Source organism: Gymnoscopelus braueri (assembly GCF_963280865.1).
Source record: "Gymnoscopelus braueri genome assembly, chromosome: 5".
Taxonomy (NCBI): domain Eukaryota; kingdom Metazoa; phylum Chordata; class Actinopteri; order Myctophiformes; family Myctophidae; genus Gymnoscopelus; species Gymnoscopelus braueri.
The window spans coordinates 12,213,214-12,285,302 of record NC_137606.1 but is presented as its reverse complement, the minus strand read 5'-3'; positions in this window follow the sequence as shown (position 1 = coordinate 12,285,302).

The window sequence follows — 72,089 nt, the reverse complement described above, 5'->3', positions numbered from 1 at the left end:
GTGACAAACTGACAAACACATTTATCGTCGACAAAGCAAGTTAGTTATATTCTCGCAAAGGAAACCCCTCCACATTTCACTTGTGTCTGTGTGTGTAATAATATGTAGGCTAATATATGTCTGTGAGTCTGAGTCTGAGACCTTCTTTGCCATTTACCTTCAGTACTCCGTACGCACCTCGTCAACTTTCACAAGAAGCGACGCGCACGTCTCCTCATGACGCCGTTCAGCAGGTTAACTAGCAGACCGTTACATTACATCCACGGTAACATGACCAGAGAGAGGATGAGAGATCGGTCAGAGTAAGTTGGCCCACAGGGCTGGCTGGCTGTGTCTGTCGCTCGGTCGGGACAAACGGCTGATTTGCTGGAAACAACGTGCAACGCAATCACTGCCAGGCAGCGTTGTTGCCAGATTTTGCGAAAGAAATAAGCAACCGTGTCTATGAAAAGAAGCGACTAGGCTACGGCTATTTGGAAAAATAAAAAAAGACCATTACTGCATCAAAAGTAATCAACAAACTACACTTTAAAAATGGTCAAACATTGGCCAAATTTTCAAATAATATAAGAAAGAGGCAAAAGTTGTGAAAATAGCTGATCTACAATCTCACAACGTACGTGGTGATGCAACGTGTGCTTGTAGATCTGCTATTTTCAAAAGTATGTTTTGGATTTTTTTAAAAAACAATTTTAACAACACTAATCTGATATGGCACAACATATTTTTAGATGGGGGAGAGGAGAGGGGGGCACCACCACGGACAAAAACATATTAATCTGGGGGTCCGTCCTTGCCATGAAAATGTTTGTTTAAGAACCACTTGTTTAAACAACATTAGGAAACAAGGCAAGCAACTACACTTAAGAAACAAGACCAAAAAAATGCAACCAGCAACTACCAATATTTACAGGCAACTTTACAGAAAAACAAGCCCAAAGTCGCTTATAATAAGCGGACATGGCAACACTGATCACTGCATCTCGGAGGCGCACCCCTCTCCACAGATGGAGCCGGAGAGAGCAGCAGACCACTGGGAAGTGACCTATCACAACATGACCCAGCCCCACCTTTTTTAACCTCTTCGTGGTGGGTTCCATCCATGCATTGAGCTAAGAACGGTCCCATGCTGGGAGGGGCAGGTGCTGTTCCCCTATACCTAATGTGGTTGAGGTGGTGGTCCCATAGTCACCACCAGCTGTGATGGAAGAAGTACTCCCATGTTTTACTTTAAGAAAAAGTATCAATATTGCATTGTAGAAATACTCTGTTACAAGTAAAATTCCAGGATTGAAAATGCACTTGAGTGAAAGTACAAAAGTATTGGACATTTTGGCATCAAAATATACTTAAAATACCAAAAGTAAAAGTACTCACTGTAGAGAATGTCCCATTTCACAAGATCAAACTGTATTCAAAATCATTTAGAAATAGCAGATCTGCAAGATCTACAGATCTAGATTGGCTATTTTCAAATGGCCGAAATGGCTGAAGTGGTTAATGTATGATTTGTGATAATAATCTAAATCTGCAAAGTAACTAAGTAACTAAAACTGTCAAATAATTGTAATGGAGTAAAAAGTAAAATATATGCCTCTGAGATGTAGTGGAGTAGAAGTACAAATCGGAAATACTGAAGAAAGTAAAAATATCTCAAAACTGTACTTTAAGTACAGTAGCCTACAGTACCTCAGTACATGTACTTCGTTACTTTACACCACTGGTCCCCAGCCATATGACACATACTGCAGTTTAATTTCACTAATTCAATTCATTATTAATTTGCTGCAATACAAAACAAAGTATGAGATGACTATTCTATTGCTTACGTCCGATTCAGAGTCATTGACACAATAAACAAAACATCTTGTCAAATCATAACATATAGGGCTTTTCAGGCCACAAACCCCTTGGCTGAGAGAGAGATGAAGCAGGGACAGTACAAAATGTACTTAAAGTAACAAAAGTAAAAGTACTCATTATGCAGAATGTCCCATGTCACAATTATCATATGTATAAAATGTATAAAAATCTTTTGAAAATAGCAGATCTACAAGCTCACAATGCGTCGCGTATTGTGAGCTTGTAGTTGAAATGTATATAGGGCTGAAGTGGTTAATTTATGTTGTGTAATAATAATCAAAATCTACGACAGTAGGCCTAACTAAGGTTTTCAAATAATTGTAGTGGAGTAAAAGTATAATATTTGCCTGTAGTGATGTGCCTGATGTAGTGGAGTAGAAGTAAAAGTATGGAGAATTGGAAATACTCCAGTAAAGTAAAAATACCTAAACATTGAACTTAAGTAAAGTACTTGAGTAAATGTACTGTACTTAGTTACTTTCCATCACTGGCAGGGACCCCCGTTACATGTTGTATAACATTGTGTTTCAGATTAAACTGTTTCACAGATTTCATAGATAACTCCGTCTCCATATAGTCCATGAGCCAGACAAGATTTCATTATCGAAAGAGTGGGCAAAACCATACCTATATTAAATTGTTCATAGGGTCAATACGAGTAAATAAATATATGATAACCTTTCCACAGGAGCAGCTTTTGCATGGTTATCACACATTATGTTATTTTCCCCATACGTACATGACAGGTGAAAAAATTACAAAATTTAAAAAAGATTTATCATAATGAAACTTCCTGAGTTGATTACTTACATGAAGACAATGATTTATCGTATTACAAGTTTTCTGAAATTGTATATTTAGATATGCAAATTAGGCATTTAGTCCATGAGCCAGAGCCCTAAAATTGAGCCAGATATTGAATATTCCCTTGTTAAAACCTTTGACTCCAACATCTTAACAAAATGAAATAAGTATGTTGACTCTGGCTTTGTCCAATGTTCCAATGTTGATTCTGGACAGTTATGCAAATGTGGGCATATTTTCCTAATGCCTAACTTGCATATTTAAATATACAATTTCAGAAAACTTGTAATACGATAAATCATTGTCTTCATGTAAGTAATCAACTCAGGAAGTTTCATTTTGATAACTCTTTTTTAAATTTTGTCATTTTTTCACCTGTCATATACGTATGGGGAAAATAACAAAATGTGTGATAACCATGAAAAAGCTGCTCCTGTGGAAAGGTTATCATATATTTATTTACTCGTATTGACCCTATGAACAATTTAATATAGGTTTGGTTTTGCCCACTCTTTCGATAATCATTGCTCAATTTTGGGGCTCTGGCTCATGGACTAATAGACTTGTTTGACAGCACTATCATCATAAATTAATGTTTTTTTAATTACGTTTGTTGACTTATCTTTTCTATTATGTTGGATTCGTGCTAATGTGTATTTTCAGACCTGTAACCACTTAAGCCCTCAATACTTTGTCAATTTTACCGTTGGCTCGGTACTTAGTCTGCTCTTTTTCACCCTCACCAAACCTCTTTGCTAAAAATAGCCGACAAGCTCACAGTGAGCTTGTAGATCTGCTATTTTTGTTCCCCTCAGATAAGGGAATCTAGGGTTCATATGGTTAATGTAAAAAAAACATCTCCCATCACACAACTATTTGGAGGCCCCCCCTGTAAGTAACTCTGAGCCCCCTATTGAAGACCCCTGATCTAGGACCAAATCATTTGAAATGGGGCTCGATTACCTACTGTAATTAAAGTCAATTTGGGGTCTGTGACGTGAAACAAATTGAGTAGATGAGATACTGGACACAGAATAAGGGCATTTCCGAGAAAATAAATTGGACGATTCTGATCTATTTACTCCTAAACTCGACTCCTACTATTGCAACTGATAACGATAGGCTACTGTTACCATGAGCCATAGCACCATTACACTGTACATCTGATTGGCTACTGATACCATCAGTGGTTGAAAAAGTACTCACAGCTTTTACTTAAGTAAAAGTATCAATACTGCAATATAGAAACACTCCGTTACAAGTCTGGAGTTCAAAATGTACTTGAGTAAAAATACAAACGTATTGGCATCAAAACATCTTCTTTGAATATCTGCTATTTTCAAATGGCCGAAATGGCCGAAACAATTGTAGTGGAGTAAAAGTACAACATTTGCCTCTGAGATGTAGTGGAGTAGAAGTAAAAGGATTGGAAATTGGAAATACTCAAGTACAAATACCTATTTTTTTTTTACTTAAGTACAGTACTTCAGTAAATGTACATAGTTACTTTCCACCACTGGATACCATAAACCATGGCACTGTAAAATGTAATTAAATAAACTCAACTCCTACTACTGCAACTGATAGGTTACTGATACCACTAACCATAGAATACACAGTGTTATTAAAGGGATATTATTTCACTTTCAAACATGTTTGGGGTAATCAAATGGACCCTTATCATAAGGGTCTTATGTGCCTGTAACTCAGAGAGTGTACAAATGGAACCAAATGGACCCGTTAGGGTCCCATTTGGTTCCATTTGTACACTCTCTGAGTTAAATTAACATTGATTTTACAATATAAATTGGGGTCCCAGAGATAGAAATAGCCCTAATGCATGTCAAACTGGGGGTCCTTGAAATGAAAATGGTTGAGAATCACTGCTAGAGCCGTAAAAAATCTTCTCTTATGGGGGTCCCTAGTATATCTTTTCAAATGGGGGGTCCGCAGGCTAATAAGTGTCAATTTGGGGGTCCTTGACATGAAAAGGGTTGAAAACCACTGCTATAGACAAATCCACAGAGTGCTGCGGTGTCAGACTCATGCTACGGTGTGCATTCTGACACCGCAGTTATGATCGGGCCAGGGGAGCGCTCTGTGGATTTGTCTAATGTCTATACAATCCCATTGTAACTTCAAACTCAAACTTGTAACTTCAAATGAAAAATTCAGTGAAAACACCCGTCTGGTGACTGATATTGTCTCCTTCTAATACCTGAGGAGACCGTGGTTTTTCAATTACTGTTTTCATTTATTAAATTTTATTATTTTTCTTTCTTTTTTACATTTCCCCCAAAAATATAAAAAATAAATGAAAAAGTGATTGAAAAAACACGGTCTCCTCACGCATTAGAAGGACAATAACAGTCACCAGTCACAGTCACAGTGTTTTCAGTGAATCAAACATGGTTAAAATGGAGTTTGAAGTTACAATGGGTTTGTATAGGGCGTGTATGTTAAAATGAATATCAAATATCTAAATACTGAATCAAGCAACAAACTGTCTGGGTTGCTCACAAAAGCCAGAGTAGACGTTTAAAGTGAAATATCTCTTTAAAGCTACAGTATAAGTCACAGAAATATGCCCATGGTCCAAAAACTGGTAGTACATCGCCAACTTTATGATGTGAAGAGAAACAGTTGGCAACAATTTAACTGCATCCTGCAAATGTCCCGATAAACAATGTCTATCTCTTCGAACGCTACCTACAAGTCCTTCTTGCACCAGCAGCAAGACAGACACTATCGATTCAAGTTCTGGTCCCTGGCTTTAGTCTGGCTAATTGGTCAGATGGGGCTCAAATAACTAAGTTTACAGTCTGGACCCTCTTCTGATGTCATAGATCACTGAGCCTGAACTTCACGCCTCTTTGGGAACAAAGGGTCAAAGGTTACAGACCACACTGTGGGCAGTCTGCTGTCTGACAATGTGTGTGTTTGTAGCACATGCAAGTGTGTGTGTGTGTGTGTGTGTGTGTGTGTGTGTGTGTGTGTGTGTGTGTGTGTGTGTGTGTGTGTGTGTGTGTGTGTGTGTGTGTGTGTGTGTGTGTGTGTGTGTGTGTGTGCATGTGTGTGTGTGTGTGTGTGTGTGTGTGTGTGTGTGTGTGTGTGTGTGTGTGTGTGTGTGTGTGTGTGTGCACGTTCGTGTGTGCATGTGTATTCACTGCATGTGTCTTAGTGCATGCAAAGAGCTGCTATTTGGCATTAGCCACTTGGAGTCTATTGACGATGTGAACAATGTTTCCATTGAAGGGACAGAGAAAGACGAGACAGAAATACACACAGACAGGCAGAGAGAGAAAGAGAAAGAATAAGGAGAGACAAAGAGAAAAGAGTAGAGAAAAAAGGCATGAAGACAGAAGGGAGACCAAAATTAGATAAGAGAGGGCCCTATTTTCCGTCCGGCACAATGCGGCGTAAAGCGGAAGCATTGTCTAAATGTGAAATTATCATGCGCCTATTTAGAGCTGTTGGGTGTGTTGGTCCGAGGTGTGGTCTCGTACAATCAAAGCTCACTGCTATCTAACGGCCAGCGCTACCCCACCCCCATCATCAAGTAGAAGCGCATCATAACATTCCGTAATCTCAAATCTATCCACCCCTCCTCTCTCTCCTGGTGCGCAAGCATAAGTTCTGCACTCCAATTAGTACAGAACTCAGCTGCTGGACTTTTAACAAACTCCAAGAAACGTGACCATATCACCCCCATTTTAGCTGCTCTTCACTGGTTACCCGTTAATTTTAGAATTGATTTTAAGATTTTACTTATGACCTTCAAAGCTGTGAATGGACTGGCCCCCCGTTATATTTCTGACATGCTGGAAACCTACACGTTTTGTGCCTACTATGTGTTTTTTTGTTTTTTTTCTGATCCTCTGTTGTATCATGTTGTATCATGTTGTTCCTTTTATCCTGCTCTGTAAAGCACTTTGTGACTATGTCTGGAAATGTGCTATATAAATAAATTCATTATCATTATCATAAGTACACCAACGCTGCTTTTCATCTGCTCCATGCTGATGAATGCAGCCGTTCTCACTGGCCGGGCATGGACACTCCACTCACGCACCTGAAGAGTTTTTTCTTGCTCTGGGCAGACATGTTTTTTGTCTGCACACATTCTCATTGAAATGCATTGACCAGACGTCTCACTGCTGGGACCCGGTTTGGCGAGAACAGTCGCGCACAAACCTGCGTGAGCGGAAACGTATTTGGTGGGTTCGAAGTGTGACACCATATCCGACCCCACCCTCACCCAGAACACCTCCCACACTGAACTGGTCAACAATTACAACAATGCACTCTCCTCCCAACTTTCAATAATCATGAAGGTGTGCAGTTTTCTGATGTAATAACTAGTCAACAATTACCCCAATGCACTCTCCTCCTGCCTCAATAAGCTTGCTCCCACACAACCAAAATCTGTCTCTTTTACACCCACTCTTCCCCCTGGCTGGTTACACTGATCAACTCTATCTACTCAAACTAAGAGCTGCCAACTTGAACGGCTTGCCAACAGCATTGTTCTCACTGTCTACTCAAGAGCCATACAAACTGTTACACCAGCAGCAATATACTGTGAAGACGCCCTCAACAGCACACGCACTTCCCACTCCTCTTCCTTCATCCAATCTGGCAGCAACAATCCCAAGTCGCTTTTCTCCACCGTCAGTGGGAAAAAGTACTCAAATGTTTTACTTAAGTAAAAGTATCAATACTGCAATGTAGAAGTACTCTGTTACAAATAAAAATCAGAAATAAAAATGTACTTGAGTAAAAGTATGAAAATGTACTTAAAATGTACTTAAAGTACCAAAAGTAAAAGTACTAAAATCTTTGAAAATAGCCGATCTACTTTTATATCGGCTATTTTCAAATCGCCTAGGTTTAAAATAGCACTAAAGTGGTTAATGTATGTTTTTATAACCTAATAATTTATTTCTGCAAAGTAACTTGAAACTTTTTCAAATAATTGTAGTGGAGTAAATATTTGCCTCTGAGATGTAGTGGAGTAGAAGTAAAAGTATAGACAATTGGAAATACTCCAGTAAAGTAAAAGTACCTCAAAATTGTGCTTAAGTAAATGTACTTAGTTACTTTACAAACTCCTCAAACCATTCCCACCCCTTTCACCACCAGCATGTGAATCATTTGTTTTATAATTTTAATCAATCACAGATCGGGTGATGTTGTGATACTCATTTACTTCATCCTGTTATAAAAAATGTTTTCCTGTTGATTATTTATCCTTACTCAACAGGCCTTGCTTTTTATATTGACCTTGTTTTATTTTGAGGTCAGACCCCTAGACCTGTGAGGTTTGGTGATTGGAGATTATGCCTCCTTTCTAGCACTTAAAATTGTGAAGTGTTTTTCTGCTGTGCCTCAGTATACCTTACCCGTGTGCATTTATATTCATTTATATATATCTAAAAATGTTCAATGTATTTCTAACATCTATTTCATTGACTACTAAAATGTATTTTTGTAAAAAAAATTATCCTTACAATGGATTCGAAAAATTCCACCTTTATTACATGTATGGGCCGTCTTCTCCATAGTAACAGACTGGTGTGGTTCCCTGATTGGAGCTCGCCTCTCTGAGTGCTTCTATATACTATGTGTATATATGAACGTCGTTTAGACCGAAACGTTGTAATAAACTACAGCTGTAAGTGAAGACAGTGTGCAGGACTTCCATTTTCTTTTTTTAATCAATCACAGGTCGACACTGTGGTGTAAAGTAACTTTTGAGGAATCTTTACTTTACCGGAGTATTTCCAATTTTTAGTACTTTTACTTCTACTCCCCTACATCTCAGAGGCAAATATTGTACTTGAAAACATTAGTTACTAGTTACTTTGTAGATTTGGTTATTATTACAAAACATACAGTAACCACTTCAGCCCTAGATACATTTCGGCCATTTGAAAATAGCCGATCTACAAGCTCACAATGCGTCGCGATGTGATGTGACGTGCTTGTAGATCTGCTATTTTCAAAAGATCTGTATACATTTGAAAACTTTAAATGGGACATTCTGCATAGTTGGTACTTTAAGTACATTGATGCCAATACTTTTGTAATTTTACTCAAGTAAAATTGTAATTCCGGACTTTAACCCGTAACAGAGTATTACTATATTGCAGCATTGATACTTTTACTTAAGTAAAACATTTGAGATCCTTCTCCACCTCTGCTATACACGGGAGGTGTTCTGGGTGAGGGTGGGGTCGGATATGGTGTCACACTTCGAACCCACCAAATACGTGTCCGCTCACGCAGGTTTGTGCACGACTGTTCTCGCCAAACCTGGTCCCACACTGAACTGGCAACCTCCTCCACCGCCACCCCTGATTCCAAACCTGCCTCCGCCTTATTCCCCAATCACCACTCACCTCCTTCACTGAAATCACTGCATTCGACCTACAGTATCCTCCATATAACCCTTTGGCATTAAAATCTCCACCTGCATCCTCAACCCAATCCCCCCATGGCCTCACCTTACTTATTGCCTGTCTTCCCTTTCTCTCTCCATTCATCACTAAGATAATAATAAACTCCTCCGTTTACACCGGCCACGTCCCTCCTGCCCTAAACCTTGCCGTCACCCCAATAAAAGCAAATGGACTCGATCCCAAGCCCCCGACAACTACCATTCCATCTCCAACCTCCCCTTCTTCTCTAAAAGTCCTCGAATGAGCTGTTGCATCCAAACACAAATCTCACCTGCACTCCTTGCCATAAATCAAAGCAAACCCCATTGCAGACTGATTCATGGCAAGGCTATTGTGAAGGAGGTATTGATATTAATCAGACTTGATTAAACAAACAAATAGATCTAATCAAATGATGGAGCCGGCACGATAACACATTTCACCCACTGTTTTACGCCTGTAAGCCTGTCATGTGACATTTGCCCAGTCACACACACTGGCAGTAGAGGGCAGGCAGCCCATGCAAGGTACCAACCTGCTCATCAGGTTAGCTCAGCTCAGCTGTCTTGCTCAAGCACATTCAGCACAATGTCAGGATGAGCCGGGGATTGAACCAGGAACCTTCCAGTTCCACAGACAGCCATTTTACCCCCTGAGCCACTGCCGATTTTTTTTTAATTACTACTGAAAATAGCAGATCTACAAGCTCATGCATCGCGACCCGTTGTAAGCTTGTAGAGTTGATGTAGAATAGATCAGCTTTTTCATAATTGTATAACAAAGTATGAAATACCGCTTAAATGGTTAATCAGAATAAGCGATTTAGTTGATTATAAAAATAAATCTAGTGTATTAGATTTTTTTCACATCAATTTGTTCATATATAAAAAATATGTACTGTACTGTATATATAATCAAATTAAATTATTATGCAATTATTTCATTAATTATAAAAGTAATCTAAGTACATTAATGATAGTTGCAGCCCTAATAGAGTGACAAGATAAGAAAAGAAAAGATCAGTGTACATGTATGGGTCTTTTTGCTGAACAGATCGGTTGAATAACTGCAGACCATCTGTTGCTCAGCATAAATTCCTTTCACTTATTTAATCAAAAAGGACTTTTTGGTTACTGGCACATCGATTGGCTGGATGTCCTTAAGGTTCTGGACCCATTCCAGGTACACATGGGACACTGTTTGAACATGAAAACCCCAGCAGCACTATAGCTCTTATGACACTCCAACTAGCATGCCTGGCACTCATAAGCTGTGCTTAACCCATTAAAAAAATAGCAGATCTACAAGCTCGTAGCGCGGCACTCGGTAGCTTGTAGATCTGCTATTATGTTTTTAAATCTTGAAAATGTGAGCGAATCTTTGAATATACATATATATATATTTTAAAGCAAACATTTGTAACTCAAATCTTTGCTTCTGGGGGATTCTACAAATGTCTTCTAAATCCTAACAGTTTTTTGAAAAACACCCAAAATGATGTATTTGGCCACGTGCCATCACTTGCCATCACTGACAAGTACAGTAATTCATGACAGCTGCACGGTTATTCACAAACACTAGGCCACTGCATGCAGATGGGACGCCCCCAGACCCTCATAAAATTTAATTTTCCTGTATTGTCTGACAAGTCGGAGCATATGTATGATGCTCCAATCATCACCCACATATTAAACCTCTCCATCAAACAGGGACTCGTCCCCCATGATTTCAAAATAGCAAGAGTAACCCCTCTGTACAAAAAAGGAAGCAAATTAAACCCCGGCAACTACCGGCTTATTTCTATGCTTAGTTCCATCTCGAAAGTAGTTTATGAACAAAAATAGTTTATGAACAGGTTGAAAAGTATCTTGCTGAAAAAAAAACTAATGTACGAATTCCAATCTGGCATATCAGAACATCCCTCTCCACTGACACATGCCTTCTCTATTTGAACAACCACATTAAACAAGAGGGGGACTTGCGACCATGTCACAAATACTGCGACATGGTCATGCTGGACCTCCAAAAGGCTTTTGACACTGTTAATCATTCTATATTGATTGATAAACTAAAAGCAATCGGTTTTGATAGCACATCAGTGAGCTGGATGCAATCCTATCTGGAGGGGAGAGAACATGTGGTGGAAGTGAACGGAACCCCCCCCCCTGCCAGTGAGCTGTGGTGTTCCGCAAGGAAGCATACTAGGGCCTTTACTTTACGTTCCTGTAAAATACACGACATCAGCTTGTGACTGCAGTTTGTTCTTGTTCGCGGATGACTCGGCTCTGCTGGTCTCGGACAGGGACAAGTTGCAGGTTGAAAAAGCCCATAGCTATTAACTCAGTAGAATCTGCACCTGGCTCGCTGATAACAAACTATCATTACACCTGGGTAAAACTGAATCCATTCTCTTTGGGTCCAAAATTAACCTCGGCAAGGCAACCGGCTTCACTGTAAAAGTGGGTGACAATGTTATCTACCTGGGTTCCATTTTAGAGGCAAATCTTTCCAGTGATATAATTGCAACTAAAGTAATCAAAAAAGTAAACCAAAGAACAATGATTTTTGTACAGGATCTCCTCACTGATCAGTAAGAATACATTGAGGACTCTAACAGGAGCACTCATCACTTCGACTATGCATGCACCTCATGGAACCATAGCACCACAAAGGCCTTAAAAAACAAGACTCGAGTCCGGACATCCCAAAACAAACTGGTCAGGCTACTGCTTGACCTTACATCTACAACTCATTTAAACCCGGCTCGGTTTGCTAGGGTCGGGTGGCTCAGGGTGAGGACAGAGTACAGCAACTTGCAATGGGCCTGGTCTACAAGATACACTACACCACAAAGACACGTACCTGTCAAACTACTTCCAAAACCTCAATGACGTCCACAATCACAACACCAGAGGGAGCTCCACTAATCAATCTAGTTTGGCTCAAACAAGGGGTTACATTTGTTCTCCTGCTATGCCACAAACATGTGGAACGGCCTACCAACAGTAAAGGAGTGTACATCCCTAATCTCCCTAAAAAACGCTCTAAAAGGCTGCAATTCTAAACTGCATAATTATGTGGCGTTCTGAACATATATACTGTGGTCATATGTGGAGAACATTAGGCAATTATGTAATAATTGTGACAGGCCTATCATGCCACATTGGACGATTAGGAAGGAGCGTGTGATAAGAAGTCCTAGATACAGAGGGCAGGAGAGAGATATAAACAGAAATAGAACGCTAAAGGTGGGATAAAAGAGCGCTAGATGCAAGAGAGAGAGATGTAGTGAACAAGTATAGGCCTGGCACACACATTCATCTATGTCCTATCTGGCAGCTCTGGAAGGATGGAGAGGGAGAGAGAGAGAGAGAGAGAGAGAGAGAGAGAGAGAGAGAGAGAGAGAGAGAGAGAGAGAGAGAGAGAGAGAATCTATACAGTAGTTGCTATTCTCCGCTCTTCCCTCAGCCAGCTCCGCTTCATCAAAAGATTCTTTCACATCTCAACACATTTTGCGTGTGTGATGCAACATAATAAACACACAGTACTGTCGTGGGAGGGACACAGAGAGAGAGAGAGAGAGAGAGAGAGAGAGAGAGAGAGAGAGAGAGAGAGAGAGAGAGAGAGAGAGAGAGAGAGAGAGAGAGAGAGAGAGAGAGAGAGAGAGAGAGAGAGAGAGAGACCAGTCTCCCTGGTAACAATGGGAAGATGGATTTTCTCTTCACCTCTAAATTTAAAATGGCTAGTATTTATAGAATAAATCTCTGTATTATGATGGATGTATTCTGTGTTTTTTGTTTGTTTGTTTTGTAGTTGTTGTTGTTGTTTTTACATCTTTGTAGTTGGAACCAATGCCAGAAGTGCTAAAGAGTGCATTGAAGAGTGGACTACAATGAGTGAGCAGTTGGGGGTTCAGTGTCTTGTTCAAGGACACATGGCTATTGATAGATATACACAAGCTGATAAATGATCGTAACCATTTCACTTAACCAGTTCAAAACCAGTTCCACCCATATGGCCCCCCTGCTGCATAAAAAAAACAATATTTCATAAATTAGGCTAATTTTCATTCTAAAAATAGTTTTTCCAAAAGTGAATAGCCTTAGATTAGGCCAATCACTATAACAAGTTGCCCATAACGTTCCAGAAATATATACCTTTGAGTACCAATATACACATACTGTACTGCATATTTCAATAAGCACAGTTGACTTGGTGATGCAATCATGCAACATGTCTGTCTACGGTTGTCCTGGTGCTACATCACTGCAATTTGTTTGAATGTGCTGCAACAGCTGCAAGGTCACATCCACACATCCACTCAAGCAATTGCGAACTCATGAGAACAGACACACCTGTACAAACATATCCACTCAGAAATGCATCCACTCACTATTTTCAAAGATGGTGTTTCACATCAAAACACATTGTGAGCTTGTAGATCTGCATTTTTAAATGCATATCTTTGAAGAAGAAAAAATGTCCACATAAAATAACATGGTCAAAATAAGGAGGCCAGGTTGAAAGTGGTTAATTCCAAAACTAAATTACTCTTCCCCCCGTGCAATGAAGCCATGTATATAGGCTACTATAATCACTCCACTAATGGGTCACCAAAAAGATGATAACATCCAAACATTCTGAACCAGAAAGAAACAACTCTTACTTCTTCACCTCTCATACCTTCAGCACAAAGCACATCTATATACATATATTTGTACAAAGCAGTGGTGGAAAAAGTATTCACATGTTTTACTTAAGTAAAAGTATCAATACTGCAATGTAGAAATACTCTGTTGAATTCCAAATTTACTTGAGTAAAAGTACAGAAGTTTCGGTATCAAAATGTACTTAAAGTACCAAAAGTAAAAAGTACTCATTATGCAGAATGTCCCATTTCACAAGTTTTCAAATGTATAAAAATCATTTGAAAATAGCAGATCTACAAGCTCATAATGCGTCGCATCGCGACGCATTGTGAGCTTGTAGTTCGGCTATTTTCAAATAGCCGAAATGCATATAGAGCTTAAGTGGTTAATGTGTGTTTAGTAATACAAATCTAAATCTAAAAAGTAACTAGTAACTCAAGTTTTCAAATAATTGTAGTGAAGTAAAAGTACAAAAAAATTGGAAATACTCCAGTAAAGTAAAACCCCTCCCCCCCCCAAAAAAATACACCACTGGTACAAAGTAAGATCTGTGTTGCCAGAAGGAATAATAATGCATTACTTATTCACATCACCGTTGTCATTATAAGGCCGGTCATGAATCCCCAGTACTATATCTCAATTTGCATTTGCAATCTGGTGGGTGATATATTGGGAGATAGATTCAATTGAGCCCTAGCTTGCCTTTGTTGTACTTGATGACTCAATTGACTGCGCCCAACAGGGTTTGCAGTACATGCACAGTATGGTAGTGTTACATGGCTGATGGTGGTGGTTTTTGCAAAAGGGTGATAGCCATGCCAAGTCAGATCTATTCTGAGAAGCTCCTATTCTGACCAAAAGCGTGCTCTTGGTTCACCAGAGTCAATCTTGCATGGCCAGACCTCTAACTTTAATGAGGAGGGGTGATAAAACTGGAGCTCTGCGGACATTTTCAATTGTATTTTTCTACGAAGAAGGAGCTCAGTGTAGCTAACAGGCAATTATACGATATTTAGAATCCAATGGATTTGAAATCCATCCACCCAAAGTAAAGCCAATGTTTAGGTAAAGCGTAACGTTTCACTTTAGGGCACAGACTTTTGGAAAAGCCGGATTGTCAATTTTCCACCACTTTTGGGTTAGTGATATTTGTGAAAGTTAAAGATGTTACAGCGATAAGATAGGATAAGCCTAATCCTCACTTCTGCTGCAGACTGGCAGCAGAAAGCTGTGATTTATTTCTCCAAGAACATTAAGCTAGATTTAGAGTTAGTTGCACATGGGTGTTGTTGCACCCAAAATTCACAGATCTACAAGCTCATAGGGCATTGCACTGCGACGGGTGAGCTTGTAGATAGATCGTCTATTTTTGGCAGTGGTGGAAAAAATACAAAATGATTTTACTTAAGTAAAAGTATCAATACTGAAATGTAAAAATACTCTGTTACAAGTAAAAAAAATAACGACTTGAGTAAAAGTACAAAAGTATTGGTATCAAAATGTACTTAAAGTACCAAAAGTAGAAAGTACTCATTATGACCCATTTCAAAGTTAAAAATCTTTAACTTAAAAATCTTTTGAAAATAGCAGATCTACAAGCTCACAATGCCTCGCCGACTCATTGTGAGCTTGTATAGATCGTCTATTTTCAAATGGCCGAAATGTATATAGGGCTGAAGTGGTTTTGTGATAATAATCTAAATCTACAAAGTAACTAGTAACTAAAGTTTTCAAATAATTGTAGTGGAGTAAAAGTACAATATTTGCCTCTGAGTAGTGGAGTACGGAAAATATGAAATACTCCAGTAAAAATACCTAAAAATTGTAATTAAGTACAGTACTTGAGTATGTGTTCTTTACACCACTGATTGTTGGTGTGCAACACCCGCAAACTAACGACAAATCAGGCTAAACTATCACACAAACATTCAAGCAAATTAATTCATGGTCGACAAAAACAACCTCCCTGATTGGAACAAAATTTGGGCAGCAAAACAGAGAGATTCTGGCTAATGCATGCCAGCTGGGAAATAAGAAGCCAGTGCTGCTATTTGTGTTAATTGTTGGGGGGCTGGAGCCTCCAGTCACTGTCCATGCACGGCCCATGGGTGGTCTCGGAGCAGAAATAATGGGCCCTTATAGTTAAGAACATCTCACATCCTGAGACTCTCTGGGCTTTTAATAGCCGAAAACCGTCAACTTCAGCAGTCACAAGTCTGACATTTAGAATAAAAGCGGGCGGATCGTCAAGGCCCTGACACACTGGAAGCATCAGACGCTCACGTCATCAACCCATTTAGACTGGGAACACATCTGTGTCATTTTAAGAGTTTTTTTAATCTATAACCATTATTTTATGTTGCTATAAGTGATTCTCAAACTTTTTTTTGTCAAGGACCCCCAGAAATGATATGTATTTGGCCGCGGACCCCCAGCTCAAATTATTTTGTTCCAGGGACCCCCACTAGAAGCAAAGATCTGAGTTAAAACTGTACATATATTTTTTTCAAAGAATGGCACACATTTTCACGATGCGTTCCCACTGCAGTCTTAATGGGTTGTACACACCCATTGTTTACAACGGCTGTAAAGCCTCAATGGAGGCGTCAGGTTAGCTGCGTCACGGGCTGATGCATCTCTCAGAGCTCTGTTCTGATTTGGAGCGTTCGACGTGCAACATAATTGGAGCAATGCAGAAACGTAAACATCTTTGTATTTCAAAAACGTGCGTTGCAGTGTGTGTTTATTTTCAATTGTTTGACATCGTTTGACGATATGAACAAACATCTCTCGTATGTCAATGACATTCACATTTTGGACAATGACGCTCACGACAATGATACTTTTAGCTCAGCTCGCCTTTTCAATATTTTCAGCTACGTTCATAATACACACTTTATATTATATTAATTTCATAACATTGTCATAAAAACCACTGTGTATCACATTTTCAAAATTAAGCAATTCTTAACACATTGAGTGCCAAAAACGGTCCGGACCATTTTTGAGAAGCTATGCATTATGTGCCATAAACGGTCCGGGCCGTTTTTGGCCAATTTTTTTAAAATATATTTTTCCCACGTGGGGCGCTCTAACGAAACTTTGGGATCATCCAAGGAGTCTCTAAGAAGGAGAGGCCGGATGTGGATCCATGTCAAAAATGCTTCCGGTCGGCCGCTCCAATGTTAACTCCTTAACTAAAAGCTTAATATCTCCATTTCTTTTTAACGTGGTGGAAATGAGCCGTTTTCGATCGGCGATCACTCTGCAATGGAGGATCGCGTTAGAAATATTATTGTTCCAGGCGTTAGTCGGGACCCTCCGCCGTCTCGCACGCAGGCTTTGTTTACATGTGCGTCCTCGTCGGGGCTTCTACAGCACGCAACATATCAGCGTAAGTGGATGGAAGATATGCTGGCACTAGATGTACAGTACCCTATTTTAATAAACCTCTGGCACACAATGTGTTAATTATAAAATAAAACAAAATGCTAGACGCAAATTAAAAGCAGGGTTTCAGAAGAATAAAATGACAGGGTATGTTTGACATGTTTGATTTTGCCAGTATAAACTCTAATCCAGGGTTTTTCAAATATCTTGTAGCTCAGAATTATGAAATGCTTCGTAAGGAATTAAATGAAAGAGTTAACCACTGGCCTAGGGTGCCATTACAGCCAGAAACGTCACTGCATAGAACCATTAAAAACAAATCTCTTCCATGCCAATGAACGACCTGATTTTGACTCAACAGGATAAGAGTTGGGTTTCCCAAATGCCCTTTGACATTAAAGGTAGGGTAATTTTTTGGTCAATTAGTTTTTTTTTTGTTAAAAAGGTTAAAGTACTATGTTCTGATAGTGATCATTACTCCAGCTCTTTAGTAAACAGAATATAGTACATTTTCAGGTAGGTGGCAAAATTTAAGACAATCAGGAGAGAGCACTGAAAATGCATTTTCTGTTTAATGAAGAGCTGGAGAGACAGACTCTTTTTACTGAACAAACACTCTATAGCAATGAGTACTATGAGAATATAGAGCTATTTAACACTTATTTTAACCAAAGTAAATCACTTACCCTACCTTTAACACTCTAATAAAGACACTGCCACACAGGTACACTGCCAGACATGTTAAACCAGGTATCAAACAGTGGCGGATATGTGCCATATTCAGCCGAATGACTGGAACTGGACAAATCAGTTTTTTAGGCTTATGAGTAATCACCGGTGGATGTCAATATGACAATTCTTCTCACCATCTCTGACTGTCTTTAATGCTTTGAAAAGGTCAAAGCCATCACTTTGATTTAGAAAGTGACGTAGAAAGTAGACAAAAGTGCAGAGATTGCCATGGAAATAATAAGAATAATACAATTGACTTAATGGGTTACTAATTGCTCCATCTACTCCATCTCAGCTTTCCTAGTACTTCCTATCGTAATTAAATAAAATAAAGTTAAAAGGGATGATGACTAACTACTACTATGACTAGTATTTTATTTATGGTAATATTACCATAAAATTTGCCTCTGCCACCAGGGGGGCAAAGCAAATATATGAACATATGTTTTTATATATGCAACATATATTGTGGCTGCCATAAATGGCGTAATTCTTATCAACATTATTTTGTTTTCCATTTAAATTCAGTTATTTATTGCCAATATAATTTATTCATTTTATGTCTATTGGTTGTGTAAGTTGTGCAGGAAGTGCCAATTGATTCAGTTCATGCGGAACACTTTATTATGGTCTGGTGTCAGGTACTGTAGGACACCTAGGTGGTTACACAGTACAGTTCTGTTGTTTGACAGCATGACACGGGAGATCAAGGTTTGTTTGCGTGTTGCTTTTGTTTGTTCTATATTGATATCAAGTCTGTTATGTTTGTGAACGTCTTATTGATTGATTTATCTTATTTCAGTTTGTGCGTCGCTGTGTTCATGGGCATTAGTGATCTCATTCCCTTATGTTTTGTAGAGCAGCCAGTAAGGTATGTTATTATTTTGGAGTGTATTTTCTTTATTATATTATGTTTATATGTTTTACTTTATGTTTTACTTTATGTTTATTCTAAGTGTTTGTTTATTTGTGTTGTTACCAGTTCGACGTTGGTTTTGAGTGCCTGCAAGAGTTGCACAATAAATCCAGCAGTACGCAGAACAACTGACTTGTTTTTGGACTAGAGCTGAGGGAGTGATATATATGTTTATCATGCATTAGTGGGATAGCTTAGCAAGAGTATTGAAACGAAGCGGATAAAAGCACCAATTTTTTTTATGAGGCTTCTTTAGGACCTACTGATGGATTCTAGCCTTGGGTACCAAACTTTATTTTGAAAATTATCCATACAATTATCCATATCAATATCCATTAAAAAAACAGGCCGATTCACTTTTTGGCCTATAACTCTTGAACCGTAGGTCATAGCATCAATAATCCTTTTTCCCTGGACTCCTTGGATCATCACGCAACTTCCCATATAGGTCCCGCCCCTTTTCCGATTTCAAGATTTACGCCATTTCGCGTTATCTTCAAAACACATATTTTGCTATTACTCTTACAAATTAAATCCAAAATTCACACAAATCGGCACACACTGTGTCTTTGGTCATGTGATGTAGATCTATCAGTCCGAGTTTTCATATTCCCTTCAGATTGGCTACGATTGGCTTCTGAAATTTGTGGGAGGGTCCATTTGGCAAAAAATGCCACAAATCATAAACACAGCGTCCTATCTGTCCCAAATTTGTATCATTGTGGGGCCACTAATAAACGCAGAGCCAATGCGATTTCACTTCCACCCATAGGGGGCGCAATAAATTCTACAAATATCACTGTTTTTGCACCAAATTAAGTACAAAATGGTCTTGTGAGTCAAACATTTGCAATTACAAAGTGGTGAACAATCCACATTTGATTTGCCACATTTGCAGGTGGAACAGTCCCCTTTACAAGAGCATTTGATCAGCTCTCTGCATGCTCTGGAGACTTCTGGAAATGTCATCCAAACTGGCACCCATGCCTCCGATTCCTTGGTCCATCCATACTCATGTGGGGAAGGAATAACTTGTTTTGTTTGTAGGCTGGTCGCCCAGATGCCTGCTTGATACACTGCCTGCTTAACATGTTGAAGTAGTGCATCTTGGGTGGGTGGCAGTTTCTCCATCAACCTATTCCCATGACAGAAGAGTTATTTTCTAGTCTGGTTGATGGAGCTGAAAGGACTGGATTTGTCATACAGGATAACCGTCAGTCTCTCAAGCTTCTGGGACTGCTGACTGTCAACATTCAGCAGCTAGAAGGGATGTTTGGCCAGACTGACAAGTATCTCTGTGACATCATCATGGGCTTGCCAGGCATGTCAAGCTGACTTCTTACCCTTACTGTGAAAAGCAGATGTTGTGTCACAGCCTGACAATGCACAGAACATAGGCAGAGCATGAGATTTTGGCTCCCCCAGAAATGTACACATGTTGTTAATGTGGTAAAGTCTGTATTTTTTGCCCATGTCAAAATCCACCCAGATGTCAGCCAAAGGTTGAATCGTAACTAAATCATGGAACAAGCCTGCAAGGATCACTATGACATCAGTGTCCACAGTACGCACTAGGATAGTTTTTGCTTCTTGCTCCAGTGCATGCCGTACATGAACCAGAATCCAGGTGTCTGCCTCCTCATGATTGCAACAGGTCATGGTATACTGGAACCAAAAAAAGAAAGAGCTTGCCCTGATGTGACATACACAGCTTGGGTGGACTCCTTCAAACTATCTGGGATATATGTGTCCCATATACAACATCCAACCGCTTGGTTTCCTGCAGCTGCTTCAGCAGATAAAAGGGATGAAAACGTCATCTGCATACTCATCAAATGCTTTTTCTTTGAAGCCAATTACAGGCAAACAGTATGGAATATCAAAAGCCTGTTGGACGGGCATTGTCACATGACTCACAAGACCATTTGTATTTAATTTGGTGCAAAATCAGTGACATTTGTAGAATTTGTTGCGCCCCCTATGGGTGGAAGTGAAATCAAATTGGCTCTGCGTTTATTAGTGGCCCCTCAATGATAAACATTTGGGACAGATAGGTTGCTGTGTTCATGATTTGTGCCATTTTTGCCAAACGGACCCTCCCACAAATTGCAGAAGCCAATCGTAGCCAATCCGAAGGGAGTATGAAAAATCTGACTGATAAATCTTGATCACATGACTAAAGACAAAGAGTGTGTGCCGATTTGTGTGAGTTTTGGACCAAATTTGCAGGAGTACTAGCAAAATATGTGTTTTGAAGATAACACAAAATGGCGGAAAATCTTGAAATTGGAAAAGGGGCGGGACCTATATGGGAAGTTGCGTCATGATCCAAGGAGTACAGGGAAAAAAGATTTTGATGCTATGACCTACGGTTCAAGAGTTATAGGCCAAAAAGTGAATCGGCCTGTTTTTTAATGGATATTGATATGGATAATTGTATGGATACTTTTCAAAATAAAGTTTGGTACCCAAGGCTAGAATCCATCAGTAGGTCCCAAAGAAGCCTCATAACAAAATTGGCGCTTTTATCCGCTTCGTTTCGATAATGTAAAAAAAAATGGGGTTAGGCTTCTAGACTACATGTATATGTACATATATATCCATATATGTGGCATATATGTGGACATAGAAGAGACATACATTTCCTATATATCCACATATATGCACATATATGAACCTGAATATGGCATATATGCAGCATCGTTGCTGTCCGGCAGAAACCAGCTAACTCCATTTTTTCGCTTTTGCATTTTTTTCCATAAATCAGTGCTGTTGAACACCCTTTACGTCTGTGTGTTGATTAAAAAAATATTGAACCAATGAAAAGTATTAAAAAGTGCTTCTGACAAAACCAGCTACAGTAACTCCATTGGATCCTCAAACTTTCTGCTAAACGAGCTAACTCCACCAAAGGGGGGTGGAGTTAGCTGGTTTAGCTGACTTCAGGCTCCACCCCTTTTGATCTCCAACCTCATTGTGAGATTGGAGGTCCATTCAGCTGTTCTTATCAATGATGAACAAAACTTCCTAACTCCACTTTTTTTTTTTTTTTTTTTCCTGAAAAATGAACATTTTGGAGTTCGCTGGTTTCTGCCGGACAGCAGAGATAATTCTGCATATACTTGCCATATATTGGCAAAAAATTAAATAAAAATCATCCGGCCACCAGGGGAGGCAAGTGCTAGCCTGGTAAACCCTCCCTCCGGAAATCTCATTTGTAATTTATTTCAGGAGTGAGTCTGGCATGATCGCCCATTCGGCAATTTGGCTGTGGGCTGGAGTTGGGCGGGAGTAATACCGTTGACTGACAACCCCTTCAGCCAATCAGCAGTGTTCCCCTTCAGCCAGTGCATTTTTACCACCTCCAGACTAATGTGACGCAACAGGACTTTTGAGACGGTCATGCCGAAAATAGGTTGCCTTATTCGGATACATGCGTGTCACTGCCCGCCCCTGCCGGTTCTCTGAATTTTTATTTTTAAATAGGCTCTGTCATGATTAATTGACCAGAATGACCACATATATGAAGTTAAACAACTAAATTCTATCCAAAACGATATCTTAAAAGTAAATTCCGTGCCTCAAAATAGAAGTTTGAGAGCGTTTTGAAGTTTAAAAGAGAGTAGAAAACACTGCGGTCAAAAAAGATGGCTGCCGTTCGTTTTTGGTCGGCTGCACTCAGGCTGCACTCGGTTCCATTCGGGCTCACTCGAACTCGCCACCTGATTGGCCAACTTTCGCTGTCAATCACAGAACGATGAGCGACGACGCTGATAGGCTCGTCCATTTGGTGAACGGGCTAGAAACGCCCAGACAAGTCTTCAGGCCAGACTCCTTCATGAAATCAAATGGAAATGAGATTTTCCGGAGGGGGGGCTTTACCAGGCTAGGCAAGTGCCACCCATGCCCCCCCTAAAAATCGCCTATGATTATTGACCACTCATTTTGTATGCCCTTGGCATAAATATAGTTTGAGGAAAATGTCCATCACAAGTCCAGGGGTTGATGACCCCTGTACGACATGCCTATTTTTTTTCTCCGATGTGTCAAATGTCTTTACACTAAACAATTCATCTACAGTAGCCTGGTTCCAGACCATAGACCCCGCCCACTCTCTGAGTGGACTGCCTCTCTTGTCTGGTGTTGTGATGTGAACCTAGGATTTATTCGGTACAAAAATGTATTGTCCAATGAGAGTCGGAGGTCGGTGTGGGGATCCCTTTTAGGGAAATTCTAAACCAATTGTAATTGGTTTAGGGAAATTCTAATCCCCCCCCCCCTTGTAGTCGCCTACACTGGAGCCAATGTCAGACTGAAGCTCCACGCAGCTTCAGTCTGATAATCAGACTGACAATTCATTCATACTAAAACAAGTCCAACACTGAAAGAGCCCGCAAATTCCCACACAAATTGCCAGACTACTGAGGCAATGAGGCATATTATTCTCTAGCTCCAGCTCTGGTGTGAAACGAGGTAATTAAAATTATCAATATCCTCACACAAAGAACCTCCCTAAAGAACAAACCTTTAACAAGGTTTCGTCGGAGTGAAATTAGCATCCGCTAATGATGCGATGTGTAATATCAGCAGGATGGTCGTTGGGGTGATTTGTCTGCTGTAAAAAAAATAATCCAGTGCTCATTCTAAATGGACAATTAAACACACAACACTAACAAAAATTTGAATTAACAAGCAATTGTTTCACGCACAATAAATTATTAAAGGTAGGGTAAGTGATATTTTTTGATTAAAACTAAAACATGTTTGTTAAAAGGTTAAAGCACTATATTGTGATACTAATCATTGCTATAGAGTGTTTGTTCAGTAACAGAGGTCTCCCTGTCTCTCCGGCTCTTTAATAAACAGAAAATACATTTTCAGGTAGGTGACATCATTTCAGCCAATCAGGAGAGAGTACCCATTTATAAGCTTAATTTTTATAGAGTTGCAGTTCCAATTTGTTCAGCTCATTTCTTTGTGTCACCAATTCCAATTTCACTTGTTTAATCTGTATCCTGTCTGAGTTCTCTATCCTGATTGGAGAAAATTGGTATCCTGACCTGAAAATGCATTTTCTGTTTAATAAAGAGCTGGAGAGACATGGAGACTCCTATTACTGAACAAACACTCTATAGCAATGAGTTATATCAGAATATAGAGCTATTTAACACTTAGTTTGACCAAAGAAAATCACTTACCCTACCTTTAATTTGGTAAATAAATGTTAATATATAATAATCTTTTATGCTTTACAGCTCTCCTCAGTTAGGTGAAAACACTGCCAAATGGCACTGTCCCCACTGTTCCTTTAACCACACTAAACGGCAAAACATTTCAAACTTTAAAAAAAAATATTCCCAAAAATGGCATGCTCACGTGTCACATTGAGCTTGTAGATCTGCTATTTTCACTATTTTGTCTTACGACCAGTGGTGGAAGAAGTACTCAGATATTTGAGTAAAAGGCCAGAGTTCAAAATGTTACTTGAGTAAAAGTACAAAGTATATAGTATAAATAGCAGATCTACAAGCTCACAACACACCACGATGCGACGCGTTGTGAGCTCGTAGATCGGCTATTTTCAAATAGCCTAGGTATAAAATAGGGCTAAAGGGGTTAATGTATGTTTTATAATGTAATCATTTACATCTGCAAAGTAACTAGTAACTAAAGTACAATATTTGCCTCTGAGATGTAGCGGAGTAGAAGTAAAAGTACTGAAAATTGAAAATACTCCAGTAAAGTAAAAAAAATCCTCAAAATTGTACTTAAGTACAGTACTTGAGTAAATGTACTTATAGTTACTTTACACCACTGCTAATTGGTTAAGAAGAATGCACCATTGTCAGGAGGAAGGACAACACCTGCCAGGAGGCGGCCATTGTCATACACTCAGTGTGAAACATCTGTGTGAAATAAGCATCCATTTGGATAAAGAAGCCTTGGGTTGCCAGGGAACAGCTACAGGTTGGTTATTAGCACTCACATTCACAGCTACGGCTGAAGCCAGGGTCAGAGCAACTCCATACGGACCGGCACATTAGCCTCTCATTAGCGGTTTACACAGGAAGCTGTTACTTTTTGACAGTAATGGATGATTTCTGTATGGCTTAACTTTTCCTCAAGCAGTGTATAGTCCAATACAGGATTAAACAACCTCTGAAATGATGCTTACAACTCCTATTACTCCTGGCAACAGTAAACATATTGATTTATAATCAAAGGCAACGCAGGGATTCAATAATTCAATAAGTGTAAGGCAAAGAAAACCGGCTTTAACAAACCTGCTACGTCAACACTGCTTTGAAAACCAATCCTGATACCAAGCCAATATGAAGGACCACCATAAAGCCTTTGCATTGGTTCTGAGATACTGTTGTTGTTATTATTATTATTATTATTTATTTTTTCTGAATTGTTTTAGCCGTTGATTGAACTTAAATGTCAGCAGACATATCACTATCAGTAGGTGGAGATCTCTGACTCTCTGCTTATGTGGCTGTAAATGCTGGAATATCAAGCTGGATCACAGAGAAAGAAAATGAAATAGGAGTCAATAGGTGTCATATTCTAAGGCTGCAGGCAATATGTAAACTCACAGATCAATGAATCCCCTTGAGCACGCTTCAGTTGATATAACTGAATGTTTAATTCATAGACTCTGCAGGAACAAGTTAAGCTGAGAGGTCCTTTAAATTGTCTCCACAGTGCCCGTCTATTATATGAAATCCCATCCGTAATTAGTTCTCGCTGAGAGCCCAAGCAGAGATGTAATCTGTTCACTAATAGGTAATAGCAGTAGTGCTAAAAATGGCTCCCTTTGTAAAGCAGCCACATTGACCTCCTGTTAGTCCTGTAATTTGAAAACATGCTGAAAAATGATTTTGACATCTGTGTAACCACTTTAACCACTATTTTATACTTTGGCTATTCAAAAATAGTAGATATACAAGCTCATAGCGCGGCACCGAGTGCCGCGCTATGAGCTTGTAGATCTTTTTGAAAAATCGTGAAAATGTGCGCAAATCTTTGAATATAATATATATATTTAAAGCATCCATTTTTTACTCAAATCTTTGCTTCTGGGGGTCCCTGGAACAACATATTTTGAGACAGGGTCGGCGGCCAAATACATATCATTTTGGGGGTCCTTGACATGAAAAAGTTTGAGAACCACTGATTAAAGCAACATCATTTGTACACATTTTCATGATTAAAAAAATAAAAAATGCAGATCTACAAACTCATAGCAAGGCACTCATGAGCTTGTTTGTCTGCTATTTTTGAATAGCCAAAGTATAAGATAATGGATAAAGTGGTTAAAATCTAAAAAATGACAGATGCTTTCATGAGAAACTGGTGATTTAAAATAGGAACGCTAGGTTTAGCATGGACTTGATTATAAGCCATTTTAACAGACATTAAAATGTGAACATTACCCCCTGTTCAGGAGGTAGAGCGGCTGTTCGGCAACCGGAAGGTTCACGGTTCGATCCCTGGCTCCTCCTGGCTTCATGTTGAAGTATCCTTGAGCTACACACATTACACACTGCTCCCGATGAGCTCCTTTTATGTGTGTGTGTGTGTGTGTGTGTGTGTGTGTGTGTGTGTGTGTGTGTGTGTGTGTGTGTGTGTGTGTGTGTGTGTGTGTGCGTGTGTGCGTGTGTGCGTGCGTGCGTGCGTGCGTGCGTGCGTGCGTGCGTGCATGTGTGTGTGTGAATGGGTTCATTGAAGCCCTTTGGATAAAGGCGCTACAGAAACGCCTGACCGTGCAGTCCAAAAACTAAACATTAACTTCACCTGTGCCCTGATCAGTGGTGTAAAGTAACTAAATACATTTAATCAAGTACTGTACTTAGTAGTACAACTTTGAGGTACTTTTACTTTACTATGAGTATTTCCAATTTTCAATACTTTTACTTCTACTCCACTACATCTCAGAGGCAATTATTGTACTTTTACTCCACTACAATTATTTTACTCCTTTGTATATTTTGATTATTATTACAAAACATACATTAACCATTTCAGCCATATATACATTTCGGCCATTTGAAAATAGCAGATCTACTAGCTCCCAATGCGTCGCATCGCGACGCATTGTGAGCTAGTAGATCTGCTATTTTTTTACGATTTTATACATTTTATAGATTTGAAAAGTTTAAATGGGACATTCTGCATAATGAGTACTTTTACTTTAAGTACATTTTGATGTCAATACTTTTGGGAAATGGGGAGAGAAATGGGGAGTGACATGGAGCAAAGGCCGTCGGGATCGGGGACTCGAACCCGCAACGCGCTGTCTGTCAGGCTACACTGGAGCCCGCCGGTGCCTGCACGGACCACTACGCCAGCAGGGTCCAGGCCAACACTTCATGTTTTGTTAAATTACAGTAATGACTCTGTCTGGTGAGCATCACAGAGTTTTTCCCAGCAGAATGCTGATGCAGAGGACAGAGTGCTGACCTTGATGAAGCATACAGGGTGATGCATAATAATTAGCCACCGTGATGCTCCATAATACCTTAAGCCATTAAGACTGGGAACGCATCTGTGTTATTTTTTACATTTATTTGGCTATTCAAAAATAGCAGATATACAAGCTCATAGAGCGGCACTCGATGCTGCGCTATGAGCTTGTCTGCTATTTTAGAAAAATCGTGAAAATGTGTGCACATTTTTTAATATATATTTTTTAAAGCGAAATCAAAAATCTTTGCTTCTGGGGGGTCCCTGGAACAAAATATTTTTAGATGGGCTCCGCATCCAAATACATATAATTTTCCAAGGTCCTTGACATGAAAAACTTTGAGAACCACTGATATTATAGCAACATAAGTAAAACAAAAAACAAAGAAAAACTGTTAGGATCTAAGACATTAGAATCCCCCAGAAGCAAAGATTTGACTTACAAATGCTCACTTTAGAAAATATATATTCAAAGATTTGCACACATTTTCATGAATTTTCTAAAAAATAGCAGATCTACAAGCTCATAGCGCGGCACTCGGTGCCGCGCTATGAGCTTGTAGATCTGATATTTTTCGAATAGCCAAAGAAATCTTAAAATGACAGCGGTTCGTTCCCGGATTGAATGGGTTAACAGCTGCAGGGCAGCTGATACCTTTGTGATGCACTCACAGGAAATTAATCAACAGCGAAAAGATACCAACAGCTCCAGTTAGAGATCCTTGCAGTGTGGAGAGGGGGCATGCACTCCATCCACACAAATCTGTCACCATGTGCCTGCCTTCTTAGATCACTGGCCACCGGCCAAGGACACTGCATGGTGTGGGCAAAAATCTCCTTGTCCCTGCTGTTCTGCTTTACAACTGACTGCACCTTTTATTTTATGACTAGTGAAAATGAAATATACCAGAGCCCTCATTAATCAATTGTAGTGTACCTGTATGACAGGGTTTGTGCAAGTCACCCAAAACCACAGTTTATTTTTGGAGCTAAGAAGTAACTGATGACCAGTGGTGTAAAGTAACTAAGTACATTTACTCAAGTACTGTACTTAAGTACACTTTTGAGGAATTTTGACCATTTTCAATACTTCTACTTCTACTCCATTACATCTCAGAGACAAATAGTATACTTTTACTCCACTACAATTATTTGAAAACTTTAGTTACTCGTGACTTTGTAGATTGATTATTATTACAAAACATACATTAACCACTTCAGCCCTAAATACATTTCGGCCATTTGAAAATAGCCGATGTACAAGCTCACAATGTGTCGCATGATGCGACGCATTGTGAGCTTGTAGATCTGCTATTTTCAAAAGATTTTTATACATGTTGAACCTCTAACATGAATATTAAAAAAAATACCTCAAAACAGTACAGTACTTAAGTAAATGTACTTAGATACTTTCCACCATTGTCTAGAAGTGAATACTTCCAGACAATACTAGTGAACACGTTGCATGAAGCGCACTGTCAATTGTAAATGTCACAAGACAAAAGATGTGTCAGAGATGTGTCATCAGCAGTTGTTTCGTACATGCATGGAAAATCATGTGGAATATGATAGGTTGTCAAGCTTTCACAGTTCATTTAATTGTCTCATCAGTGTGGATTTTACACTCATCAAGCACTCAAACCTGTTCACCATACCAGAACAGCACGTTCTCATCACCCCGAGTCTCTATGACAAATGCCTTCATCTACAATATGTTTTGTAGATAGATGAAGGCTACATGTAATAACCAAGACAGAGCTCATCTGTCTTCCGTCACAGTGAGTACTAGCATGCAAATGTGTTCTCGTCTACAACATGCAGGGATGTGAGAAGAATCAGAAGAATTTGGAGGCAAAAGCAGGAAAATTATTATGCCAGATGTCCCATTACAAATGAATGGGAGTTCGCTGTCTGAAAATCTTTAACCCATTAAGACCAGGAACGCATCTCTGTCAATTTTAAGATTGCTTTGGCTCAAAAATAGCAGATATACAAGCTCACCGAGTGCCACGCAATGAACTTGTAGATCTGCTATTTTTTAATGTATGTATTTTTTAAAGCGAACATTTTAACTCAAATCTTTGCTTCTGGGGGGATTCTACAAATGTTCTAAAAAAAGCGTATGTTGCTATAATATCAGTGGTGCTCATCCAAAATGATATGAATTTGGCTGCGGACCACCATCTGAAAATATTTTGTTTCAGGGACCCCCAGAAGCAAAGATTTGAGTTACAAATGTTCGCTTTAAAAATATATATATTCAAAGATTTGCACAAATGTTCACGATTTTTTTTTAAATAGCAGATCTACAAGCTCATAGCTATGAGCTTGTAGATCTGCTATTTTTGAATAGCCAAATAAATTACACAGTCTTAATGGGTTAAAGGCAAAACATGGGAATGTCCCAATAAAAAAAAACGAAGCTCAGTGTCCTGACATTTTGGCTTGTGATCTACCACTAAAAGTGAAAGGGAGTTTTTCGTCCTAAAAACCAAAACTATTCTGGAAGTGACAGTTCAGGCACATTTTAATAACTATTCTATCCATCACATCAGCGTGAACATATTTGATTGATTATCCAGTGGGCAATGACGCACACAAGTCTCCACAAAGACGGATTCCAGAGAGGGACCCTTCACTGTTGTTATACAGCGAAGGGTCTGGAAATCTATGCGATAAGCTCCGTAAAAAGCTCCACCTGCTTTGAGGGTACGGCAATAGCAAGGTAGTAGTGATGCACGGGTCAGGTTTTGTTTTTTATAACCCGCCCCGCACGGGAGCCCAACCCACCCCAAACCGTCCCGCGAAAATGAATATAAATCAACGACCCGGCCTGTCCCGCAACCCACCAAAAACATTACTAAAATAAGAGAGAAAATAAGGAGAGCTAGCTTTTCAACACACAATCAAGTCCATTCAAATGCTTTCCAGAGAGGGAGAGAGAGAGAGTGAGTGAGAGAGAGAGAGCGAGAGAGAGAGAGAGGTTTCGTGTGTTGACCCGCCTCGCCCGCCCTGCGATAATTGCGTCGGAATCTATAAACTGTCCGCGGGACCTGCGGGCAACGGGTCTGCCCGTGTATCACTACAAGGTAGCTTTAGCTTACTATGTTATATTAATCTGATAATATGTTAAACAGGGTCCTCCAACACATGAACTTCAAAGGAGCTCTTCTGTGTCATCTGAAGTTAAGCATTATGAGTTGGAGCTTGGTCATGAAAAATGTGTTCATTAATTTCCCTGTGGGTTTATTTTAATAAAGGATCCAAATGGAGACGTGGCAATGTTTTTCCGGAAGCAAACAAGTGTACCGTGGGCAATTCATCACTATAACCGCTTAGTCAGTCAGTAAAACATTCTGACTATTCATACACAGAGGCTATGTGCATAGAGGAAAACAGCATCTGAGATGTTACGTACATACACATTCTGCATGAAAAACTGAAACTCACAGAATTGCTGAACTTTCTTAGCTAGCTGTGTGTGTGTGTGTGTGTGTGTGTGTGTGTGTGTGTGTGTGTGTGTGTGTGTGTGTGTGTGTGTGTGTGTGTGTGTGTGTGTGTGTGTGTGTGTGTGTGTGTCAGTGGTGTAAAGTAACCAAGTACGTTTACTCAAGTACTGTACTTAAGTAGACTTTTGAGGAATTTTTACTTTACTGGAGTATTTCCCATTTTCAATACTTTTACTTTTACTCCACTGCATCTCAGAGGCAAATATTGTACTTTTACTCCACTACAATAATTTGAAAACTTGAGTTCCTAGTTTCTTTGTAGATTTTGATTATTATCACAAAACATACATTAACCACTTCAGCCCTATATACATTTCGGCCATTTGAAAATAGCCGATCTGCTATTTTCTAAAGATGTTTATACATTTTATACATTTGAAAACTTGTGAAAGAGGACATTCTGCATAATGAGTACTTTCTACTTTTGATGTTTACTTGTAACAGACTTTTTCTACATTGCAGAATTGATACTTTTACTTAAAGACCCTGTAAACAGGAACATTTGAGTACTTTTTCCACCACTGTGTGTGCGTGCGTGCGTGCGTGCGTGCGTGCGTGCGTGCGTGCGTGCGTGCGTGCGTGCGTGCGTGCGTGCGTGCGTGCGTGCGTGCGTGCGTGCGTGCGTGCGTGCGTGCGTGCGTGCGTGCGTGCGTGCGTGTGTTTAAATGCCAGAAAGGTTCAAACGAGGTTGCAAGAGCTGGATTTTTGTCTCTCCCTTTTATCTAGCAATCCTCTCCTACTGCTATATATAATGGCTCTGAACGCCTCTAGAAGATGCTGTGGCAACTTCACGATGACAGCCACTGATTCTACCCATCACAGCCACCTCTGCTTCTCTTTGTTTTTATCTGTATGACATCATCACCACATCGTATAATAATACCTTCCCTTGCCAGTTACCATGTTAATTTCCTGCCTACACACTAAGTGATTTCTGGAAAGTGGCTGATCATCGGAAGTTGTAATTTGTGCCCAAGAGAATTAATTAATTAATTATTAATTGTTAAAAACAGCTGTATGTTTTTTCCTAAATTACTGCCCTACGCCTACGTGGTCGTACAAGAGTGTCACACAAAAGTATACCAGCTAAAATAGCCGATCTACAAGCTCACATATCTAAAAGCTTGTGAGCTTTAAACATATTTAACCCATTTAGACCTGAGGCCGATTCTAAAAACGCCCTCTAAATCCTGACCTAAGTTTTCTGAAAAACTTCAAATATTTATTCAAGAATTACAACAAATGTATGTTGCTATATACTGTACATAGCAACAACAACACCAAAAGGGGTTCCCATCCTGAAAGGTATAGTTACAAATAGGGGTTCCTGCCCAAAATGGGTTAAGCAATGAAAACGTTAAGAAGAGCTTGTGACCAGACCCATAGAGAGAGAGAGTTATGACACGCTTTGATCTCGCCGCAAAGCGGGCCGCTATGGGCTATAGTTCCAAACATTGGAACTATCTCATTGAGATAGAACGAGCATTTCCGCATTCCATTCTTACAATGGGAGTCAACGTTAGTGTCATCACTCTCATATTAGATCACGCTGCTTGTGACTAAATAATGACTACATTGAATCCATTGGAACATTTTTTCCATGTCCTGAAAAGTAATGGTTTTGGACATACAAGGTTTCCACCAATTTGTAAGTTGTTAAATAAAACAATAGTACTGTATGTAGTTCAACAAGACACGGTATAATAATGGTGCGACTTCCCTGAGGATCTCTGATGCCATGTGGATGACTGTCACGCCCACGCCCACGTCCATGGGAGCTCACAACTGCCTGCCTGCTTTTGAGTCCTATATCTATTTGGTGCCTGACAGACGACAATTCTTTTGTTACTTCAGGGAACTTCTTCCAAGAAGTTTGGAGCGCATCGGTCAAGTGGTTTGCGAGGTTAGCCGCGCCATGGACACTCGGGCAAACACACACACACACACACACACACACACACACACACACACACACACACACACACACACACACACACACACACACACACACACACACACACACACACACATTACATGTGCACACTCTTCTAGATGGCTTGTCTCCTAGGAGCCACGTCATAAATGTACTCTATTCAAATATAAGAGTTATTAATACTGAGTAGCATTCTGTCTGTTTTTGCTTGATAAACACGTGTACCAACAGATTACAGCCTAACTGTGTCACTCTTCATCCCCCATTCTTTTCATTCATCTCATTTTGGAACGAGTCCTGTGTCCTTCTTGTCTGTTCTACACAGTTATTTCTATCAGTGGTGGAAAAAGTACTCAAATGTTTTACTTAAAGTTATACTAGGTAACTTTTTCAAAAAAACGAAAGTTAAATTGTGTATCTTTTGTGAGTGGCAAATGTTTCACAACACCCATTCCATGAATTTCACCTCCGAAAGCCTTTTATAAACATATTTTCTATTGAAAGTGGAGTGGGGCGTCTTTCCCGCGAAAATGACGTCATCCGGCCGGAAAACGGAAACCGAAACCAACCGGTTTCCTGTTTGTCCCGGAACTACCGCTAGAAACAAAAGGAATATCACGCTGTTTTTATGGCATTATAGGATTTGAAGATGGAAAAACAACAGCGAAAGAAAACACAGCTCACGGTAACTAAAGCTCCACTGGCTAAGAGAAACGATCCGCAGATAGTATAAAACAACTAAAAGAACGCTTTTTGAAACGCTTCTGCCTTCCGGTGAAAACAAATGGAATTCTGGGTAATGCAGGACTCAGCTACAGGCCTGCAATGAAGTAGTGACCAGCAAAGGTTGCTAAAAATCTTTTTTTTTTTTTTTACTTTCCAGGTACGGCTTTAAGTAAAAGTATCAATACTGCAATGTAGAAATACTCTGTTACAAGTAAAAGTCCGGAATTCAAAAGTATAAAAGTATTGGCATCAAAATGTACTTAAAGTACCATGCGACACGTTGTGAGCTTGTAGATCGGCTATTTTCAAATAGCTGAAATATAGAGCTTAAGTGGTTAATGTATATATGTTTAGTAATAAAATCTAAAAAGTAGCTAGTAACTAAAGTTTTAAAATAATTGTAGTGTAAAAGTACAATATTTTCCTCAGATGTAGTGGAGTAAAAGTAAAAGTATTGAAAATTGGAAATACCTCAAAATTGAGTAAATGTACTTAGTTACTTTACACCACTGATTTCTACATGAAAAATAATAATGCCAGTCCTTTATTATGTGGCATTTCATAATGTATTGTCAGTAAGGATAACACAAAACCATTGTAGTATTGTAAATTGCCCACTTTTATTCGTGCTCACAAGCAGTGTTGAGTTCATCGACTAAAACAATGACGAAAAATGCTAGTCGACTACCTTTTTTTACTGACGAAAACTAGATAAAAACTAAATAAAAACCAAGCTATGATGACTAAAACTAAGACTAAATATACTGACAATTTCGTCAACAAATAAAAACTAGACTAAAATGAGATCCAGTAGAACTAAGACATTTTATGTTTGGTGTCAGGTGTTGTGCTCTGAAAATAGCTGATCTACAAGCTCACAACGCTTGTAGATCAGCTATTTTCAGCATGCAACCAAATGTAAAATCAGGTATTACGACGCCATCAAGGCACCGCCAGAATACATTTTAGTCGACTAAATCAACTGTAGATTTAGTCGACTCAAATCTTATGACATTTAGTCAACTAAAACTAGACTAACAGTAAAACATTTCAGATGACTAAAACTAAATGGAATTTTATTCAAAAGACTACGACTAAAACTAAATCAAAATTTGCTGTCAAAATCAACACAGCTCACAAGGAGCTGATAGTAATGGTCTGTGGACTGGCTGAGCCCCCAGGCACACCCAGCAGATTTACATGTTCAATATAGGAAATACCAGACAAACTCTAAAGTTTAAATACCAATATAACTTGACACTCCCTTAATGAAACTCAGTATGCCTCCAAGTTAATAAGGCTTATTGTAACACCTGTTGAGACCCAGTGGTGGAAAGTAACTGAGTACATTTACTTAAGTACTGTACTGTATAATATTGAGGTACAATTTTACTTTAGTGGAATATTTCCAATTTTCAATACTTGTACTTCTACTCCACTACATCTCAGAGGCAAATATTATACTTTTACTCCACTACAATTATTTGAAAATTATAGTTACTAATTACTTTGTAGATTTTGATTATTACTACAAAACATACATTCAACACTTCAACCCTATATACATTTTGGCCATTTGAAAATAGTAGATCTACAAGCTCACGATGTGTCTCATCGCAACACATTGTGAGCTTGTAGATCTGCTATTTTCAAGCGATATTTATACATTTGAAAACTTGTGAAATGGGACATTCTGCATAATGAGTACTTTTACTTTTGGTACTTTAAATACATTTTGATACCAATACTTTTGTACTTTTACTCAAGTACATTTTTAATTCCCCACTTTTACTTGTAACGGAGTATTTCTGTTTTATTGACACTTTTACTTAAACATTTGAGTACTTTTTCCACCCCTGGTGAGACCTGCTGTCAAAAATGCTATACAGTACTGTACAGGCTCACTATTGCCTGCCTCTGAATTATAATAAGGGTGGGGGTGGGGCCCCGGTAATGTATTGCACCATGGTTAAGCAAACCTCGTCATGGAAACCTTCTATACCCACAGTCACAGTCAACACAATTGAAAAAAAAAGAGTGTTGCATTTTCGATTAGATAACATTCACGCTGTGGAAATTATTTTGACGGAGAGCTGTTACAGCGTATGGAGCTGTGAAAAAATAGCCATAATTTAAATTAAGTTAAATGTCATAGGCGGAATATAGGAAAGTATTATGAATCAGAATAGAATGAAGTAAATAATACAGTCGGGCTTTCCATGAGGACAGAGCCTGTTGCTGTCTTGATCATGACAAGGTATAGCAGGGGTAGGTAACCTTAGGCATGGGTGCCAACATTAGCAAAGGGGAGGGTGGTCACTGGCACAGTGGCATAAGTGTGAGGATTTTTCTTTTAAAATACTATATATATATTTTTCAAAAATAGTCAATTAACTCATTAAGACCTGGAACACATCTGTACATTTTTTGATTTGTGCTAAAAAGCATTATTTTACACTTTGGCTATTCAAAAATAGCAGATCTGCTATTTTTTTTTATCCAGAAAATGTGTGCAAATCTTTGAATATGTATATTTTTAAGGCAAACATTTGTAACTCAAATCTTTGCTTCTGGGGGTCATGCAAATTTACATCCTGCACATAATTCTACATGCATTCAAACTCTGAACTCTGAGTGGAGGGGGAGACTGGGAGATACAGTAGGTGGGTTATTGCTCTTATGATCATTACAACATCCTGATGTGAAAGAAAATATTTCAAAAGAAGAAGAAAGAAAAGCAAATATATCAATTATATGGACAATCAAAATCTGTTGGATTTATTTTGATGCGGTGTCATAATTAAACTTGATGTTGATGTGGTACACTGACTAGCTAGAAAATAAAAACATGGCACTTCATGTCAAAAAGGTTGCCGACCCCTGAGGAAGTAGAAAAGTGTAAGTTCTGCTCACAGCAGCAAGGTGTTAACCACTTAAACAACCCTACTTCCTGTTTTCACTCTACACTAAGCTAATCTTCACCAAAATATAATTTTTGAATTTTACTATATTTTCTACATGTTGGCCTATTATGACATGCCCGGAACGATAAACATTCACTGGCATGGATGACGATGTGGTGTGGCATGGGTGGCAGACAGTGGTGGAAAAGTAAGTAAATGTATCAATACTGCAATGTAGAAATACTCTGTTACAAGTAAAAGTCCGTAATTCAAAATGTACAAGCTAACAATGCATCCCATCGTGACGCATTGTGAGCTTGAGCTTCTAGGCAATTTTCAAATGGTCTCCGCCAGGTCAGGTAGGTTATTGTGGCCTCCTGGTGGCGCTATAACAGGCCAATCTGAAAAATGGGGCAGAAGTTCTGAATTGGCATTTGTGTTTGCACAGTTTCGCAGCGATTGTTTCGCAGCGATCGGGACACACGGATGGACACACGGACGGACGGACACACGGACGGACGGACGGACGTTCGGACAGGGTGCAAAACATAGTCTCGGCCATGCCTTTCGGCCTGGTGGAGACAATAAAAATACCTCAAAATTATACTCAAGTACAGTACTTGAGTACATGTACTTTACACCACTGATGGCAGAAATATTCCCCGCAATACAAAAGAATGAATGTCACATATTCAGCCTAACAAACTGACTGGTCTGCTTAACAGGAATTTAGGCCAAAAGAATGTGAAATTCCATTCCATTCATTACAAAATTCTGTTAAGTGTTGTACAGCATCTCTTTGATGATACATGCAAGCAGAAGGCTTTCTACAGCAAAACTAGGACATGCAGGGCATCCTGAGCCCTCTGGGCATGCATACTTTATATTATGAATATGGATTACCCCGATTTGTTTCAGAGTTCCTCACATTAGATTAGCAAGGGATCAAGGGTCTAAATAGTACAATAATCCTGAAGCTATTTTTAGCTTAGTTGGGCAACAAATAATATCCATAATTTACATGCACTGTAGAACCTCAACTCAAAACTCAAAAATAACTCAATATATTAATAATGAATTGCTTTATTATGAAAAGCCCAATGGACATTCTAGTAGGCTATTACTAATTTTCTCTTAATTAAGATTCATAATTTTTACAGCTTGATTTATAGAGAACAACAGTCTGACGTCACTGCCACTAGAGGCCACGGGTCACAGAATTATTTTTTTCCACTGAAAATACCATAGGGTCTCAATAGCATCATGGCATATAAGAACTGTGTTCCAAAAATAAACAAATGAGCGATTTTACTCATAATATGAAGCATCAACTGACGGTGAAAATGTACACATTTATCTAAAGAGTAAGAAAATAAAATAAGAATCTCCAAAAACAGACTAGTTATCAAATGTAACTCAATATCATTAACAACACAGAGTCACATATACCTGACAGAATCGCCGGGCTGATTTTTTTATGTTTGGAACACTGTTCTTATATGACACGATTCTAAGATGACCCTATATGGTATTTTCAATAGAAAAAAATACTTATGTGATCCAGGGGATAACGGAGTGACGTCAGGAAATTTTTTTTCCCTCAATTTCGCTTTTCACCATAAAACACAAACCATAGGGGACTTGCTTCATTATTCTTTCATTCTGTGACAACTTTGAGTTAAATATCTGTATTAAAGAGTTAGTTCGTGGCGCCTGCTGGCCTAGCGGTCCAGGCGCATACCACATAGGCTGGTAATCCAGCTTGACAGCGTGTCGCGGGTTCGACTCCCGATCAAAACGACCTTTGCTGTGTGTCACCCCCCCCCCCCATCTTTATCCCCATTTCCTGTCAGCCTACTTTCCAATCAATAAAGGCAGAAAAAGCCCCCAAAAATATATAATAAAAAAAAAGGATAGTTCACCCCAAAATTAGTCGATTAGTCACCCCATGGGGACTTCAATTCATGGATATTTTTTTTGTTTTTGTCACATTCCTAAGCCAATAATTTGATGACAAAACCCGATCGATAGAAAAAAAGTAATTTTTGGGGTGAACTATCCCTTTAAGTCATCAGAATGACCCAGCAATAAAGTGTTTTGCTGAATTTACAATGGATCAGCATGCAAGCCTCTCTGGTGAATACTGTTCAGGCACCGGCTGTCACTGATGGGAGATGAATGATACGGTTCCATACACTGCATAAAGGTCAAAGTCTGACTGTTATGCCTGTCTGACTGGAACCATCCAATCCATCCTCGTCTGTCTCACCGCGCACCTCGTTCAGTTTGACCCACAGACAGCCATATGTCTGTCTCACCGCGCACCTCGTTCAGTTTGACCCACAGACAGCCACATGTCTGTCTCACCACGCACCTCGTTCAGTTTGACCCACAGACAGCCACATGTCTGTCTCACCGCGCACCTCGTTTAGTTTGACCCACAGACAGCCACATGTCTGTCTCACCACGCACCTCGTTCAGTTTGACCCACAGACAGCCACATGTCTGTCTCACCGCGCACCTCGTTTAGTTTGACCCACAGACAGCCACATGTCTGTCTCACCGCGCACCTGGTTCAGTTTGACCCACAGACAGCCACATGTCTGTCTCACCGCCCACCTCGTTCAGTTTGACCCAGAGACAGCCACGTTCTCACTAACATGACAATTAAGCCCATATCAGAAAGCATCTGTGTCATTTTGCGTTTTTCAGAAAACTCTTAGGATTTAGAACAGTGGTTCTCAAAAATAGCAGATGTACAAGCTCGCTGCGCATCACTTTGTGCCGCGCTCGAGCTTGTAGATCTGCAATTTTTTGAACATTTCCAAAAAATCTTGAATGTGTTTGAATAATGTTGAATAATCTTGAATGTTTTTTTTTACACAAATCTTCTCTTCTGGGGGAGTCCCTTTCACATTTTCTTTTTCAGATGTAGGGTCTGCGGCCAAATATACATATCAATTTGGGGGTCCTTGACACGGAAAAGTTGGAGAACTACTGTTTTATAAGGCATTTGTAGAATCGGCCTAAGGTCTTAAATGGATAGTTCAGCCAAAAAATGTTTTTTCTTCTATAGATTAGTGACCCCATGGAGACTTGAATTTATGGATATTTATTTAGTTTTTGTCGCATTCCTTGGCCAATAATTTGATGACCAGCGGACCGGTAGGCAGCGGTTCCGGTAGGAGACACAAAGGAGACTCTTTGTGTCTCCTACTGGAACCACCGCCGGTCATCAAATTAATGGCTTACGAATGCGACAAAAACAAATTGAATTCAAGTCTCCATGGGGTGACTAATCGATAGTAAAAAAGTCATTTTGAGGGGTGAACTATCCCTTTAATGGGTTGAAGCAGGGAGAGAACATCAGCGAGGCAGTAATAAATCACCTGTGATGTCCACTTGGCCAGGAGATCAGGCACAGCGGTCTTAATCTATAGTTAACGAGAGGCTCAACACAGCCTCTAGAGAAGGTCTGTTGGGGCTAACATCCATCTCCATTCAAGGTAAGGTCAAAGACTTCTACAGATAAACACAAAACAAATAAAATAAAAACATGCTGACTGATACATGATGAGACGTCAATGAAATCTAAGTCTAATCTAATATTTTGATCTAAATCTACTTAGATTTAGAGTCAGTCAAAGTAAATCTGTTCAATGGTAATTGTGAAACATTGGAGCCTAATCGGAACCTAATTGGAGCCTAACCTTTGGTCAGTGGTGTAAAGTGTCTAAGTACATTTACTCAAGTACTGTACTTAAGTAGAATTTTGAGGTATTTTTATTTTAGTGGAGTAATTCCAATTTTCAATACTTTTACTCCACTACATCTCAGAGGCAAATATTGTACTTCTACTCCATTACAATTATTTGAAAACTTTAGTTACTTTGCAGATATAAATGATTATATTATAAAACATACATTAACCACTTTAGCCCTATTTTATACATAGCCGATCTACAAGCTCACAATGTGTCGCGATGCGACACGTTGTGAGCTTGATCTGCTACTATATTGCGGTATTGCTACTTTTACATAAGTAAAATATCGGAATACGTTTTCCACCACTGTCTTTGGTGAAATCAAACAAATGGGTGAAAACAAGAGTCTAAAATGTCCCGCAAGCAGCCTGTAGAGGTCATGCTGCTCCTTAACATCCAACCAGACCAAAGTGGATTGAAACATCCAACTTTGCCATCCTTTGAGCCTCATGCTCAAACTAGCTGACCTTGCAAGGAAACGAACAAACAGTGGGGTATATCCACTCAAAGATTAACACTGAAAGATATTTTAGGACAGGGGTCTTCAACAGGGGGTCCGGGACCCCTAGGGGGTCCTCAGAGTTACTACAGGGGGGCTGCCAAATCTTTGTGTGATAGGATCATGTTTTTTACATTAACCACGTGAACCCTAGCATCCCTATTCTGAGTGGAACATTAGCCAAAAATAGCAGATCTACAAGCTCACAACGCCTCGCATGTTGTAGATCGGCTATTTTTGGCAAAGAGGTTTGATGTAGAGGGAAAAAAAGAGCAGACTAAGTATTGACGATTCAAGTGGTTAAATGTCTGAAAATACACAATAATCCAACATACACTGATAATAGTGCTGTCAAAGTCTATGAAACCGTCTAAGAAATCTATGTATACACTATGTAATGGGGGGTCCCTGCTTCATCTTTCTCTCAGCTAAGGGGTCCTTGGCCTGAAAACGTTGAAGACCCCTATTTTAGGAGCTTGAGTTCGAAAGATTTTGAAGGTCATGAGCCAGATCCAATCCCACATTTCATGACTTTGAACGAGACACACTGTATACATCATGTACAATTTTAGAAACAACTAGAAAAAGTGCTCCTCGGAGCACAGGTCTCCGCCAGGTGGCGCTATAATAGGGAAATATGTGAAAAGGGTGTCATTTCTTCTTAGACCTTTCAATCGGACACTGGATTCATGATTTGAAGCATTTTGTTCCAAAAATTTGTTTTGCTAAATGAGACCTGCTGGTGGCGCTATAACAGGCCAATATGAAAGGGGTGGCATTTCTTCCTCGGCCTAGTGGGAATGTGCGTGTGCAATATTATGGAAATGGCAAGCTGCGTTCATGATTTGAGGCAGTTTGTTCAAAACGGACCAATCCTGCAAACTTTGGAAGCCAACCTTAGCCAATGAGGATGGAATATGGGAAATCGTACATATCCGGGTTGATCACATGACTATAGAGATACTGTGTACCGATTTGCATGGCGTTAGGTTAAAAGCTGTAGGAGTAATGGGAAAAAATGGGTTTTGCAAAAATCTGCCTCCTGGTGGCGCTATGACAGGCCCATGTGAAAAATGTGGGGCAGAGGTTCTGAATTGGCATCCAGGGAGTGTGTGTGCACAGTTTCGCAGCGACCGGGCCAACGGTGCCGGAGATTAGCTACTAACACACAGACAGGACGGACGGATGGACGGACACACGGACGGACGGACAGGGGGCAAAACATACTCTCTCGCCAGGTCGAAACAATAAACTTTTTTTTTCTTTTTTTTATCCAAACCATATTGATGTTACAGAAATTATAGGTGTATAATTAAATAAATAAATAAAATGCGGCATTAACAGTGGCATCTAATCATCAATATCTATAATTCAGTTCAGTTTCTTGGATATTGTTTCTCATATACTCACTTCCCCCACATTCACATATCTTTGGTTGTCAGCTAAAAAAACTACAGAGAATGGCCTTAATATTTTTCAAAGGAAATTGAACAATGTACTTCCAGCAGTGTGTGCTGCTAGGGAAAGGCTTGATGCATTGTTGATCAAAGCCATGTGACTAGTATGGGTTTTTACAAAGAAAGGCTGGCCAATGTTCAGCGAGGTATTTGAGGCTCAAGCGCGTTAAGTCTCAGCTTGGAGTACGTGCGAGAAAAAGCCCACAAACTATCAGAAATTAAGACATTTCTTGTGCAACAGTCCATTTGGTCCTAAAGTGCAAAAAGTGAAACATAGCAAATGCTCAGTGTAATAGTGTGAAAGAACCCTAAGCAGCATCTGCATCCACGAAGGCCTTTACACACCAGGGGGCATGAATAAACGATTCGAAGAAGCAAAATACTACAGTATAGGCAGTGAATATTTTTGCATCATAATATGATGCATCAATGGTTGATGAATCATTCATAGAGGTTGATGCCTTTAACCACGGTGCAGAAGTTCAGGAAAATCTACCTGGTTCTGAAATGAATAAACATTTTGTCACTTTATCGCTGCGTAATATTTACAGTCTGTGTAAACATGATACAAACAACATATATATTTTCGGGTGTAACAACAGACGGAAAAAAATACCCCTGGTGTAGGTGAAGGGATAGTTCACCCAAACAAATACTTTTTTTCTATCGATTAGATTTTTTTTTTTTTTCGTTTTTGTCGCATTCCTAAGTCAATAATTTGATGACCAGCGGATCAGTAGGTAGCGGTTCCGGTAGGAGACACAAAGGAGACTCTTTGTGTCTCCTAGTGGAACCGCTGCCGGTCATCAAATTATTGGCTTAGGAACGACAAAAACAAAAAGAAATATCCATGAAATCAAGTTTCCATGGGGTGACTAATCGATAGAAACAAAGTTCATTTTGGGGGTGAACTATCCCTTTATTACACTGAAATGTAAAAATGTTAGGTTGAATACCCAAACATGTGTTTCACTTTTCAACGTGACATACAGTATGTCAATGATAATGTGTTGTTCAATATTGTTGTTTACATAAAGATCTTTTTTGGACAAACTTGTTTTGTTCCAAACTAGCCAAATAAGCTGAAATGTTCCCGCAATCTTATAAAAATGTTTAGACACTGAGCGTTGTTCTACACAAACAAGACCAGGAGACCTGGTTCTGCCAGACCCAGACTTCACATGACGTGTCAGCCTGTGTCTATGCCCATGAATGGACGAAAGGGGGACAGACTTTTATGGCTGGGGCCTAAGGACAAAGTGACCAAAACCTGTTTTTTGCCCATGTATGGAGAAAACAGGTACAAAACATGCCCATGAATGGACGAAAGGGGGACAGACTTTTATGGCTGGGGCCTAAGGACAAAGTGACCAAAACCAGTTTTTTGCCCATGTATGGAGAAAACAGGTACAAAACATGCCCATGTATGGACGAAAGGGGGACAGAGTTTTATGGCTGGGGCCTAAGGACAAAGTGACCATGCCCATGTATGGAGAAAACAGGTACAAAGCCTCATGTAAGCCAGACCCCCTGGGTCCGGCAAACACAGCAAAAAACGGCAACTCTCCCCGAGGCAGTATAGCTATAATTTTCGACACACCAAGCAGCAGCTGTTATTGAGAAAGGGAATCACATAAAAGCGTATTCACCACTGTGATAGCAGATGACGGTACAAGGAGCAGGTGCATGCAGACTTAGGAGAAAGTGCAGGTGCACTGCCTCTCAATTATACCAGTCCACGTAAGAAAAGTGAACCAGGAAAGACTGCCTTCATGTATTATGCTCCACACAAATGGAACAAACTTCAGGACTCTCTGAAACTGGAGCGATTGGTCTCAATAGAAACATTTAGGGTACTTCTCGAGGACAAATTTCATAGTAACTGCACCTGTTTCATGTAACACTGTTTATTTGCTTCTGTGATGATTGTAATATGATTCAAATGTTTGTTATTGTTTTTTTTTTCATTATGTATATGTGTTATATGCTGTTATCAGGGCGTCCCTGAAAAAGAGAGCTTGCTCTCAGTGGGCTCCCCTGAATAAATAAAGGAAAGAAATAATTGCCCTTCCTGCTTATTTTCGTCAGAATCTTTCAGTTGATGATACAAGCCTCACCAAATACACCATTATATCACTTAACTGCTCCACTAAGGTGTCAGCCATCTTGAAAAATTGCCGGGCCTCTTGAAATTTCAAGTGGCTCGGACAATTTTCTAGTCAAGTGACCCATGGAGACTGCTCATGCCAATTGTCACGCTTGTATCACAAATTGAAAGACTGTAGCACTTATCTGCTCCACTATGTAGCCTAAGGTCACTCTATTCCACAGGTTTTCAAAGTGGCCCCCAGGGGACCTTGGCGGGGGGGGGGGGGGTTTCGGAAATTGCCAATCAACATCTGTCGAGAGTGACACGCTGTGAGCTTGCTATTTGCTAAGACCTGAGGCCGATTCTACACAATGCCTTCTAAATATTCAGTTTTCTGAAAAAAAACGTATGTTGCTACTGTATATCAGTGGTTCTCAGACTAGTTAATGTCAAGGAACCCCAAAACTCCCAGAAGCAAAGATTGTTCCCTTTCAAAAATATATATATTCAAATCTTCTCTTATGGGGATCCCTGACTCAAAATCTTTTCAAATGGGGGTCTCAATACAAATGAATGAATTTGGGAGTCCTTGACATGAAAATGTTTTGAGAACCACTGGAAACATTGCTCTATTATTCTACTACAGTCGGTAGGTATCAGGTCCCATTCATGCTTCCTGTCTCTCAAAAAGAATAGCAGAGGAAGTCAGCTCACACATGGACTGCCTACCAGCAAAGAGCTGTGTTAACAAACATCATAACGACTGTAGGCTCTGAGTCTCTGATGGCGCTGATGTGGTGGTGATTGAGCTGCTGTCTTGCTATAGCCTTGTGCTCTCTGTCATCACTCATGGTGCTGCCTCTGAACTTCAGCTGCACACGCACGCACGCGCGCGCACGCACGCACGCACGCACGCACGCACACACACACACACACACACACACACACACACACACACACACACACACACACACACACACACACACACACACACACACACACACACACACACACACACACACACACACACACACACACCAGTGGTGGAAAGGAACTAAGTAGATGTACTTAAATACTGTACTTAAGTACAGTTTTGAGGTATTTGTACTTTACTTGAGTATTTCCAATTTCCAATGCTTTTACTTCTACTCCACTACATCTCGGATCCGAATATTGTACTTTTACTCCACTTCATTTATTTGAAAACTTAGTTACGTTGTAGATTTTGATTATTATTACAAAACATGTATTAACCACTTCAGCCCTATATACTGTACATTTCGGCCATTTGAAAATAGCCAATCTACAAGCTCACAATGCGTCGCGATGCGACGCATTGTGAGCTTGTAGATCTGCTATTTTCAAAATATTTTAATAAATGTTATACATTTGAAGACTTGTGAAATGGGACATTCTGCATAATGAGTACTTTCTACTTTTGGTAAGTAAATTTAGAATATTTAGTAAAACATTTGAGTACTTTTTCCACCACTGCTACACACACACATTCACACACACGCAAACGCACAGGCACAGACACACGCACAAATGTCAAGTTCACATCCACTCATTACAGTCAGACTGGCACATTCAAGGCAAAGATGGCACACACACACACAGCACAATGCACATGAAAGCACATGGGAATTAGCAGGTGAAGGTGAAGAAGAGGAGATGCATCATTACCTCAGAGGTAGGAAGCGCAGGTTCCTTCTTGGCGGACGGTCAGTGTGCCAGTGCCATCTGTCAAGCAGGATGGGCACAGAGGAAGTGAGAGGCAACTCTCCTCTCTCTCTCTCTCTCTCTCTTTCTCCCCCCCTCCCTGCCCTTCTTCTTGTGCCTTTCTCACCCCCACACACACAACAACACACTCCGTTACAGCCAGAGAGGACACAGCAGTACTCCACCAGAGAGGGGAACCTCAGTCCGGATTAGAGCCCGTTTGAAGCACATCAGACAGAAATAATAAGTAGTACGTACACCTTCTTTTTGCCTGGAGAATCGCAAGTTGTTCCTGCGCTCGAGACCATGCACAAAGACCTCTCTTAAACTCACCCTTTCTCTGGTTTTCTCTCTCACTCTCAGTTGCCTTCTGAGTACCTTCTCTCCCCTCCTCTGCTCTCTCTCTCTCTCTCTCTCTCTCTCTCTCTCTCTCTCTCTCTCTCTCTCTCTCTCTCTCTCTCTCTCTCTCTCTCTCTCTCTCTCTCTCTCTCTCTCTCTCTCTCTCTCCTCTCTCTCTCTCTCTCTCTCTCTCTCTCTCTCTCTCTCTCTCTCTCTCTCTCTCTCTCTCTCTCTCTCTCTCTGGCATGGTTTCTTATCCACAACGGATTTCACACCAACGTAAACACACACACACGCAGGCACGCAGGCACGCACGCACGCACGCACGCACGCACGCACGCACGCACGCACGCACGCACGCAGTGAGTGTGTCCTACACGGCTAAATTCTGTTAATTTACAGCTGATGGACTCAAATGGACATGGTCTATTTTTACACTACACACTGACAATGTCATGGTGTGCCGCTACTTTTTACACATTCTTCAATAACAGCCTTCGAGCGAATTTGGAACTCGAGATATTGAAGCTCTCTTTCCTATGACCAATATTGCCTAATGTTTCCCATGTCACCACACTGAATCACAATGTCATGATAATAGAGATACAGCGCAATGACTCTCATTTAACTTAAACACAATTAAATCCTCAGTGTTAATGTAACTCTGTGTTAATGTAACTCTGTGTCTGTACATTAACACAAATTGTACACACACCAAGTGCACCCTTACGGGTCCTCTTGGTTACATTTGAGTTACACATGGATAAGGGAACAGTGAGGATTTTACTGTGACGGTCGTCACTAGCAGCGTGGAGATTCAGACAGAAATTGGGGGAAAGCCTAGGCTGTGATGTAACAATGGATGGAATGAATCAAACGAACTAGCCGGAGTGAGTCACCATGTGTGTTGTCTCCAAATCCTCTTCCCCATATTCATATGCAAAATGGGAAACAAATGATGTGCTGTGTGTGTGTGTGTGTGTGTGTGTGTGTGTGTGTGTGTGTGTGTGTGTGTGTGTGTGTGTGTGTGTGTGTGTGTGTGTGTGCTTATAAGCTTACTATGTATTTGTGTGGATGCTCTCCAGAGACATTCTATTTTGAGCCCTCTGTCGTAATGCAAAAAATAGGAGGAAGGCACTAGTTGAAAAGACGACCCCCCGCCTGCACGGCATATCTCCATACTTTGAGGAGATAACAGCAGAGGACAGAAGAGAGTTATATGAATAGAGAGCAAGGTCAGTCTTTCATTTGTTTTTCTTTTTATTTCGGTTTGACTTTTTGTTTTCAATTTCAGTTTATTTCTCATTCTCGTTTAAAGCGACTTTATTTTTTGGAAAAGTCTTAGCTGCCTCACAAAAATTGGATGTGCCCATGCCAAGCTGATCTTCCCCTGCATGCCTACTGATTTGGGACAGCGGCGCATAACACAACGTCTGCAAAAACTTTGGGTGCGCAGCGCGCGCATCCCTCAGTTTAAAGGGGTAGTTCACCCCCAAAATAAAAAAAAAAAATTCTATTGATTACTGACCATCTGGAGCCTTGAATTCATAGATATTTTTTTGTTTTTGTCACATTCCTAAGCCAATAATTTGATTATAATAAATGTGTCCCCATTGATTCCGGTAGGAGACACAAATGCATTTGTGTCTCCTACCGGAATCGATGGGGCTACATTTATTATAATCAAATAATAAAGGAAGGAATGCGACAAAAACAAATAAATATCCATGAATTCAAGGCTCCATGGGGTGAGTAATCAATAGAAAAAAAGTTATTTGGGGGGTGAACTACCCCTTTAAAGCGGCTTTGCTACTTTAGTAATTATTTTGGAAAAGGCTTAGTTTTAGTTTAGTTTTGATTAGTTTTAGTTTTTTGTATTGTACTGTAATATGGATAGGTTTTTTAGCAAGATTTTAACATTTTCTTCAAGATTTTACTTAGTTTTACTTAGTTTTGTAAACACACAATACAGTTTCATTTTTATTTCAGTTCTTCCTCAAACCACTGTAACCCGTCACAAATGTTTAGTCAATTCTAGTTTTGGTTATTTATGTTATTATATGTAATAACCCCGGGGCAGTGACCTGAACTCTGAGCAAAGCAATGGTCATCAGCTATAAAGAGACAAAGTAAAAACCTAAGGATTTTGGTCCTGGGTACACACAAGCATCAAAAGTAGCAGATACACAAGCTCGAAACGCGGCGCGAAGCGACACGTTTTGAGCTTGCAGATTTGCTACTTTTGGTATTTTCTTCTTTCTTATCCTGAAAAGTAACAGTTTGGACCGACAGAGACGATTTGAAAGGTATACTGTATATTTCTAACGTTGTAAGCATGTATTTTTACAGTGTGGTTCCTCAGAGGCAAGTCGTTTAGAAGAGGGTGGGTCTGTGTGTGTGTGAGTGTGTGTCTGTGTCCGGAGCCAATCTCGCGAACCGCTGGACCGATCAGCGCCACAGAACTACACATTATTTTTCACGTACAGTATGTGTTTATGCTTTTTGAATGATTTAACTTTGTCCATGGCAGAGCCATCAGGCTGAAACCTTGTCCTAATTATTGGAGTCATATACAGATATATATCATAGATCATTGGTTCTCAAAGTGGGGTTCGATGACCCCCAGGGGTCCTTTGGGGGGAGCAAAAGTAGTTAACAGAGCATCACAATAATTTTAACCACTTTATCCATTTATACATTGGCTATTCAAAAATAGCAGATCTACAAGCTCACAGCGTGTCACTTTGTGCCGCGCTCCAAGCTTGTACATCTGCTATTTTTGGAAGAAAATCAAAAATGTTTGGAAAATTTTGAATACTTTTTGCATTTTTTTAAACATACATTTTCTCTTCTGGGGGTCCCTGACAAAACATTTTCAGATGGGGGTCCGCGGCTGAATACATATCAATTTGTGGGTCCTTGACGTGAAAACGTTTGATAACCACTGTATATGAGGCCGGCCACATGAAGTCTGAGATCCACATTGGAGTCACGCTGTTCCACATGTGCTTCCACAGGATTTGATTTGTTCGTTCTATGCACCTTTGTATAACCATGGCTACTGTAATACTTGAATTTCCCCTGAAGATCATTAAAGTGAAACCTACAGTATGTACTTTAAAAAAAACAGGGTAAAGGTATTTGCGCACCGAGTCCAATGCAATTTTTTATTGGTCAATCAATTTTTAACGCAGAAATAAAACCCAGGTTTGATTGAAAGAATCGATCGCAGCCGTTCATTTCAGAGAATGTGTGCAAGATGTCATAGAAACATGTGTGATCATTTTACAAGTGCGTCATCGGCGCAAATAGAATGAGCTCTGTGTGCCGGGAACTTAAAGGGCAAGACCACTTTGGTAGAGGTGTGGGTTGTGTTCCAAAGGTGGACAAGAAATCTAAAATAATTGCTCCATTGATTAGAAATGTATAAATCCAAATATGCTCCTCATTGACTTACATTGTACGCTGAAACAGCTCTCAAAGTCAGTCTTTTGGCACATAAACGAACACAAACAAAGTTCACTTCCTGTTGATTTTGCTATTTTTATTAAGAAAAAACCCGGACCCGGATCCGGATCTTCAAATAGTAAAATCAACAGGAAGTTGACATTCTTATAAAAAAAAACAGTACTGGGTTTGGTGATGTTCTATATTGTCTGAATCAGCTTTGTTTGTGTTCGTTTACGTGCTAAAATAGTGACTTTGAGAGCTGTTTCAGCGTACAATGTAAGTCAACGAGGAGCATATTTTGAATTATACATTTCTAATCAATGGAGCAATTATTTCAGATTTCTTGTCCACCTTTGGAGTTACATCATGGCAAGGTAACTACACAACCCAACCCAAACCTCTACCAAAGTGGTCTTGCCCTTTAGCTCTCAAATAGACATGAAGAATACATTATCTCTTTCAAATGCTATAGAACAGTGGTTCTCAATCAGTGGTCCGGGGACCACCAGTGGTCCTTGGGGGGTACCAGGGGGTCCCCAGTGAAATGAGTTAACATAGCGTCACAATTATTTTAACCACTTAACTTCAGCTATTCAAATATAGCAGATATACAAGATCATAGCGCGGCACCGAGTGCCGCGCTATGAGCTTAGATCTGCTATTTTTGAAAAATCTTGAAAATGTGTGCATATCTTTGACTATATATTTTTTAAAGCGAACATTTTTAACTAAAATCTTTGCTTCTGGGAAAATTTTCAGATGGGGGTCCGCGGCCAAATGTATATCAATTTAGGGGTCCTTGCTCCTTGGTATGAAAAAGGTTGAAAACCGCTGCTATAGAACATGCCTATTAAAGCTACTGATTGGGTAACTGTCGAAACCAAGGCCAGTTGCAGTGGACTGAATATATAGCTAGTGAGAAACTGCCTGTGCAGTGTAAATGGATGTATATTTTATATTTCCTTCACATCACATGAATAAATGTGCAGTAGTATTTAGATTTCTGCTACTGATCCCCTTTAGCAGGACCATGGTCCACTCCGCTGACCAGAGTAGATGTTTGACATTGGTGGAATGATGTCCTTTTTAGATGCCTGAACACACATTTTGTGTGTGTTGTGGCATACGACAAGGGCATGCTGTGTCAAACAGTGCATTAATGTTTATCTAAAGGTGATAATGTTTCAGAGCCATTTGATAATGGAGGAAATGTGTTCCCCATGAAGGGCACGGGTCTAATCTTCAAAGACGCATGCATATGCACAAAGCCCCTACACACACACACACACACACACACACACACACACACACACACACACACACACACACACACACACACACACACACACACACACACACACACACACACACACACACACACACACACACACACACACACACACTCTAAAGGGGCCTATGCATATTAATTCCAATTATATAGACGATCCATTTCAAAGTATTGCTTGTACTGCATCAATGGGCACCTGACCAAGCGTACCGCACACAGGGTTAGCAGAACTTAGCACCATGACATTAAAACTGTCTCCATGGAAATAGATCTAAAAATGAACATCGACGGAATGGAAGGAACATTTCACATAAATAGACTCAGATGAAAAGAAACCTGCTATTTACCGTTATGAGGTGAATGCTTAATGTCATTATTAATGTCATGGCATTGTGTAGCAGAAAATAAATGTAATTCTGACTCATAATACAGCAATCAAGAATCACTTTATTTGTCAATTTCCCCATGTACTTACATACATAAAGAATATGAAATACCATTCTCCCTCAGCCACTTGCAGTGCAACATAAAACATCAAGCCTATCTAAGAAACATAAAAAGACCCAAACTAAAAGTTCGGGCTCAAATCCCGTTCCAGACGACATTTGCTGCGTGTCACTCCCCATCAGTGGTGGAAAAAGTACTCAAATGTTTTACTTAAGTAAAAGTACCAATTCTGCAATGTACAAGTACTCTGTTACAAGTAGTAAAAGTACAAAAGTATTGGTATCAAAATGTACTTAAAGTACCAAAAGTAAAAGTACTAAAATGTTTGAAAATAGCAGATCTACAAGCTCACAACGCGTCGCGATGTGGCAAGTTGTGAGCTTGTAGATAGGCTATTTTCAAATAGCCTATATATAAAATAAGGCTAAAGTGGTTCATGTATATTTTATAATGTAATAATTTATATCTGCAAAGTAACTATAACTAAAGTTTTCAAATAATTGTAGTGGAGTAAAAGTGTAATATTTGCCTCTGAGATGTAGTGGAGTAGAAGTAAAAGTATAGACAATTGGAAATGCTCCAGTAAAGTAAAAGTACCTCAAAATTGTACTTACAAGTACAGTACTTGAGTGAATGTACTTAGTTACTTAACACCACCGCTCCCCATCTCTCTCTCCCCATTTCCTGTCAGTCTACTGTCCTATCAATAAAGGCATAAAAGCCCCCCCCCCCCCCCAAAAAAAAAACGTTTTAAAAAAAGGAAAAAAAGGAGACAAATACGATTACGATTAATTCAAATAAAGCTCGACCTGCAGCTCAGTTTTGAAGGATTTATAATAGAGACAGATTCATAATGGTTCCAACAAGCATAACACAATGTCAATCTCCTTTTTGATGGAAGAGGCGCCTTTCCGAAACACAAAGTGTTCCTTGTCATTAAAAAGTAATAATGGCATCTCTAATCTTTAGATTAGTTGGAGGGTTAGCCTTAGGGAGATTGCAACGGCACATGTACTTCCAGAAGTCTAATTCTAATTCGATTATTTTATTAAAGGAAAACCCTTACTTGTTGTGTACTGCTGTGATCAGCAAGTTTATTAAGCTGCTCTCTCACAGAGTACAAGACCACCATGTACTGTAGAGACCTGTCTGATTCAAAGCCTCTCTTAAGAAATTGGTCAACCCACAGTGGACTTGAGACTGCTTGAAACTCAGAACTTACCCAGAACAGGGCAAAGCTGCACACACACTCCCCACATAAGGGATTAGTTAAGGTTTACACAACGAGTGCAAAACGAAGCCATGGAACATTTTGTTTAACATTCAGTTTTGATAGTTGGTGGTTTTTGGCAGTTTTTAAAAAAATGAGCGAGATTGAGAGGACAATATATATTTATATATATTTCTGTGCTGTTTTTATACTGCAGTGCTGAAGTTGCATGCTAATTTGTTACTTTTGATTGATGCAGTGCCAGTGCAAACAGAAAGCCTTTTTTTAAAGAGATAGTTCACCCCCAAAATGACTTTTTTTCATCGTTTTTTCACCCCATGGAGACTTGAATTCATGGATATTTCTTTGTTTTTGTCGCATTCCTTAGCCAATAATTTGATGATCGGCAGTGGTTACGGTAGGAGACACAAAGAGTCTCCTTTGTGTCTCCTGCCGGAACCGTTGCCTACCGGTCCGCTGGTCATCAAATCATTGGCTTAGGAATGCGACAAAAACAAAAAAATATCCATGAATTCAAGTCTCCATGGGGTGACTAATCTATAGATGTCTTTTTTGGGGTGAACTACCCCTTTATAAGTTCATAAAATCTAGTTGCTTCCAACCATGTAATTGAGCACAAATAAGCATATGATTATACTGTAGGTTTGGCAACGTTAGTTTTCCTGTGTGAACATGTGGAACAATGGAAATAATTATGGCATTCAATGTACCATTCTAACTGATGATGAGAAACATCAGCTTCTTTGTTTTTTCATGTGCTCTTTCTCCATGACCCATGGTAATTAACCTTCAATCATTATCTTGCCAACATGCAGAGACAATGAATTTCTACACTCGCTAATTTATGTATGAGCATTTCTCGCTTGTTGTAAAGTTTGTGTATGACAGATTCAGGTTACAGTAGTATAGCTATTGAAAAAGTCCCCTAATTAGTTTCTACCCAACTATCTGTTGGTGTGCAATGATGAACTGGTACTTATTTTGACTGAGATTGTTTTTACTGCATGGTCTCTCAACCTACTGTATGTAAAGTATCAGCTTGTTTTAAATCGGCAATCATTATCTAAAAAGACAAAACAACAGTGGTGGAAAAACATTTCTTTACTTAAGTAAAAGTATCAATCCTGCAATGTAGGTGTACTCTGTTACAAGTAGAAGTCCAGTTTTCAAAATGTACTTAAAAGTAGGGTAAGTGATTTTCTTTGGTTAAAATAAGTGTTAAATAGCTCTATATTCTGATAGTACTCATTGCTATAGAGTGTTTGTTCAGTAAAAGGAGTCTCCTTGTCTCTCCAGCTCTTTATAAAACTGAAAATGCATTTTCGTTTCAGTTTCAGTTTCATTTCCAATTTTATCCAATCAGGATAGAGAACTCAATCAGGATATAGATTAAACAAGTGAAATTGGAAGTGATGACACTAAGAAATGAGCAGGCAAAATTGGAACTGGAACACTATAAAAATGAAGCTTAAAAATGGGTACTTTCTCCTGATTGGCTGAGATTTTGACACCTACCGGAAAATGTATTTTCTGTTTATTAAAGAGCTGGAGAGACGGGGAGACTCCTGTTACTGAACAAACACTTTATAGCAATGATTACTATCAGAATATAGTGCTTTAACCTTTTAACAAAATACTTTTAGTTTTAACCCAAAAATATCACTTACCCTACCTTTAAGTATAGGTGCAAATGTATCGGCATCAAAATGTACTTAAAGTACCAAAAGTAAAAGTACTCATCGTGCAGAATGTCCCATTTCACAAGTTCAAAATGTATGAAAAATCGTTTGAAAATAGCCGATCTACAAGCTCACATTGCGACGCATCGCGACGTATTGTGAGCTTGTAGATCGGCTACTTTCAAATGGCCAAAATCTACAGTATATAGGGCAGAAGTGGTTAGTGTGTTTTGTAATAATAATACAAATCTACAAAGTAACTAGTAATGTTTTCAAATAAATGTAGTGAGTAAATGTGCAATATGTGGATCCGAAATGTAGTGGAGTAGAAGTAAAAGTTGGAAGTACTCAAGTAGAGTAGAAATGCCTCAAAATTGTACTTAAGTACAGTACTTGAGTAAATGTACTTAGTTACTTTACACCACTGCTAAAATGTAGCCTAGACCTCTACAATTCATCCTCAGTCTCATAAGACACCAATGATGAAAGAGAGCTGTGGGCAGATTCACACACACCGCTAATCAGAGACCGTGAGGAAGAAAAGTGCCCTGTTATTAACAAGATCTATTCTTATATAATAGGACAGGATCATATATAATACACGTCATTAAAACTAAATGAACATATCAATCTGTGTACTGTATTCTATACACCGTATGTCCTCACAATACAGTAACTATGGCCACAGTGTACAGTAGATAATTGTGTATCTATATTTATACCTTTCGCTCATATATTTCATTTCATTTCAAACCTTTATTTATTAACGAAGGACACTGAGGTTGCCCTCATTTTCAGTGTCGTCGAGATACATCACAGCACAATATCATTTACATTTTCACATACATTTTCCTATCAATGATAAAACAAAACATAACAGAAACAAAACAAAAACAGAAATGTTCCCCTATCGTGTGATACAACACAAATTTAAAAGCAGCAGGTCTGCAATCAAAGATTTAAATTGACCATATGTTATGGGGGAACAGATCTTAAATTTAAGCTGTAGGTCGTTCCAAGTGGTTGGGGCGCTAAAACAAAAGGCTGTTTTCCCAAGTTCAGTCTTTACTTTGGGGACCTTTAGTGTGAGCCAGTCACTGGAGCGTGTCCTATATGTTACAGGATTCCAATCCAGCAGAGATTTTATGTAGGCTACAATGGTAAAGTCCCATCAATTGCCTTAAAAATAAACAGGTTTGTTTCGCCTGTCAGTCAAGGAAGGCCAACCCACTCTATCATACAAGATGCAGTGATGAGTCCTATAATGTTCACCAGATACAAATCGTAGAGCAGAATGATAAACTGTATCAAAGGGCTTGAGGATAGAAGGAGCAGCATTCCCATAAATGACATCTCCATAGTCCAACACAGAAAGAAAGACTGCTTAAATAACCCTTTTCCAACATACCATTGGGAAACTAGCTCTGTTCCTGTAAAAAAGCCAAACGTTTGCCTTAGTTTACAGGCAAGATTGTCTATATGGCATTTAAATGTGAATTTGTCATCAAGCCATATTCCAAGGTACTTGTATTCAGCAACCCTTTCTATAATGGATCCATTTGAGGTAGTAATGCGTAAGTTATTATAATACATTTCCCTGGCCCTAGAAAATAGCATGAATTTTGTTTTGCCTGCATTAAGTACAAGCTTCAGCTCTCTAAGTGAATCCTGATGTGCACTAAATGAAAGCTGCAAGCTGTACAGAATCAGTCAATATAGTTAATGCCAAACTGAGTTTGTACTTTTACTTAGTGAAAACATTTGTGGTGCCCTAGCCTAGACTATTAATACACCCCCAACCAATCAAATGGCAATTGTCCGTTATGGCTGGTTTAGTTTAGATATCAAAGAAAAGATACTGAACATTCCTAATGCCTTCATATAGTAGCATAGTGCACTGCAAGCATCAATGGTTTGCAATCCTGGTGATCCTCACCTGAGGCTATGTTTAGGTAATTAATTAATTTTAGTTAAAGTAATACTAGGTAACCTTTTCAACAAAACTAAAGTTAAATTGTATATCTTTTGTGAGTGGCAAAAGTTTCACAACACCCACTCCATGAATTTCACCCCCGGAAGCCTTTTATTTATATATTTTCTATTGAACGATGTCGGGGGGGATTTGCAGGGAAAATGACGTCATCCAGCCGGAAAACGGAGGCGGAAATGCACTGGTTTCCTGTTTGGCCAGGAACTACCGCAACGATTTCCTGTTTGGCCAGGAACTACCGCGCTAATAACAAAAAGGAACCTCACGCTGATTTTAAGAGAATGTAGGATTGGAAGATCGAAAAAGAACAGAAAAAGAAAGCACAGCTCATGGTAACTAATGCTCCACTGGCTAAGAGAAACGATCCGCAGATAGTATAAAACAATTAAAAGAACGCTTTTTGAAACGCTTCCGGCTTCCGGTGAAAACAAATGGAATTCTGGGTAATCGAGGACTACGGAAATTGTATGCAGTGACGGTAGTGACCAGCAGAGGTTGCTAAAAATCGTTATTTGTGAATCTGCATTGTACAACTTTAAGGTTAGGCACAGTTAGTATGGTTAAGTTTAGGCATGGTTTTGGTGTGGTTATGGTTAGGGTAAGGACAGGGAGGGCTTTCAGCTGGGAACTGGGTTGGAAATTGCCCAGGTGCCCTCAAGAATATTCTTCAACAATGTTTTTCAATAGCTCCGATGAGCAGTGACGAACAACAGTGATGCCAATAAAAAGCAAGAGTTCAGCAGATTCTCTTAAATCTTAAACGAGGTTGTTGCACTGCACTTTATTTCACAGCATATAAGATGTAAGGAATTATTAGACTATCCAGAGAATAACAGATTTCTGTTATACATACACATACTGTCAACATGTTTAACATTGGTTTGTACAGATCACTTTGGAATATTGTACAGAGATTTTTCTTCAGGATGAATGTCCCTCAGGGTGCATTGAATAAGGTTTGATCAAAGTCAAGGCTTTTCTTGACTCCTTGCCATTCTCTAGCAGCAGGGTGGTGCATTACATACCTCAAAGAGCCTCGGGTTTTCTATGTGCCTTATTTCTTCTTCTTTTCTTTTTTCTTTTTTACCCAGCAAGAGACAGCAGGTCCCCAAGCATTAATTCTCTGGTTTGAAAACTCAATTACTTGAACAGGGAATGGATGCTACCGTGACCAACCTGACAAGGAACGTGCATCTAGTACGTCAACAGACCCCATCCAGCATCTTGAAGCTAGACATGTATGTCAGAATGACAACATAAAACCGTGTAGCTAGAATTGCCCAGCAGATTGTCTTTCCTGTAGTACCCAGTTCATTGTAGCGTACTCTTGTCTAAGGAAAAGAGTATTCATGGTATAGCAAGACGGACCTTGTAGATAAAGTGGAAAAAAAACAACTAGTGGCTATCAGAATGCATGCAGGATGACTGATTACTACAGTACTGTACCTATGTTATGGCATGATAGTAGCTCTTTAATAATAGCTCTTTAAAGTAAAAATTGTAACCTCACATGTAGTTTTCTGAAATTATACTTGTTAAATTAAATGTGTCTAAATAGATTAACAAGAGCGTGCTGTGTGTGCCAACTAAGACAAGAGAAGTCTTTGTGCTCTGTATCACCCATAGTTGTTGTGGGTTAAAGGAGTAGTTCACCCAAAAAAATTACTTATTTTCTATCAATTGCACATACCATGAAGCCTTAAATTCATGGATTTTTTTTTATTTTGTTGCATTTCTAAGCCAATAATTCTATTACTGGTGGAAAGATGCTAATGTATCCGGTAGGAGACACAAAGTAGACTCTTTGTGTCTCCTACCGGAAATACACCCGGTCATCAAATTATTGGCTTGGGAATGCGACAAAAACAACAAAAAATCTATGAATTCAAGGCTTCATGGGGTGTGCTATTGATAGAAAATACGTTTTTTTATGGGTGAACTACTCCGTTAGGGTTAGTGGATGAGTCGGATGACAGGTACCACCCAAAGTAAGGAAAGCAAAGCATGACAATAATAGAAGTCAAGCTGTGATTTACCATCATCGCTGCATTCGCAGAGCCTCCAGTATCGTCAAGGACCCCCACCACCCCTTCCCACAGTCTGTTTTCCCTCCTGCCGTCTGCGAAGACATGTGCAAGTACAGGAGCGTCTGTGCCAAATACAGCAGAATGCTAATGGATTTTACCCACAAGCAGTCAGGATCATCAACAGACTGAATTTGTATGTATTTTTCGACAGACAAATAACAGTGTCGAGGAGGTTTGTACAGAAGAATAACACACAGTAACTGACTGACATCCCAAATGGACAAAATAAACTTTGCAGTTGGAGAAAAAGTGTGACGTCAAAACATAAGGAACCAAACAATGCAAAAAAGTATCCAACTTTTTTGGCCCACATTAATATAACATGACTGCTTAAGCAAAACTGCTATCTTGCAGAAAAGGATTCCTCACAGGATTGACTCTGCAGCACCAGCCGCCATTGATTCAGCCACCACTGCAACTGTGGCTACAGGCCCAGGTAGCAGCAACCTGCAGCACCTGCAGCCAGCCAGCACCAGTGGTGTAAAGTAACTAAGTACATTTACTCAAGTACTGTACTTAAGTACAAGTTTGAGGTACTTTTACTTTACTGGAGTATTTCCAATTGTCTATACTTTTACTTCTACTCCACTACATCTCAGAGCCAAATATTGTACTTTTACTCCACTACAATTATTTGAAAACTTTAGTTACTAGTCACTTTGCAGATATAAATTATTAGATTATAAAACAAACATTAACCACTTCAGCCCCATTTTATACCTAGGCTATTTGAAAATAGTCGATCTACAAGCTCACAACGCGTTGTGAGATCTGCTATTTTCAAACATTTTAGTAATTTTGATACCATTTACTGTATCAAAGTACATTTTGAATTCCGGACTTTTACTTGTAAAAGAGTACTTCTACATTGCAGTATTGATACTTTTAAGTAAAACATTTGAGTACTTTTTCCACCACTGGCCAGCACAGCAAGACACAGAGGCAGCTAAAGTCAGCTTAGGAAACAAAAGTGTAATTTACATTATTAAACTAGAAAAGTGTGTCTCCGCCAGGCCAGGTTGCCTACCCAAAATTTGGAAGGCAGTTTTAACCAATTGGAATGGGATCTGCAAAATGTGACTCATACATCTTGATCACCTGACCCCAGAGAAGAATTTTGGACAAAATCTGTAGGAGTAGAATTTCGTCCAAGGTCTATTTCAAAGCATTCATTTCTTGACACCTGGGGGGATTTCCAGGTGTGCAGAAATGTTAACCACCAAGCCTAGATTATTATTTATTTTTTTAAGAATTGAAAAATATACTGTATATTTGTGTATTTTTTTATATAACACATCACACATCACACATTTTACGTCTGGAGACCCCTGTCCAGGACAGGCTTCAGACGCGCCTCCTCAGTAGACTTGGCTCAGATCTGAACCCATGACAGGCGAATAAAAAGTATTATTCGCATGAAGAATTCGCCCCCGGTGTGTAAGGACCTTTAGTATTTGAAAAACGAAAAGTTCGGTGTGCCCCATCAATGCACCCCTCTCTTTCATTCGTTTTTGGTTTCGCCAAACCATGTGTATCCAGACGGCTCTGCTTTCAGATTCAACAGTGTGGCAGAATCAGAGGAGGTTTACTGTGTTCTACCTTCTCAGTTTTTCACTCTCTGTGAAAACACGGAGGATGTACAGTATTTGACAGGTTTCTTGTTTACAAACATTAGTGGGTGTGTGCGCAGGGTGCAAAACCACTTTAAAGGAAACATGCACAGCTGAGATTAATAAACTGTTTGATGAGAGTCAGCTAGAGCCATGAGCTGCAGTATGTGTGGTGGTGTTGGTGTATGGTATTCACGTTACCTCAAGTGTCAAACTAAAGATATTAAGACCTTTATTGCTAGAAGGATGCATTCCAGATCATGTAAAGAGTGCTGCGTTCATCCCAAACAGAAACTGTTCATTAATTGCAATGGTACAGTACAGTATAACATACTGTACATGGGCATACGTGTACATGCAACAGCCACCCATGTGAATGGCAACGAGCCAACGACATGCACAATTACCGTCAGCACAGCCCATAAATCACATTTCTTTGACATAAGACTTTCAGAGGTCTTTTAACTCCAGTTGGTTGCCTAGCTAACTTCAGCTAATGTAGCTAATGTATGGTTCTAGCCACTGTATAACACTGTAGCGTTTTACTGCATCTACAGTATACAGCATTAGCTCTTCACAGTAACATTGTTGCTGTCGGTCAGACATTTCTTAAATTTCTGATCATGAACAATCCAGCTTTCTCCGCTCATAAGCTTGCCATGGCTTCAAGCTCTGCAATTTGTCTCTGCATGGTTTCCACCACAAAAGGCTTTTGAACCAATTACATTTTCTCTTAGTACTTTGAATAGTTAACCTGACAGGTATCTCGCCTCCACTGCTCGCAAAGTGCTTCCAAACATTGTATGGCCTTAATTGAGCAATTTGGCCTGCTGTGGTACACGTCACTGGAGCAATTTGACCTGCTGTGGTACACGTCACAGGCAAAAGACGGACTTGATGAAAAACACAATATTTATTATCTTAACTTGCTGAAGTTAGAGTTCTCCTCCTAACACTATGGACCAGAGCTAGTTTCCGACTTGCTTATCGGTCTAAGCTTTGCTTGCTCTCGTACAGTGAGGACGTCTTTGCTGCTCGCTCTGCCCTATGCTTACATTCTTCTGCTGATATCCATGTTTTATTTTTCTTTGAGAAACCACGAATGGATCCTGGATATTTATAACCCATGGGACTCTATTTCTTCTATAGATACAAGCTTTTGCCATATTTCAATATACTATTTTTCGACCTCCAGTGACTGGGTACGTGGCATATAGCCAAAGCTAATTAGCATCAGGATGTTCCTGACTATTTCAACAGAGGACTACCAAAAACTGCTTCAAAAGATTACAGTGCTGGAAACGGAATTACACCGTTTAAGAGTGTATGTGGAAGTGAATCAACATTATGGGATTCCACAGTCTCAGAGCAACGGACAAGACCGTGCCAACAAGCAGCCACCTAGCACTAGCGTGGTTTCAGAGAAACCCCAGGACAAGGCCTTCTCCTGGAACACTCTCGGGGCAAAGCCAAAGGACTTGAAGGGGCAAATAACTGGCAGAACTCGGAGCCCTGTGATTACAGATCTGACCGGCTGGCCTGCGCTACCACCATCGCATACCGCGTCTTCTACCCCCCTTCAACAGTGGAAAACTGCCAAAGGGAGAACTACAAACAAATCTTCGAAAACATCGAGTGTGCAGCTGGGAAACAGATTCACCCCACTGCTCCAGGACCCCAGATGTCCGTCTGATGACAGACACAACAACTCATCTTCACCCAGCAGTGTAAGAACCAAGAGTAACTCAGAAGGAAAAAGGCTATATGGAGAGCCTGAAATTTTGATCATAGGGGATGCCGCTATTAAAGATGTTAAAAGCATGATAAAAAGAAAGGCAAAAGTGCTATGTTTCCCCAAAGACAAAGTCTCTGACATGAATGACAGAATTTTGAATCTTATCGCTGCACACCCAACGGTGAAAACCCTGATTTTGCACATTGGTACATGTGATACAGAGGAAAAACAGTCAGAAATCCTAAAACAGCATTTCACGGCATTATTCAGCACAATCAGCTCACTTGATATGGAGGTGTGCATCAGTGGCCCACTACCACCTACAAGAGGCGACGATGAACGTTTCAGTAGACTGTCTGCACTGAGCAAATGGCTTTCAACTACGTGCACCAACAAATCTGTACACTTTATCGACAATTTTATTTTTTTCTGGGATAGAAGACACCTTTTTTCAGATGGCTTTGAACTGAACAAGCTGGGAACAAAACTGTTCATGTCAAACGTTTTCTACACTCTTCGTCTGTCTCTGCCAACCTCTGCCAAGGCCAGAGCACAAGATTTCAAAACAACAGATAATGCTGTGTTACCTGCTACCACTGCTGAAGAATGTGAGTGGCTCTGTGTCGATGAATATGCTGCAGCTGAAGTGGAGGGGGGCGAAGCCACACCCCCCCCCCACTGAGGATGGTGGAGGAACAGCCACAACAAATGAACTCACTGATAGTGAAGTCTCGGAATTAAAAACAAAGGACAGCGTGCTGAAAACAACTGCTGATAGCCTCAATCCACAGGAGGAGATTGCCACGGCCCCCGACGTCGACTCTACAGCCACGGTCATATGTGGCTGAGGATGAAGACACAGAGGAAGGAGACACAGATTCTATAGAGGAGTCTCTCAATGAGGAAGATTATCCAACTCCATCACCTTCCTCGTCTTCATCATCTTTTTCCCTGTCCCCAATACCTCTTCTGGAGTTCACCAGTAGCATGAATGACTTGATTAGCGCGGGATTAGACTCACCCCCCAAATCAAATGCCAGGCCCCACAACATTTCCACTGTTATTTCAAATAGAGTTTCCAGGACAAGGAGTGATTTTAAACACTAGAGGCAACAGCCCAATAGTAGAATGCCTTAAGTAAAACCTGGCCCTACTTAACATCAGGTCACTTAATTACAAGTCTGCCTCTGTAAATGATTTAATCTGTAAAGAGAAACTAGATATTATTTTTCTAACAGAAACTTGGCTTGGTTCTGATGGAGCTGCTGCCTGCCCACCAAAGTACAGTTTCATTCACTCAGGACGCGAGGGAAAAAGAGGAGGTGGTCTGGCGAATATCTTTTCTGACACTTTAAAATTGAAACCTCTGACAAACCTTGGCAGTTTTAAATCCTTTGAATACCAGGCCACCATATTGGAGAGTCAATCCTCTGTGCTTATGATTAGTATGTATCGTCCACCAAAGTGCAGCAAAGCCTTATTTCTAACAGAAATATCAGAACTTTTATCTATCTGTTCCACTAATTATGACAGAACTCTGATTACTGGAGATGCTAATCTGTATGTTGACATTGTTTCAGATGTTGTGGCTATGGGTTTCTTACAGTTACTGCACAATTTTGACTTTATTCAACATGTTGGGCCAACACATAAACATGGCCATACCCTGGACTTGGTGATCTCTAGAGGTCTGAGTATCACTGTTGACAGTATTATTGATAAGCCTGAGCTAACAGACCACTATTTATTGTGTTTTAATATGACTGTCTCTGATCTAGGGAAAAACTATACAGATTATACTATAAAAAAAAGTTTTTTTTAGCTCATCTGCAGCAAACGAGTTTCCTCGTCATCTGGCATGTGTGCCCCCCCTACCTGATGCTCCCTCAGTGAATGATATGGTTCAACATTTTAATCTTAAATTAGAGTCAGTTCTCGACATAGTGGCCCCTATGAAAAAATGAAGCATAGCGTTAGTTCATGCAGGACACGGAAGTCTTGCACGCCAAAGCTGTAACCAGCGGTCAGTCAGCTGATGTGAACATCAGCTTTCTATTCCCCATTCACAGCTCAGCTGGTCATTACGTCACACACTCATACTCCAATCACAGCTCACCCATTAGCAAAGAGGTTCCTTTAAATACGGCTTCATATTCTCTAGGTCTTTCTTGGTTGCTGAACCAATGCATTTTGCTAGCTCCTCCTCCTAGCCCGGTTGCTTAAGACCAGATTTTTGAAAAAGGGGGACACGGCTGACAAAAGCGCCAAATTTTTTCTACATGCTCTCCATCACCATAAGTTTCATTTTGGATGGGGAGCCACGTCAAAAAGATGGCAGAAGGCGGCCATCTTGGATCTCAAAGATGGCCACCATGTAATATCTATAAGTGCCAATATCTCGGCTTCAAAGCCACTTAGAAGGTCAATCTTGGTGTCAAAATATACATTTTCTGGGTCGAGGAATGCAATAAAGCTATTGAGAATTCCACTAGATGTTTATTTGTGCCACGATCAAATAAATATGGTCATTCTAGCAACATATTTACATAATTTTCAACTCGGTTAGCAGTCAGACACAGAAAATGGAGCATGAAGTGAATTGACATTCAAATTATCTGTCACATTGACAACTGCAAAGCTCTGTGCAATTCCAGTGTGCCTTCTTGCATGAGCACCTTGCACCACAACCAAGTTTACAACCGCACTTGACCAGTTCATTGCAGGCTTTTGACGCCATCGGTAGAATGCTCCACACAGGGAGCCAGACCTGGTTGTTGTCATCCAATGTCCATCCCCATCCTTCTGGACTGGGTGTCGGCTGCTGGGCCAGTTCAGACGTGGACCAGATCCCAGACTGGTAGGCAACTCGCTTCACGTGCTGCAACAGTGAATCTTGCGTTGGTGGAATGTGTTCCATCGTTTTGTTCTTCTGGCAGAACAACTCTCGCCGTGCTTCATTGACAGATTCCAAATCACTTGTCTTATCATACATGATGACTGTGAAACGCTCAAGAAGCTGAAAGTGTTGGGCATCTATGGTCACTGAAGTGTATGGATTTTCTGCCATGTAGTTGAAGGCCTGGGTGACCTCAGGGTAGGACTTCCATGCCACCCATGCTGACTTCTTTCCTTTCCCGCAGAATGCTGATGTTGTGTCACAGCCTGTGTAACAGTGGAAGATGGGAAGTGCTGTGGACTTGTCTTTGCCCAGAGCATGGCAGATGGTGTTTATATGAACATAGGTGTAGTTCTTGCCAGTGCCAAAAGCAACCCAGATGTCTGCAGCTGGATACTTGGTGAGCAGGGCATGGGACTTGCCGATGAGGATAACGACAACATCCGTATCCACAGTGCGTATCAAGCAGGTAGAACAGCCATGTTCCAGGGCATCAAGCAGGTGAATCAATATCCTGGTGTCGGCCTCTTCGTGGTTACATGGCAGCATGGAGTGGCTGGTGTCTGTGCCGACCACTGTGATGCCAGATGTGATGAAGACCAGCTTGCCCTCTGGCCAGGCGGTGGATGCAATCTTCCCAGAGAGAAAGGTAAAGAGTTCCTGCTTGTTTATAGGATCACGCAGGAAATCTGGCCAATTCCCCGGCAGCTTGTTCTGACCAGCCACCTTCCGTCGTATCCCTTTGCCTCGCTTCTCCCTTGTTGACTCTTTTATGCTGCTGGTGATGTAAGTATCCCAGACCACATCCACTCTTTTGGAGATCTACAAATCCCAATCCATTGTGTGCAAGAGACGAGATTGGCAAGGGGCAGGCAAAAATCTAAACTGTGTAAGGCAAGGGGTCGAAAACCAAAGGGGCAGTCAGAGAAGGCAGAGGTACCGGCAAGGGCTGGCCAAAAACGTAGTATAGAAAACAGAACAGAGATCAGTTAGGGCAAAAAACTTGATTTTGAACAATGCTTGAGAGCTTGGGTAAACACAAGGCAATCTGGCAAGAGACTGGAGAGAGACTGAGGCTTAAGTACTGTAGGCATAGCCTGAGGCTACGAGCTCAATCCATGGTCTTGAAGGGCGGACCCAAACACAGCCGCCTGGATTTGTGCGTGGCTTCCTATTGCTTCAGCAATCTATGTCCCCGCCTCCCCTCCCCTCCCCCCCTCGGCCTGTGCACGGAACACGCTGACGTCACCAAATTTAGAGCGACGCCCCTCTGCACTCTGATTGGTAGGGAGATAACAAGGTCCAAGACCATCGTTCGTGCATCGCTCCCCCAGGCTTTTCTTTTTTGTAACAAAAAAAAATGCATGGGTTTCCGAGGCTACTGTAGGCATGATTGCAGGTGAGTGAATGCAGGTGGTCACACTGGCAGGAACCAGATCCAGACACACCCACACCCTAGGGACTAACAGGACACAGGTGGAGATAACTAATAATCACAGGGAGGAGAGACAAGGCAGGTAAACAGTAACTAGGCAGACAGGAAACAATAGGAACGATACTACAAAATAGATAGGAAAAATAGGAAATAACAAGAGTCAGATCTGTCAAAGTTTAATAAACACACACACACACACACACACACACACACACACACACACACACACACACACACACACACACACACACACACACACACACACACACACACACACACACACTCTGAGATGTTGTGCATAATCTAGACGAAGCATGCATAATTGTGTACATATATTGCCAGAATTGACCAAATTATCTAATATTGGCTGAATTAGTCACTTATTGATATTCCCTATAGTTTTATTGCATTCCTTGTCCCAGAAAATGTATATTTTGACACTAAGATTGACCTCTAAGTGGCTTGGAAGCCGAGATATTGGCTTTTATAGATATTGCATGGTGGCCATCTTTGTAATCCAAGATGGCCGCCTTCTGCCATCTTGATGACGTGGCTCCCCTTCCAAAATGAAACTTATGGTGATGGAGAGCATGTAGAAAAAATTTGGTGCTTTTGTCAGCCGTGTCCCCCTTTTTTTGTTAACAGCCCTGACTATCCACCCCAGCCTCCACCTTTTGATTAGAGTCTGGCATAGGCTCAAATACTTGTGATTATCATGTATATGTGCTTTGTTTAGAGTCTGGCATAGGCTCAAATACTTGTGATTATCATGTATATCTGCGTTGTTTAGAGTCTTGCATAGGCTCAAATACTTGTGATTATCATGTATATCTGCTAATTCTAACTAATATGTCAATGTACTGCTTATTGTTGATATATCCCTATGGGGGATTTGCTTAAGCATTTCCTGAATATCTGCTTCGACAAAATTCAGAAAATATTCTCCCAAGAGCGGAGCTTTAACGCCAAGCTTAACTGTATTCCATTGTGGCAATAAATGAATCTACTTTGACGTGAGTGTTTCTGATTGAAGAAACTTAACTCTAGAGTAACACCCTGGATCAACGGGCACATGCGCTCACTCACTCAAGAATGTTGTCGAGCTGAGCGAGTTTGGAGAAAAAACAATCTCACTATCCACCTAGAGATTTTTAAGAAATCAACAGCGGCCTATAACAAAGCATTGCGTTTGGCAGGCATACTTTTCAGGCATTATTAATGACAACAAGCACAATGCCAGAGTCTTAGTCTCTACCATTGAACGTATTTTAAACCCCCCCCCCCCCAGGCTTACAAGGAGTCGCTCCCTGCTTCTAAAGCTAAATGTGATGAGTTTGCATCCTTTTTTTATAACAACATTTTTAACATTCGAGCTGGTATTATGAATGTTGCTGCTAGCACTGCAAATGCGGCTAATGGTGCATGGTGCAAAAGTGTAGATCACTCCAGCTAGGGAAGCCTAATGTCATTCTGCGCAATTAATGAAGAGGAACTCCGCAAAACCATATCACAGATGACATCATCATCCTGTTCACTGGATGCAATACCCACCCCGTTTCTCAAAGAGGTTTTAGACAGTGTGATTGGAGATATCCTAAAAATTGTAAACAGCTCTCTACAATCAGGCGTCTTTCCAGACTCACTGAAAACGGCTGTAGTCAGGCCTTTACTCAAGAAACACAACCATGATCCATCGGTGCTGGGTAATTATAGACCAATCTCTAATCTGCCATTTCTGGGCAAGGTCTTTCATGAACTGGATGTGTTCCTACAGAACAATAAGGTTCATAACAAATTCCAATCTGGCTTCAGGAAAGGTCACAGCACAGAAACAGCACTTGAAAAAGGAATTAATGATCTTAGGGTGTCCGCTGACGACAAAAATGTATCCGTTCTCCTACTCCTTGATTTAACGGCTGCTTTTGATACGATTGATCACACAATTCTAATACAACGCCTGGAGTACTGGATTGGTTTGTCAGGCACAGCCTTGTCTTGGTTTTACACCTACCTAACAGGCAGAAGCTATTTTGTCAGTCTAGCTGACTTTGTTTCAGACAAACACGACATCTGTTCTGATATACCACAGGGCTCAATTCTGGGTCCTTCTCCCTGTATATACTGCCGCTGGGAGAACTCATCGCCGATCACGGAGTGAACTTCCATTTCTATGCTGATGATACCCAGCTATATCTTTCAGTAGCTCCAGACGACCCCTGTGCTCTAGACCCATTGTTGACCTGTCTGTCCAGTATAAAATGCTGGATGAGTGAGAACTTTCTTAAGCTAAATGAGGATAAAACAGAAGTTCTTATAATTGGTTCTAGTGAGCAGAGAGAATCAATAATAAGTAGACTTGGTAACCTGACTGTAGAAAGTAACACTACAGTAAAGAACCTGGGGGTTATTATCGATTCTGAATTGAATTTTAATACACACATTAATCATGTTACCAAGATTGCTTTCTTTCATCTTAGAAATATTGCGCGAATTAGAGACTATCTGTCGTTGGACGATGCAAAAACGTTGATCCACGCTTTTGTTTTCTCTCGGCTTGATTACTGCAATGCACTCTACTCTGGCCTGCCAAAGAAAACAACTGACAGATTACCACTTGTTAAAAATGCGGCACCCAGAGTTTTAACTAAAACTAGGATGAGAGAACATATTACTCCAGTTCTAGCTTCACTACACTGGCTCCCGGTTGTTTTTAGGATTGATTTTAAAATTATTTTACTAGTTTATAAAGCTCTAAATGGTCTGGCACCTTCCTACCTCTATGACTGCCTAGAGAGATATGTTCCAAACCGGCCCCTCAGGTCTTCAAGTGCTGACCTGCTCGAGGTGCCTACAATGACATATAAAAAATACGGTGAAGCAGCATTCTGCTTCTACGGACCGACAGCATTAGTCCGTGAGCCAGGGGGGTTGGTCAGTACCATCTGAGGGGAATAATGCTCATAGTGATTTTTGTCAAGGTATGCATGTCTAGAGTTAGAAAATATGTGATAGCCTTGCACCAATGGTAGCTTTATGGGTGCTATCATGCATTTTATTTCATAACACTAGGCGAAAATGACATGGGTCAGTCTATGAAAACATACTATTAACCCCCCCAAAAAAGATACAAAAGGTTTTTCAATTGGTTCTGGTACGTCTAGGCATGCTTAAGAAAAAAATCAAAAAAATCAAAGAAATTATATTTCTCGTAAAGCCATCATTTTCAAGATGGCGTCCAATATGACTGCCATGAGCTTAAATGGCTTTATGATACTGTTTAACCTAGAAAGGTGGTTTTGGTGTCTAAAACTAGGTTTTAGGGTTCAAGAAATATGGCTGAATCAGTGAAATTACCATCAGTTAATTATTTATTGCCAAATCAAAGATGGTGTCCATCCCATGGTGATGTTCCATTGTACTAAATGATGTTAAAAACAACAAAATATTGCAGTTGTGTGAGGGAATCTGGGAACTCATGGTGATTCATATGGGGACCTGGGGCGGGGGGGCGTTCATAGGTGTAGAATCTATTTCTACTGTTATATTTTCACTTGCTGGTCAGTCTTTGGCCTATGTGCTAAAGGTCAGGTCAAGGTCTCTCTCGCACCTTATCGTCCAACCAGGTGTCCAAGCAGGCAGCAGATATGGTCACTGGTTGACATGTACAGTAGGCCCTATTCACCTCACAATTGACATGGAGCCGTTTGTTGACACCTTGCAGGTATGGAATCAGCCAGAAATGTAATGTAATTGTGCATCCCGGTGGGATGCATGTTATACAGTCATTCTTCAGCTGCATTGCAAAACTGATGCAAGGTTCAGCACTGGAAGTGGAAATGCATGTGGTTGCAGAACATGACAGGCAAGTTCAGTGGTCAGTCCTGAGTCAGCAGCACTCTTGAAGTGGTTTCTCTCAACTTGGCCAAAGACATTTGAACAGATACAGCAGTAGCCTACCTGGACACTGCGCATTTCCATCCTACTGGCTGACAGTGGGTAGACAACTTCTTCCTACACTTCACATCCACCAGTTTGAATGTGCAGGGATACACATTGACATTAACTTCACCTTTTCTCTCATGAAGCACATGACTGAAGCACTTCTTCCGTGCTGGCCATGTGCAGTGTGCTTGATATCTAACCCAGTGCCTGCCGAAGATGCATGTGCTCCATGCCATAGAGGCTAAGCTAGACCTTGTCTGTCAGCACCATGATGGATTCTGGATCACTGTCTCTGCTCACCAGTCTGGGGAGCAGACTGCCATAACGATCATGAAAGATGCTGTCATGATGCATGTGAGTGGAGTGGACTGAAGCCTTCCCCAAAATGTGCAGAAACATTAGAGGGAGAGTTGAAGCACTGGTTTGTCTTGGTCATAAAATATTGGGGTGTATCCTCACACACAGAAAGATCACCCACATGAGATGTCATCTAGCTGACGATAGATACTGCATTTAGTCATGATGAGGCAGACATCACCATGATTTCCTATATCCCTGATGCAGCCATCTCTGGAAAGGGTGTGATACATATGCTCAGTGATTTAACTGATATTCTTGTCCTGTTGGTGTATTGGGGTGTATCAGGTGGACCTACAGTGTAAAGTACAGATGGAGCATTGTGATGGGACAGTCTTATATGTATGGCAAAGGCTAGATCAGAGCACACAACACTTTGCTGGCAGGGAACTTCCCAGGCTACCCTGATGTGCTGGGTGAGGTGGTTGCCACAAGTCAATGGCCCTTCCTCCAACACCGACCAACCTGTTGCACCACATGTGGGCTCATTTACAAGTGATGTTGTGGAAAGTGGCAGACCACCAAGCTCCACCTGACAAGTCGTTTGATGTCACACAATTTGGATGGGAGATCCAGGATATTCCTGTTCCTGTCATTGCTAAGGGTGACCCAGCACCGTCAGAGCTATGTGACATGGTGCAATATCAGTTTAGGGCACAGAGAGTGAGAAGTACATCACTGATGTACTGTAACTGCTCTGGTGAAGATGGTTACTGATGATATGTTCATGCTACAGATGAGGAGTGATGTCAATAAGGAGGATACTTGTAAGGATGAGGTAGAACAGGATGTGGGTTGGAGAATACAGATGTAGTTGCAAAAGATACATATTTGCCGTTAGATTATATCATTTTACATTCAGGTTATTATGAATACCAGTTCTTGTGACATGTTAATGACACTTTTTTCACAAAACAAATTGAATGAAAGTTCATCAAGTTGTTTCCATTTGTTGTTCTCCCAGATGTCAAATTTAACCTTGACCTGACCTTTGACATGATTGACCTGATATCAAAAAAACAGGAATGGATTCTACACATATGAAAACCCTAAAAAAATAGGTATTACACAGAGGTATTCTAAGACAAGCGGATTACAAGTAAAAAATTGCCAGGCGTGTGTTTAGTGGCCATTTTGGATATTTTCTTACACACTTGCACTATATTCTGTTTATTGAATTTCCTGTATGTAAACATGGTTTTAAATCTTTAGGTAATTTACAAAGGAACCCTTTGTGTTCCATCTTTCATTAAAACCGAAGTACATCTTATGTCACACATAGTCACTATGTTGTCACTGCCTGTAATAGAAAAATATTCTAGATATGCTAATTTTAACAACCTTTCTGAACAATATATAGTCTGAGCTTTATCCCAACCATGTTTCAGAGAGAGAGGATCAATAATAAGAGAGAACCATCAGTTTGAAGTAGAATGCTTCATTCGGATTTTGAAAACTGTGTTTTGGCTTGTGGTTATAAAAGGAGTGATAACACACAGATAGCTACCACCGATGCAAGGCTATCACATTTTTCCTAGCTCTAGGGGTGTATACCTACCAAAAATTCACTATGAGAATTATTCCCCCCAGATGGTACTGATGACTCCATATTTGGGGTCCTGGCTCACGGACTACATGGAATAAACTCCCATTACACTATAGGACAGGCAGCCTCTGTCGATAGCTTTAAAGCACAGCTCAAGACCTACTTCTTCACTCTTGTTTTTAGCTGATTTTT